We start from the raw sequence: 72089 nt of genomic DNA, 5'->3' as shown, positions 1-72089 counted from the left end.
AATTAAATGGAAGCTCAATTATCTGTCCATGTCACTTAGCAATTTAATGGTGAAGGCCAAACATGAACCCAGATCTTCAGATGTCCCAATTCAGATCTCTTCTCTATTTGTCAAATCTTTAATGTCACAGACACCTAGAATTAACCAGTTGAAAGCTTTCTAGTAGCATAAAATTGATCCTCTTGGAGCACAAGATTTCCATCTCTTTTTCTTTCTTGCCCTACTTCATATTTAGTCACAATTCTTCCCATGACTGTCTTGTTTTTTTCTGAATCTTTATGTTGTTCACATAATTGGTATTGATTTTTTGCCGTTGATTAAGTGCTATAAGAATCTCTAAACCATGTCATATATTTTCTATACCGTCTGTTTTGTTCTTTTTTTAGAGATGAAATGTTCCCATCTGCTATATAAAATGTACCTTCTTTGGGATGCTAAATAATAGGAGGATACATCTGTACCAAAAGTAACATCCGAGCACCAGATTCTGTAGAGAGTGGATGTTTACCACCTATTTAGCGGTGAAGTGGATCATGAGAGCTCAAGCAAATCTGGCAAAGAAAAGAAGATCCCTAGAAAATGGAAACTTCAGAATTCTCCACTCCTGCCTTTTCTATTATTTGGTTTTAGCTTTTTTATTGGATATGGGTTATTATGGTTACTATGGTAATAAAACAAGTTTGTGGAGAAGGATCAAGAAAGCTGAGGAGGACTCCTTTATGAAAATGTGTAAAGTTTTTTCTTTGGCTGGGGCTTGAAAAGTGGCAGGCTTGGTTCACTGAGGAGTCCAGACATCATGTGGTAAACAACAACAGTAACGGAACTGAAAAACCAGGATTGTCCCATCAGAGTCATTCCTGTCTGCCGAATGTTATCCACAGACCAGGGAAAATAGTTTGAGAAGAGGAAATGGGAAGGTTGCAGATGGAACACTGAGACATCAGAAGAATATAAACACATGCAAAAGTGTTTGCTAGGAGATTTGTGATGTCTCCAATGAAGCTTTAAAGAGCCCTGGAATACCAAGAGGTCAAATGCTGGTCTTCGATTCCCAGTCACACTCTGTCCACTCTGGGCAGCATTGCAAAGCCCCAGCAGGCCTCCAGGACCACACACGTCCTCATTCCACCCTGACCCCAAATCTGCCTAGTCCCAAACCTGATCATCGTCTTGTTGGGGAACCTGCCATCGCATCCTCTGTAACAATTTCCTTCTCAAGGTGCCCTCAACACCCTCCCAGTTCCCACCACCCAGACCTCTGCTTTCTTATAACATCTGCCCTTGCCACAACCTTGCCTACTTTTCCCTGTTCTCTGCTCAGTCATCCCCTCTGTTAATATCTTCAGACTCCATCTCTTTATCTGATTTTTCCATCAGCACTGAAACATGTTTAATCTCTCTGTCTGAAGATAACACATCTGGACTGCAAACTCCCAGCCAGCTCTCATTCTTCTCCCCTTCACAGCCAGATTTTGAAATAATCACCTTCACTCTGTCTTGCTGTGTTACCTCCTCTCATCACTCAACTCTGTGTAGCATGGCTTCTGCCACCACGGGATCAGTTCTCTCTTGTTTCTACATGTGATGAACATTTTTAATCCTTTCTCTTTCTTTATCTTCCAACAATATTCAATATTTTTGGTGACTCTTTTTTCCTTCTTGAAACACTTTCTTTCCTGAGCAACTGTGGTAGCTTTTGGTTATCTTTCTAATCCTCTCTTGCCATTCTCTCTGAAACTCCTAAAGTGTTGGCTTCGCCATTCTCTGGATACCTTTTAGCAGCTGTACTGAGGCATAACTTAACAATAATAAATTTCACATGTTTAAAGTGTACTATTCAATCAGTTTTGACATATGTGCACACCAGTGACACATCTTTACCAAGATCATGTACAAACCCATTACCCTCAAAAGCTTCCTGATGCCTCTTTGTAATCCTTCCCTCAGCCCCTCTGCCTCCCTCTCATTCCCAGGCAACCTTTAATCTGCATTCAGTCACTATAGATTAGTCTCCTTTTTCTAAAATTTTATATAAATGGAATAATACAGTATGTTCTCTTTGCCATCTGACTACATTCAAACAGCATAATCATTTTGAGATTCATCCATATTGTTGCATGTATCAGCTATTCATTCTTTGTTACTTTTGGGCCGCAATTTGTTTATGCTTTTATCTGTTGAATGATATTTGAGATGTTTCCAGTTTTTAGTTATTGAAAATAAAGCTGCTAAGAACATTTGTGTACAAGTCTCTATATGGATATACACTTTCATTTCTCCTGTGTAAATACCAAGAATTGAAATGGCTGGGTCATATGTCTGTTGTATGTTTAGCTTTTTAAAGAAGTTGTGAAACTTTTTTTCAGAGTTGTTATGCCATTTAAAATTCTACCAGGAGTGTGTCCGCATTCCTTTGCCCCATATCTGTGCCAACACTTGGTATGGTCACACTTTTTAATTTTAGACATTCTAATAAGTGTATAGGGCTACTTTAATGTGGTTTTAGTCTGCATTTCCTTAATGACTAATGATGTTAAAAATCTTTTCATGTGCTTACTTGCATCTATATATCATTTTAGGTTAGGTGTCTGTTCACATCTGCAGCCTATTTTATATTAGGTTGTTTGTTTTCTAATTAATGGTTTGTGAGAAATCTTTATATATTTAGGATAGAAGTACTGTGTCAGATATCTCCCAAAAAGTACTCTGTCTTTCCATTCTCTAAGCAGTGTCATTCAAAGAGCAGAAGTTCTTAATTTTGATAAAATCTGGTTTATCAATCCTTTATCGTGTGGATCATGCTTTTGGTGCTGTATATAAGACAGCTTTGTCTGACCCAAGGTCATAAAATTTTCTTCTAGAAGTTATGTAACGTTAAGTTTTACATATGGGTCCATGATCCACTTTGAGTTATTTTTTTCCATATGGTTATTGGTATGGATTAGCATTGTTCTTTTACATACGGTTTCCCAATTGCTCTAGCAACATTGTTGAATAAACAATCTGTCCGTTTATTTGGGTCTTCTTTACTTTCTCTCAATAATGTTTTGTAGCTTTCAGTGTACAGTTCTGATATATCCCTAAATACTTCATACATTTTGATACTGTTTTAAATTACATTCTCTAATTGTCCATCGCTAGTATAGAGAAATAAAATTGGCTATCGTATATTGATCTTGTATTCTACAACTTTGTTAAACTTACTTATTGGTTCCAGTAGCTATTTTGTAGATTCCATAGGATTTTCCACATAGATGATTATGTCACCTGCAAATAAAAAGATTTTACTTCTTTCCAACCTAGCTGTCTTCTATTTATTTATTTATTTTACTTTATTTCACTGGCTGAAACTTTCAGTATAATGTTGAATAAAAGTAAGGAGAGCAGAGATCCACTCCTTGTCTTGATATTAGGGCAAAAACATCTAGTCTTCCAACATTAAGTAGAATTTTTTGTAGAATGCTCTATGATAGAAGCATTCTATTCATGGTTTTCTGAGAGTTTTTTTAGGAGTCGATGTTGGATATTTTCAAATGCTTTTTCTGCATCTACTGAGATGATCATGTAGTTTTTCTTTTTTGGTCTTTTAGTATAGCTATAGCAGTCTAGGTCCAATCAGGAGATAGAAACTCACTTTAACGGAGAAACAGCTAAGGAATTCCCTTGTTTATCACAAAGCATATGTTGATGGGTTCAGTGGAAACTGAGAGGCAATGAATTGGTAATTGACATTGCCCACCCTTTTGGCTCTTCAGCTTCTATATTCACTCTTCCTTACACATTTTAACTCCCTTGCAAGAGCAAAACAACCTAACAAGATATTCCCACCTAACAAGATGCGTATATCCTTCTTACAAGTGAAGAAGTTCTCCCTCTTCCCCAAAATGAGAAGCCACACAATCTTTTTTGTTTGTTTCCATTGCAGACAATATTAATTACTCCCCAAATTTAGTCACGGCCCCACTGAATATTCTATCTAAAGAATAAATTGTAATGTTAAACTCCAATAAGTCATGCAGAAAATAAATTTTTAATAAAAGAAATGATAAGGGGAGAGAAGAGAATGATTAATATACACAAATAAGCAAATGCATATAAAAAACATAGGGAAAATATGCAAAGCAACTACAGTTCCCGTTTCTCTAATTTGTCCTGAGATTATTGTTGATCTCTATGGCTTTCTTCTTTAACTACCTATTCAATATTTCCCTTGCCTTCACTCAGAACTTCAGCTCCTCTGTTTCCTTTAGTTGACGGAGTGACCCAAATATTCATTCCTATTTTGTCAGAATCCTCAGTCACCGTGCCTTTTTTTTTGGTTGCTGTAGTTTTCCATTAACCTTTACTATTGGGCATGGCAGTGCTGAGAGCATCCCGGAGAATCCCCTTGGTTCCAGACATAGTCCTCTTTACCTCCATTGTGTAGCAGCAACCTTGATTTCCCCTTGGTAATTAGGATCAACCATTCCAGTCAATAGATTATCTCCTTTTTTACCCTTTTGGTTCAATGGCACAAGGAGCCCAAAATGGTCAAATCAAAGTTTCAACTTCTGATTCAGTGAAACAATTGCTATCTCCCCTGTTAGAAACATTCTCCTCTTGGAGACAGAGATCTTCAAATTGGCAGAGCTTAAAGATGCCAGCAAAAATCTGCCTGTGTAATTAGTTGTAATGGTGAGAGTAGCAGCTCCTACTTTCAAAGCTTGACTTCTGGACTCGTATATTCTGGCTATGGGGGAAGTAGCACCATAAAATGGTTTCTATTCAAAGCATAAACTATATTCTATGAAACAGAACTCTATACTTTGAAAGAATTTTTCCCAAATGGAACCATAACTGTGTCTTTAATATGCCATTCTACCATTCAGTGAGAGCAGCCACTTCCAGGTGATGGGGTGTATGATAAGATAGCTGATTGCATGGACATGAGCCCATTACTGCACTTCCTTAGCTTGAAATGATCTCCTCGATTTGACACAATGCTATATGGAATACCTTGATCTTAAATAAGACATCCCATGCCTGCATGGATAAGGGTGCTTGCAGAAGCATTATGAGAAGGGAAGGCAAACCCATGTACAGAATATGTTTCTACTCTACTGAGGTCAAATTTTTGCCCTCTCCATGATGATGAAAGAAGTAAAATGTAATTAATCTGCCAGTAGATAATAGGCTTGCTCACTCCTATCCCCATGAAATTGTGCCATATTAGGGATTCAATTTAGATTTCGGCTGTTGGCAGATTAGTCACTTGACAGTAGCAGTGAACAGGTCAGCGTTGGTAAAGGGAAGTCCATGTTGTTGAGCCCATGTATAACCTCTGTTCATACCATCTCAGTCACTCTGTTCATGGGCCCATTGAGCAAGAACTGGAGTCACTGAGCAAAGAGGCTGACTGACATCCACACTTCATCTCATTTTTTCCACTGATTATTATTTTGATCACTCTGTTCATTAAAAGTTCCCTCTGCAATGGATGCCCTCTTGGGGAATTCACTCAGGATACAGACAATTTCACAATATGTGTCTATCTTGAGAGGTCCATCCACATACTTCTTTCTCAAATTTCCTTTTCACCAATCTTCCAATCTTCTTCAGTCCATGGCCATCCACTCAAACCATTATCAACTGCCCATAAATCATTATAGATCTGTCCTTCTGCCCAACTCTCACTCAATACATAGTGGACAACAAAATTTACTGATCAAAGTTCTGCTCATTGGGAAAATTTTTCTTCACCACTGATCTTCAGGGTCATTCCTGAATGGGCTAAGAGTGCTACAGCATTCCATTTGGGGCTAGTAGCAGCTTATCATGTGACTCATTTCTAAAGCAGGCTTGAGTTTGTTCTTCCTCAGTTATTTGGTCATAAGGAACCCTCCAGGAGTCCAAAGTCTTGGACTGAGGGAGAGGAGACAGTGCAGCAGGAGTCAGTGTTGAAAGAGTCAGAACCACCTATTCATGCAAATTTCTTGTATCTTACTCGTTAGGTACAACCAGCATAATGGTGTCAATATATTGGACCATTATGATGATTTGTGGAATGTCAAGATGATCAAGATCTCAGCAGACAATATTATGGCAGAGAGTAGAGGAATTGTTTAACTCTGGTGCAATATTGTGAAGTTATACTTTTGTCCTTGGCAGGTAAAGTAAACTACTTTTGGTCATACTTAAAGATTGGTACGGAGAAAAAGGCAAGAGCCAAGTCAATAGTGGCATACCAAGCACCAGGGTCTATACTGATTTGCTCCAGGAAAGATACTACATCTGGTATAGCAGCTACAAGTGAAGTCACAATTTGATTACGTTTATAATAGTCCATAGTCATTCTTCATTTGATTTCTGCACAGATCAAATTGTAAAAAAGATGAGGATGTGATAGATACTACCACTCCTACATCTTTCAAATCTTCATAGTGGCATTAATTTCTGCAATCCTGCCATGGATGTAGACTTTCTTCTGGTTTACTCTCTTATCTTGGCCAGAAGATCAAAGGGCTATGGGTTAAAGAGCCAGTTGTCAAGTTTGTCTATTCCAATTATATATTCAGGAGTTGGGGAAATAACCACAGAGTACCTGAAAACCTGCTGGGACCACTGTGATTCAGACTTAAAACTCCACCTGACCATCATCGGCCCCTATTTTGACTGGTGGGTCACAATGGCATTTCAAGTCACCAGGAATAAGACTGAGTTCAGAGCCATTGTCCAGTAACCTCTGAAAGGTCTTGGTATTTATTTTCCCCGATACAGAGTAACTCTAGAAAACAGTTGAAGAACTCTTTGCGGAAGGCTTGAAGGAAGATTTACAGTGTGTGCAGCAGTAGTGTGGTGCCCTCCCTCAAGGGGACTAAAACTCCTGCGGTCAAGAGACTCTGGGTCTGTGAACAGGTTTAGGTCTGGAAACTGAGTGAAAGGCCGTAATTCTCCACTTTGGCAACCCAAATCATCTTTCTTGTTACCAAGCTGAGAGTTTTTCCCATTATGTAAATCAAGCAATACAACAGTAGGATGCCATTTGTTTCATTCTTAGAGACACTGTGATCAATTAACCACCACTCAAGATCTCTGCGGGTCAATGCATTCTAATTACTGGCACATCACTGTTTCCCTTTGTGGTTGATGTGACCACCTTTGATGATTAAGTGCTGCTGCTTGGCCTCTGCTATTCTGGGATTCTATCATTCTTTTTTGAAATCAGGGAGCCCATCTGGATGGTAGCATACCCTACAGTCACACCTGGCCTACAATGGAAAGCAACCACAGAGCCTTTCAGAGATGTTCCTGTCAGTAATGTATTTATTAATGTCTAGTGAAAAGAGTATTTTCTAGGTTTTCTCGTGGAACATAGCTGTGAGATAGGTGTGTTGGTTACAGATAACAAATCTAGTCCAACATTCCCATCTTCTTGAGGCTTTGGATTCTCTTCTCATTTTATGTGAGGAAAGCTCTGGCATCTCAGTCTCATTAAATGCATGCTACACTTGAGTTCATATCCTCTCAAACAAACAAGTAAGAGGTTCGAGCCACATCCAGCTGCATAAGCTAATACATTAAATCTAGAATCTCTATTAAGTGCACCCATATCAATGAATTCAATCTTGTTGTATTCTTGTTATATTCTGTCCTCTTTAGTCTAACACCCTTAAAATTTATTTGCACACATTTTGCAGATTTCTGCTGATATATATTAGCAAGATCTTGAAACCTTTCAATGTATAAGCTGTTTCCATTTCCTCCTGGAGTGTGGAGGAAAGGAGTGCCTGTCCTACAGGAGTATGCTGAGATTTGACCCTAGTTATGGTTGTAGTGGCAACAAGATGGTTGCAGTTGGTCTTAAGGAAAACGAGCATTCCCTTTCATGGTTAGCACAGAGTTTTCAACCTAAGAAAGTGTAGTCTCCTTGGCCCTTGGAGGGAAATCTTCTTCTATTTCTAAGGGAGTCTCAGAATGACTAGGGGATTCAAGACTGTAATGGGTCCAATGAGATGTCCCCATTTCAAGTTTTAGGTTTTAATTCTTTCCCAATTAATGCCTTAATTTTCACGTGAGAAACTAGGAGAGACAGAATTCAACTGTTGTTTTAATACAGCAACTCCCATGATTAAATATCGTGTTTGATTTTCAGCAATATCAGCCCTGTGGCTACTAGAAATAAGAGATTCTTAAAGGGCTCTCACAGAAGCTGCATAGATCTCACAGTCACAATTCAAGTGATACTGTACCACTTCAGGTATAACAGAAGAATCTCTCAGCAGTATACTTTCATTTCTGTCCTCCTGGCCTTTGTGCTATTTTTGCCATATACTTTACTTCTGCATAGATTATAAAGTAGATATTGTTATCTACACTATGGTTATTTTTTCACTTTAAATAATAAATTATCTTTCCAAGAGATTTAAATAAAAAAATAAGAGTTGATATTTATGCTCATAGCTACCATTTCCAGTAATCTTCATTTCTTTATGTATATCCACATTTCCATGTGATATCATTTTCCTTCTCCTTAAAGGACTTCATTCAATATTTTTGGTAGTGCTTGTTGGTTGTTGATAAATTCCTTAAGGTTTTGTATGTCTGAGAATATCTTCATTTCTCTCTTATATTTTGAAAAGTATTTTCCCTGGGCGTATATTTACAGGTTGTCAGGGGTTTTTTATTTTGTTTTATGGTGTCTTAGCACAGCAGATTTCTAATCAGACATGATGCAATGCCTATTCTTTTGGCCTCCATTGTCTGATTGGAAATGTGCTGTAATTCTTTTATTTGTCCTAAGTGTATAATCTGTCGTTTTGCTCTGGATGCTTTTAAAATATTCTCTTTATCAGTGGTTTTAAGCACTTTGACCATAATGTCCACTGGTGTAGTTTTCTTCATGATTCTTGTGCTTGGGTTTTGTTGAGAGTCTTAAAATCTGTGAGTTAACAGTTTTCATCAAATTTGGAAAGTGTGCATGCGTTGTTCATTCTCCATTTTTTTTTTTTTTTATTGCTCTCCTTTCCTTAGAGGACTCCAATTATATTTATATTAGGTCACTTGAATTTCTCCCACAGCTCACCAATGCTCTACTCATTTTTTTCTATTTGTGTTTTATTTGGGATACTTTCTATTGTTGTGTCTTTAAGTTCATTAATCTTTTCTTCAGGAATATCTGATCTGCCATTAATCTCATCTAGTATATTTTTCATCTCAGACATTTTAATTTTCATATCTAAAAATCCAACTTGCATTTTTTATATCCTCTTATGTCTCAATTTGTTCAATATTTCCTCTAACTCTTCAACACAAATGCAAGATCATAACATCATTTGCTCACCAAACCCATCATGACCTCATCTCCAATCACTTTCCCCTTTGTTCATCTAGTAACATTTGGGATAATCTTATACGAAAATAATTATTTGGTTTTTTAAAAATTGAAATCCAAATTTAACTGAGCATCCTATATTGCATCTGGCATTCCTAACAGCAAACCTCACCTCATAGCATTTCCTAACTTCTTCACTGACTTTATTTACCTACTTAGCACTGATCACCAATAGACCTCCTGCTACATATTTAATTTATTTATTTGCTAATCATCTGTCTTCTCCCACCAGAAAGTAAGCTCTGTGAGGGTAAATATTGGTATCTGCTTTGCCCACTTCTGTATTGCAGTGCCTATAACAATGCCAACACATAATTGTAACTTGCTAACTATTTGCTGAATGAATAAACAAGTATTTAATCAATTGATTGATTAATTAACCTTGGAGAAAAGTTATTCTTGAAAGGTAAAATGGAGGTTGAGCAGAGATAGGAGAAAGTAAAATGGAAGCTGTTGTATAAATCACAGGGCTTTCTTTTCATCATCTTCCATTTTCCTGATTACATGTTAGAAAATATTATTTAGAAGTGGACAGTGACATATTTTGTGGTTTTCTGAGCACTCAGTTTTAAGCTGAATGTTCTACCAGACAGTCACCTAATGAAATGAAGCACTTGCTCCATGTTTGGTTTATTTTTGTTCTCTAAGATATACTTTTTCTGACTGCTTCTGTGAACCACTTTTTTTTTTCTCATATCAGAAGAACTTTAAAGAACCTGACTGCTTCGTCCTCTGATTCAGATTGAAGGGTGGCTGGAAGGACAGTTTTGTACACAAAGGAAAGGGTGATGTTTTAATTTTCTTTCCCTTGTTCCCGTCAAAGTTGACTCTGTAAATCCTGCTATCTCAGTAATGAGACTCGTGAGCTTGGGTTGCACTTAAGGATCCACAAAGAGAATGCTATTTTACAGTTTCTTTCTCTAGTTTCTAAACGTCGGCATTGATATTACCAGGCAGCATAAAGATATCAATCATCAGAAAGCTTATCGACTGTTCAGCATAGTTCTATCAATATCTAATTTGCTGTCTGATCTAATGCACAGTCAGCCAGTGCAATGCCAACACGCTGGGCTCTCACTTTCAGGATATGTCAACTTTCCTCTATAGACAATGAGAAAAGCCTTAATTTTATCTTTGGACCTGACACACAGAGAGATCCTCTTTATGTGTTAGAAGGGAAAATGCTAAAGAAAAACACTAACTTTTCTATTCTTGTTTCTCAACAATCTATAGCTTAGAATTTAAAATGATACAGTATACCTGCCACAAGTTTTACATGAAAAAAGAGACAGGCATTTTTAAAACATCCTGTAAAATCATTATCATTGAAGTCATGAAAAGCAAACCCCTGCTCATGGCTAATAATGAAATATTGCCCGTTTGCAACAATATATCTAACTCTCTTTGCTACTGTGACTTTCAATTTGATATGGCTCCTCAAAGGGACAGTTTGGGCAAAAGTTGAAAGTAGCTTATATACTCCCCAAGGTTCATATCTGATTCCAAATCCTTCTCTTATGTACTCTTCTGTTTTTCCATTGTACAGCCACGTTCTTTTTCCCCTTAAGTGAAAAGGAGAAACCTTACCCAAAATTTAGTTAATCGAACCTCTGTTGATTCTATTCATAGTACCTAAAGGACAACTCTCTCCTTCACTGATTCTAATCCACCAAATACTTACTGATCACTGATATATGGTTCAAACCCTGTGCTAGTCACTGTGGACAGAACAATCAATTAACATAAATCTGATCCTGCCTGCATGGAGTTTACGGTCTAGAGGAAGAGAAGCCCAGAAGTTCAAAACCTCGTACTTAATCTGACCTCGCTGCATCTCTTATTATATGCACCCCATTTTCTCCTGTTGCTGTATATAACATGGAAAGCATTTAGTAATTTAAGAAGCCCAGTTTTAAAGCACATAATTGAATGTAGGAGCACAGAAGGGAAATGTAGAAACTTTGATTCAGTTTTTCTCCACATACTTATTCACTTTTCGTTCTCTTTATCCCTCTCGAGTGAAAGAGCAGAACATTGCATTACACATACACTACAAAATCAGGGGGCAAAGCTGTCTCATAGCAGTCTTTAAGTAAAATATCTTATAGTGGGTTGAGAGCTGAACAAAACATTGAAAGAAACAAAAACTGACGGTAAGGGGTTTTTCTTTCCTCTCTTGTTAAAAATAAATTTTACGATTGTTTAAAATATTCCTCTGTTCCCAATGCTTTCTGCAGTGATCACGAAAGCACTTGTTCCTCGGTTGGCACCATTTCATTTCAGAAACCTTATCAGAAGGAATATATATAACATAGGCAGACATCCCGGATATTGGCAGAGAGGATTATGGTACAAATATGACATTTAAATACTGACTAAAATAATATACTTTCTGCCAAAACTCATAAAATATAGATCTCAGATCCTCAGGGTATGTTGGAGGGCAGTTCTGTTTAATAAAAGCTTGGCCTATCTAAAGCAGGAAAATGAGAAGACCCTGTAGACTGTCAGTTCACAGGGAAGATTTGTGGTGGGAAGAACCGAGATTTAGCAGCTTCCAGATTTAGGCCTCCAAGTAAAAAGATGGCCATTATGGCATGAAAGTTTCTATGATGCTTTATCACTCAAAAATGAAACAGAACAAAAAATCTTAGATTGGAGCTATATGACTTTGCTACTGCAGTATAGCAAAGTACTCCAAATTCAGTGGCTTAAAACAGCAATCACTTATTTTTTCTCCCACGTTTGGAGGTCAGCAGGGATTGGCTGGTCTAGGCTGAGCTTGGCTCAGGCTGTTTGCCTCTTGTCCACGTGACACTTGTCCTCCTCTGGGACCAGCAGGCTAGCTGGGGCATGCCTTTCCCATAGTGACATCAGAATGCAAGAGTGCCAGGGGAACCTCCAAGGCTTCTTAAGGCTTAGTCGGAGACAGCGTCCTCTCATTTCTGCTTCATTGGATTGGCTCATGCAAGTCACGTGGTCAACTCCAAAGTCGAAGTTTAATAAAATATACTCTACTTCTTTAGGGGAAGGAACCACATCAAACAGAGGGAGAAGTAAAAAAGTGCCAATTAATGCAACCTTCCTAGGAGCCAATATAAATTCACATGTTCTATCCCCTCTGCAGAGGCCTTTAAACTGGCCCCTGATTTCTAGCCAGACCACATGAAGATGGTATTAGTTTTCTATTGCTGCTTGAAAGATTCTAACAAACTTCGAGGCTGAAAACAACACAAGTGTATTATCCTACAGTTCTGTAGGACAGAAGTTCAACAGTCTCACTGGGCTAAAATCAAGGTGCAGGCAGGGCTGCGTTCCTTCTGGAAGCTCCAGGAGAGAATACGTGTCCTTGCCTTTTCCAGCTTCTAGAGGCTGTCTGCATTCCTTGGCCCAGGCCTCTGCCTCCATCTTCAAAGCCAGCAAATTCAGGCTGAGTCTTCTTTATGCTGCAGTTTCTTTGGTTCTCACCTGCCTCCCTCTTTCCCTTGTAAGGACCCTTGTAATAACATTGATCTCTTACCTGGATAACCTGAGATAATGTCCCTATTTTAAGGTCAGCTGATGTGTATCCTTGATTCCATCTGCAAACTTCACTCCCCTTTGCCATATTAACTAACATATTCAGAGGTTCTGGGAATTAGAATGAGGACATTTTTAAAGGGGCATTAATCTGTTAAAGAAAAAATTGTCATAACACTTGTTAAAGAACAGTAAAGAATACTTTACTCAAGGGGGCTGCTACAGTGGGATTTTGTAGTAGGGGCAAGAGATAGGGCTCAACTCTGAACACAACCAGGAAAAGCAGGAATGTATAGCCGAGGATCAGGGTGGTGGTCAGTGGATGGAAAATTACTAAGAAGAAACATCAGGAGTTCAGGAGAGATTCTGTCTAAACCAACCAAACAGGATTCTCACTGAAGGCAAACCAGGGTGATCAAACATCTCCTGGAGGAAGGCGGAAGATGAGGAACCCTATCCGATATCAAGAGTGGGGATTCTGGCTAAACTGACTTAGAATACTGGCTAAAATTGGGCCATGCAAAGATGGACACAGAAGCCCAAAAGTCAGGGTCTAGCTGAGAAGAGGATTGAGAGCTTGACTAGAGTTTGGTGAAGAAGAGAATCTTTTTCACTACCACAGAGATCATATCATTTTACGTTACTGTAGCTTCTAAGAAACAAGAATGGATATGTTCTTGGAAAATGGTGAAATGTTTCATATACCTTCCTTATGCCCGAGATTATTTTTTTTTATTTAATTTATTTTTTAATTTTTTTTGTTTAATTTTTGTTTATTGCAGTAACATTGGTTTAGAACATTGTATAAATTTCAGGTGTACATCGTTATACTTCTATTTCTGCATAGATTATATCATGTTCACCACCCAAATACTAATTACAACCCATCACCACATACATGTGCCGAATCATCCCTTTTGCCCTCCTCCCTCCCCCCTTCCCCTCTGGTAACTACCAATCCAATCTCTGTCTCTATGTGTTTGTTTATTGTTGTTATTATCTACTACTTAATGAAGGAAATCATACGGTATTTGACCTTCTCCCTCTGACTTATTTCACTTTGCATAATACCCTCAATGTCCATCCATGTTGTCACAAATGGCTGGATTTCATCGTTTCTTATGGCTGAGTAGTATTCCATTGTGTATATATACCACATCTTCTTTATCCATTCATCCCTTGATGGGCACTTAGGTTGCTTCCAAGTCTTGGCTACTGTGAATAACACTCCAATGAACACAGGGGTGCATGTATCTTTACGCATTGGTGTTTTCAAGTTCTTTGGATAAACACCCAACAGTAGAATAGCTGGATCATATGGTAGTTGTATCCTTGATTTTTTGAGGAATCTCCATACTGTTTTCCATAGTGGCTGCACCAGTTTGCACGCCCACTAGCAGTGTATGAGAGTTCCCTTCTCTCCACATCCTCTCCAAAACGTTGTTTCCTGTCTTGTTAATTATAGCCATTCTGATGGGCGTGAGGTGATATCTCATTGTAGTTTTGATTTGCATTTCCCTGATAGTTAATGATTTTGAACATCTTTTCATGTGTCTGTTGGCCATCTGTATATCTTCTTTGGAGAAATGTCTGTTCAGGTCTTTTGCCCATTTTTCAATTGGGTTGGTAGTTTTTTTGTTGTTGAGATGCATGAGTTCTTTATATATTTTGGAGATTAACCCCTTATCAGATGTATGGTTTGCAAATATCTTCTCCCAATTGTTAGGTTGTCTTTTGATCTTGTTGATGGTGTCCTTTGCTGTGCAGAAGATTTTAGTTTGTTGTAGTCCCATTTGTTTATTTTTTCTATTGTTTCTCTTGCCCAGTCAGACATGGTGCTTGAAAATATGTTGCTAAGAGCGATGTCGAAGAGCGTACTGCCTATGTTTCCTTCTAGAAGTTTCATGTCTTACAGTCAAGTCTTTAAACCATTTTGAGTTAATTTTTGTGTATGGTGTAAGGTAAGGGTCTACTTTCATTTTTTTGCATATGGCTATCCAGTTTACCCAACACCACTTGTTGAAGAGACTTTCTTTTCTCCATTGTATGTTCTTGGCTCCTTTGTCGAAGATTAGCTGTCCATAGATGTGTGGGTTTATTTCTGGGATTTCGATTCTATTCCATTGATCTGTATATCTGTTTTTGTGCCAGTACCATGCTGTTTTGCTTACTATAGCTTTGTAGTATGTTTTGAAATCAGGGAGTGTGATACCTCCAGCTTTGTTCTTTTTTCTCAGGATTCCTTTAGCTATTCGGGGTCTTTTGTTGTTCCATATAAATTTTAGGATTCTTTGTTCTATTTCTGTGAAAAATGTTGTTGGAACTTTGATAGGGATTGCATTGAATCTGTAGATTGCTTTAGGAAGTATGGACATTTTAACTATGTTAATTCTTCCAATCCAAGAGCATGGAATATCTTTCCATTTCTTTGTGTCTTCTTCAGTTTCTTTCAGCAATGTTTTATAGTTTTCGGTGTACAGATCTTTCACATCTTTGGTTAAATTTATTCCTAGGTATTTTATTCTTTTTGTTGCAATTGTAAATGGGATTGTATTCTTAATTTCTGTTTCTGCTACTTCGTTGTTAGTGTATAGAAATGCAACTGATTTTTGTATGTTGATTTTGTATCCTGCAAATTTACCGTATTCATTTATTACTTCTAAAAGTTTTTTGGATGATTCTTTAGGGTTTTCTATATATAAAATCATATCATCTGCAAATAGTGACAGTTTCACTTCTTCCTTTCCAATTTGGATCCCTTTTATTTCTTTTTTTGCCTGATTGCTCTGGCAAGGACTTCCAGTACTATGTTAAATAGGAGTGGTAACAGTGGGCATCCTTGTCTGGTTCCTGTTCTTAGAGGGATGGGTTTCAGTTTTTCACAGTTGAGGACGATATTAGCTGTGGGTTTGTCATATATGGCCTTTATTATGTTGAGGTACTTTCCTTCTATACCCATTTTATTCAGAGTTTTTATCATAAATGGATCCTGTATCTTGTCAAATGATTTCTATGCATCTATTAAGATGATCATGTGATTTTTATTCTTCATTTTATTAATGTGGTGTATTACCTTGATTGATTTGCGAATGGTGAACCATCCCTGCATACCTGGAATAAATCCCACTTGATCATGGTGTATAATCTTTTCAACGTATTGTTGTATGCGATTTGCTAGTATTTTGTTGAGGATTTTCGCATCGATGTTCATCAGTGATATTGGCCTGTAATTTTCTTTTTTTGTGTTGTCCTTGTCTGCTTTTGGTATCAGGGTAATGTTGGCTTCGTAGAATGAGTTAGGGAGCTTCCCCCCCTCCTCAATTTTTTGGAAGAGTTTGAGAAGGATAGGTATTAAGTCTTCTTTGAATGTTTGGTAGAATTCACCAGGGAAGCCGTCTGGTCCTGGACTTTTATTTTTGGGGAGGTTTTTGATTACTGTTTCAATCTCCTTACTGGTGACTGGTGTTATGAGAGGTTCGGGGATTCGATCGGAGACGTAAAAGACACTTTCCACTCCAAACAAATGGACTGAAGGTATATTTTATTGTATAGAGGATAGTAAAGGCGATAGTCTGCAAACAGATCTAGATAGGTCAAATATTAAGAGGGAAAAACATCAGCCCGACTGGAAAGGGAAAACACCCACATCTGCTGAAGAGAAATGACACAAATCAACCGGAAAGAGAAACACCAGGTTGACCGGAAAGAGAACACATCAAATCAATTACTTCATATCAAATCAATTACTTCACATCAAATCAATTACAACATCCACGCCCCACTGCCGGGAGAGCCCTGTCAATCGACGTGGCTGGGCAAGGATCACACGTCCTGGGCAAGGTGTCCCTTCCACAGGTGGAACTCTCCCTAGGGCTCAGTTTCCAGCAGTTTTTAAACCATCAGTAATTTTCAGAGTAAGCAATTACAGAGTTTGCAGAGCAAGCATTTAGTGTTCCCATGCACAAAATGGTTATCAGTGGCGTACGTGCACTGAGCCCCCCTGGTTAACGTCCCAGGCCAGTAGTTGTGTACGTGCATTGTTCTCTTTGGTTATCGTCCCAGCCCGGCACAGATGGCCAGTCCATCCCGTGCTATGACGCTCCAAGAGCCTTGAAATGTTACAACCTGCAACTCCCTCCGTGGGAGAAGGGCCAGTTCCCACCACGCAGAAAGCAGCTTTTATATTTCTTTTTGTGCTGGTGGCTGTAGGTCAATGGAGCGGCCAAACATGGCTGTACTCATGTCAAGACAACTGGTCTATTCAAATTCTCTACTTCTTCTTGATCCAGTTTTGGAAGGTTGTATGATTCTAAGAGTTTATCCATTTTTTCCAGATTTTTGAATTGGTTGGCATATAGCTTTTCATAGTATTCTCTTATAATCTTTTGTATTTCTGAGGTGTCTGTTGTAACTTCTCCTCTTTCATTTCTGATTTTACTTATTTGTGTCTTCTCTCTTTTTTTCTTGGTGAGTCTAGCTAAAGGTTTGTCAATTTTGTTGATCTTTTCAAAGAATCAGCTCTTGGTTTTATTAATTTTTTCTATTGATTTTTTAGTCTCTGTTTCATTTATTTCTGCTCTGATTTTTTTATTTCCCTTCTTCTACTGATTTTGGGCTTGGTTTGTTCTTCTTTTTCCAGTTCCTTTAGGTGCATTGTGAGATTGTTTATTTGAGATTTTTCTTGTTTGTTGAGATAGGCCTGTATTGCTATAAACTTCCCTCTCAGAACTGCTTTCGCTGTATCCCATAAATTCTGGCATGTTGTATTTTCATTTTCATTTGTCTCCAGGTAGTTTTTGATTTCTTCATTGACCCAGTTGTTGTTCAGTAGCATTTTGTTTAATCTCCACGTATTTGTGACTTTTCTGATTTTCTTCCTATAGTTGATTTCTAGTTTCATACCGTTTTGGTGAGAAAAGATGCTTGGTATTATTTCAATCTTCTTAAATTTATGGAGACTTGTTTTGTGGCCTAATATGTGATCAATCCTGGAGAATGTTCCATGTGCATTTGAAAAGAACGTTTATTCTTCGGTTTTTGGATGGAACGCTCTGTGTATATCTACTAGGTCCATCTGTTCTAGTGTGTCATTTAAGACCCATGTTTCCTTATTGATCTTCTGTTTGGATGATCTATCCGTTGGTGTAAGTGGAGTGCTAAAGTCCCCTACTATTATTGTGTTACTGTCTATTTCCGTTTTTATGTCTGTTAATAATTGCTTTATATATTTAGGTGCACCTACATTGGGTGCGTAGATATTTACAAGTGTTATATCCTCATTGCATTGTTCCCTTGATCATAATGTAATGCCCTTCTTTGTCTATTTTTACAGTTTTTGTTTTAAAGTCTATTTTGTCTGATATGAGTACTGCTACCCCAGCTTTCTTTTCATTGCCATTTGTGTGGAGTATCTTTTTCCATCCCTTCACTTTCAGTTTGTGAGTCTCTTTAGGTCTGAAGTGTGTCTCTTGTATGCAGCATATATATGGGTCTTGTTGTTTTATCCAATCAGCCACCTTGTGCCTTTTAATTGGAGCATTTAGTCCATTAACGTTTAAAGTTGTTATTGATAAGTATGTACTTACTGCCATTTTTTAACTTTTTTTTCTCAGTGTTTTAGTAGTCCTTCTCTGTTCCTTTCTTGTTCTATGCAGAATTGATGGTCTCTTTAGTTTGACCTCTGTCTGAAAGCTCTACTCTTTAACTCTCTTCCTCCCTCATTTTATGCTTTTGATACATATCTAACCTCTTTTTTGTGCATTTGTATCCATTACCTTCTTATCATGGAAATAGATAATTTTTCCTATTTGTGGTCTTCTCTTTTCCCCTTAAATCAGTCCCTTTAACATTTCTTGTAGCACTGGTTTCTTGGTGACAAACTCCTTTAATTTTTGCTTGTCTGGGAAATTTTTGATCTCTCCTTCCATTTTGAATGATAACCTTGCTGGGTAGAGTATTCCTGGCTGTAAGTTTTTTCCTTTTAGCACTTTATAATATATTGTGCCATTCTCCTCTAGTCTGTAAGGTTTCTGCTGAGAAGTCAGCTGATAGCCTTATGGGGTTTCCTTTGTATGTAACTTGACCTTCTCTTGCGGCTTTTAGGATTCTCTCTTTATCTTTAATTCTGGACATTTTGATTATGATGTGTCTTGGTGTGGGCCTCTTTGGGTTTATCTTGTTTGTGGCTCTCTGTGATTCCTGTACCTGGATGTCTGTTTCCTTCCTTAGGTTAGGGAAGTTTTCATCTATTATTTCTTGAAATAGATTCTCTGCCCCTTTGTCTTGCTCTTCTCCTTCTGGGACACCTATAACACGGATGTTAGTGCGCTTGATGTTGTCCCAGAGGTCCCTTAGACTGTCTTCACTCTTTTTAGTTTTCTCTTTTACCTGTTCAGCTTGGGTAATTTCTTCTAGTCTTTTGTCCAGCTCACAGATCCATTCTTCTGTATCCTCTACTCTGCTTTTGAGTCCCTCTAATGAATTTTTCATTTCCAGTATTGTATTCTTCATTTCTGATTGGTTCTTTTTTATATCTTCCATTTCTTTGTTGACATTCTCACTGAGTTCATCTATTCTTCTCCCCACATCAGTGAGCATCCTTAACACTCTTAGTTTGAACTCTCTGTCAGGTAGGTTGCTGATTTCTTTTTCACTTAGTTCCTTTTTTGGAGTTTTGTCCTGTTCCCTTACTTGGAATGTATTCCTTTGCCTCCTCATTTTGCCTCTTTCCCTGTGCTTGTGTCTACGTATTAGGTAGGTCAGCTACGTCTCCTGCTTTTGGATAGGTGAGCTTATACAAGTGATGCCTTAGGAGTCCTGCAGTGTGCTTCCCTCAGTTCTCAATGTTCCACGGGTGACCCCTATGTGGGCTATGTGTGTCCTTCTGTTGTGGCCTGTTTGCTCTCTCTGTATGCGCCCAGGTAGGCCGAGTTATGCTCCTGGTCAGCTGTTGTAATGCTCAGCTGCTTGTAGTTGTTGTGGGCCCCTCAGTCTCTTTATCAGGTGTGGGGAGCCCCAGCACAGTTGGCTGCAAGTTCTAATACCACATTTGTGTTGCAGTATTTCTTTTAAGTGAGTAGGCTCCCAGCATGGCAGGTTGTTAGGCTCAGGTGCTTACAATTGCTGTAAGCCTCCAGCCTTTAGGTCTCTTGTCAGCTCTCTGAGGATTGCAGCTGGGTGGGGCTGGCCTCAGGCACAGGAACACCCAATTGTTTCAGGCTTTGGAAGGTGGGGCAAACCCCCTATGTGGGTCTTTGAGAAGCACAAATCTTCTGCAGCTGATAAGCCCTGCCACCCACAGGCCCACACACACAGACCACACAGTCCTCTGTGTGCGCACCCCGACCTCCTGAAGTGGACCCAGTCTCTTCACAGCAGGAGCCCCACACACTCCACCACCTCCCCACCCTCTCCACACACTCCTTGTACACACCCTGCCCCTCTAAAGTCGGCTCGGTTGCCAGGCTGCAGAGAATCCAGTCACCAATCTATGCAGGCACACAAGTTGCCTGAGAGCTTGTTGTTGGGTGGGGCCAGTCTCTAGGGTGGGCTGCCTGCCCTGGCTGAGCTGGATTAAATCGGTGCTCTAGCGGGTGGGGCAGACCCTGGGCTAGCAGGCCTCAGGGAGAACTCCAATGGCGTCTGTGTCAGCACACCCACACCAGGCCACAACAATGGCCGCAGCCAATGTCCCAGTCTCTGGAGAGGTCTCACCCCTCACCGAGATGCACTCAGGGCCTATCAGGTGAGTCTTTTTTCACCAAAGCACTATGCACCTTTCTTTCTGGTGATTTTGTGTTGCTTTCTGAAACGGGTGAGTTTGTGTGTTGGCCCTTTAAGGGCACGTTTTAGTTTCTTTGTGAACCGGGTTTTCTGGGGGTGCTCCCCAATGTTTTAGTAGCAGCAAAGTCAGATATTATGCCGCTGGTGTGGATTGTGCTGTGTCCACAAAATGCCCACAGCGGGGGCGCTCCCCGGCTCAGGGCCCCGCGTCTCCAGGGAGGCTGCGTACCTGTGAGCTGCTCCCGGCGGCCGTGAAGCTGGCGGCTTGTGAAGGCGGCGTTTTTCCTCTCCAGAAGGGAGTCTCTGCCTCTTCTACCCCAGTTAGAATTGTCCGTTGTTGCAGGAGTTCCTCTTATCCAGTTTTCAGTTCTGTCTCAGGGGTAATTTTTCCACGAGTAGTTGTAAATTGGCTGTGTCCACGGGAGGAGGTGAGTTCAGAGCCTGCTTACGCCGCCATCTTGACTTCCGCCCCCTAGATTATTTTTTAAAATAACATTTATTACTATTCTGATTGTACAAGTAAATTGGGTTCTTGGTGAAAAAATTTTGTAAACAGAGAAATAACAAAGAAAACTAGAGTCAGATATAATCTTGCCAATTAGGTAGCTACTCTTAATAATTTTGAGAATATACTTTACATACAAAATATATCTTTATATCCTTATGTTTTTATTTAAATCGCATTCTCACTAATGTGTAATCAGTTAATCAACCTGTGTAATGGACTGATAGAGTTGTTCCTGGTGTGATTAGGGGAAGGATTAGAAAACAAGCAAACACAGAGACAAGCTGGAGTATTGTATGTGGAGTGGAGGTGGATGTCTTTGAAAATGTAACTATCTGGAAAAAGCAGTGGTTGTCACTGCAACCATATTCCCAGCTTTAAACTCTTGCCCTTATTTACCCCTGTCCACCTTCAATCATGTTGGCACGAACAGAATTTCTAGGTAGGCACGGCTGCGGATAAGGTGGGGGGGTAGGAGGCTGTGCTGGGCCCACCATAACAGCATAATCTGATAACAATTTAACTATTTAGCCAGATTGCACAGGCCAATAATTTTCATAGGATTTATGAAAAATACTTTTTTTTCTTGTTTTTCTAATTTAGCAATCTCATTCCTCAGAGAATGTCTAAGCCAACTGCAGAAATATAATGGTAGTGCTGTGGTTAGTTATATTATCTATCAATTATCTAATGTGGTAGGGAGGAGACAAAGTACATTTTCTAGCAACTAGTTATTGTCTCTGGGAGCTTGAGCCAACAATTTAAGGGAACAGAACGCAAATGCAGACAATATCTTATTCAGTTTTTTGGCTAGGCAAGTAAACCTGATAACTGAAATAAGGCATAAATCACAGCCCAGACATTAGAAAGCATAGAATATAAGAGCTGGAATCCAGCAATCACGTAGTAGCAATGCTCATTTTTACTTTTTGTGTATGTACTTTTCAAATTATTGAGATGGTTTTATAGAAACAGATTTTGCCTTTAAGAAATTCATAGTCAAATGTATAAATTTAACATCATAGAGATATGAATAACGTACTCTGAAAGAAGAAAAGAGAGTAGTTAATTGTCCATGAAGGTGGCCAGATCAGAATAGCTTCATAAAACTGTTACTGGCAGAACTGTGACGAGAGCACAGGTTTTCTGGTTCCCAGCACAGACAACTGTAAACACTGCTTCCAGAGTATTGCTTTTAAAACTCAGATATAATCCTGGTGCGTGTGTGACTGGACATCAGTCATATGCACTCATATGCAATCTGGTTATGACTCTTCTTGGAAGAAGACGTGAAGAATGGGCTCAGGGTCCCACTGATTCTCTGTGTGACCTTGGCCAAGTTAGTCGTCTTTTCTGCACGTCTTTTTCCTCATCCTTCAAATGAAGAAACAGAATCCGTGGCTTCCGAAAATCTCCTAATTGCTCTCTCACTGCATTTTTCTATAATTTGCTCTTTAGTTATCCAACCTGAAATCTAAAACATATTGAGAGAGAAATTCTCCATGATATTTCTGTACATCTTGTATTTGCTTTTGTCCCAGGCCATCTTTTTAAAGATGTTTGTATGACAAACAGCCTTGGAAGATATAGTGTCACCTACTGGGGAAGAGAGCAGATTTATTTCCTAACCAGCATAATGAAGATGATGTCTCCCTCTGGGGCAAAATTGGGCAGTTATCTAGCAGCCCCCATTAGAAGACTGGAGAGTATAAGCTCAGGGTCCCTCAGCTTCGGCCAAACTCACTGCATGTGCAGGATTCATCTCAGCCTGTATCCCCATCGTCTCATGGGACTTGAGGACAAGAGGATCCATGTGATGCTACTTGCTGTGCAATGATGAAAAAGTCCTTTCATTTGACCAAGGAGTCCTGTGTCTGCTGCCAGCATCTATGAAATTATGATAGACTAATGTGTTAGTTTAAAGTAAGGCAAAAATCTCAAACCCTTCACAATTCTTGACAAAATATTGCACATTACAGAAACTTCTGGAGAGGAAAGACAACCTTTGTTAAGGGCTATCCATGTGTTGATACTGCTCCTTGTTTAGGAAACCTTCAGGGCAGTAAGTAATTTACATTATCTGGGCTCTAGGAATAATTGTGTTAGTTGCCAAAATGCATAAACCCTAAAATCTCAGTGGTTTATACAATGGAAATTTATTTCTTGCACATTTAATTTCAAAATGAATGCCCCTGATCTGTGAGATTCTAAGTAATCATTCCAGGATCCAGGGTGCTTTCCTCTGGTGTCCTCATCGTGTTCTAGGGCACTATAGTGATGATATGAGAGTCAAGGGTCATGTGTCAGAGGTTACGATGGGCCAGCCCTAAAAGTGGTGCATATCATGTCCGCTTATCTTCCGTTGGTCAACACTCAGTCTTATGATCATACTGGACTACAAAGGAGCTGGGAAATGTAGTGTGGGTGTATATTGGAGAGAAGAAAAAAATGGCACTGGTGACCAGCTAATCAATCTCTGCCAGAACCAGGTGAAACTTACTGCTCCATTTTTTAAGTTCAGGACAAATGACATGTAGTATTTCCTTAGTTCATAAGGAAAAATTTGTAAGGCAAACTATTTCTTCAACCACCTACCTCCATTTATAAAAATGATTATTATAATTTGAATATACAACAATAGAATAATGTTTTTATATTAGCATAGCAAAAATGGATTTTTCCTTAATGCAATATTTCAAATATTCCTGACCCACGTGGAAAACATAATTTGGATCAAACCTAGATAAGCTACAGCATGTGAGCCAGAGCCTTGCTCCCACCTAGGCCCATGGTAGTGGGAGAGCCCATCACTGAAGAGTTTCCTGAGTGGAGTACAAGATGCGTTTAGTCCTAGAAACCTCTAGCTTCTCCAGGGCTTAACGAAGGACCCAGTGTGCCTTTGGCTCTATGGAGGTTCTACTCCAGTGAACAATGGGGCACTGTCAGAGAAGGGGACTGTTGTTTCATTACACAGTAAAGGTAGCTTTGTGTTCTGGGAAATAAATTATTATGAATTATCTCAGTGGTGGAGATTAAAAACACTGCTTGAAAGATTTTCTGTGATGATCCTAGGTATCCCTCAAACCTGAGTTCATCTTTGTCCAGCTGCTAATAGTAGATACTACTTATATTTGCAAAGAAACTTTAGAATCAATCTGAATTCCTTCCCCTGCCTTTTACCTGCAGATCAACCCCTCCTTCTCTACCTCCAATGTCATGGTGCAAGCTCTCATTATATCTCACCACAGAAGTGGCATCCTGGCCCCAACATTTCTCATTCTAATACCCAGCATCCATGCCTCATAATGATAACAAATTAACATTGTTCTAAATGCAAATATTACATCATTCTCTTACTTCAAATTGATTAATGCAGTCAAAGGTGAAGTTTAAATTTCTTCATTAAACAGAAGACACTCTTTAGAATATGCCCCAGGTTATCATTCTACCTCATCTCTTGCTGCTCCCTTGCGAGCACTTTTTACTCCAGCCATATTACACTACTCCCAGTTTTCAGAACATCGTGCTGCTTCAAACTGCTGTGCTTTTCCACAGGCTGCTCTATCTCCCTGGAGAAACCAGCCCTCTGTTTTCCATCAGATCATTCTTCATCATCTTTTCAATCTTAGCTTAAACATCTTTTCTTACAGTAAAAACTCCATGATCCCAAGCCCATTAAAAAATTTCTTTACTAAGTTCTTATGAACCACTGTGCAAAATAAACACAATATATTTAGCAGTCCTCGTGATATTGTGATTTATAAGAAGAAATATATATTTGGTCTTTGTTCCTGTTTCTGGTGCAGAGCTCCTAAGACCCTTGGAATTTCCTAATTGATGAGAGCAATCAGGTGTCTTTTGTTAATGAGGTAATTTTTGGAAAACACCTAAGGATGGCAGCTGGTTGATAGGGGAACAAACCATGAATAGAGGGTTGGAACTTGCAGTCCCACCACTCTGACCTCTGGGGAAAGGAGAAGGGCAGATGTTAAATCAATTGCCAATGGCCAATGCTTTAATCCATTACATCATGCCTATGTAATGAAGCCTCCATAAAAATCCAAAAGGTCAGGATTCAGAGAGCTCCATAGGTTGGTGAACATATGGAGATTTGGGGAGAGTGGTGTGGTTGGAGAAAGCAAGGCAGCTCCATGATCTTTCCTCATTCCTTGCCCTATGTATCTCTTCCATCTGGCTGTTCCTGAGTTATATCCTTTTATAATAAACCAATAATCTAGTAAGCAAAATGTTTCTCTGAGTTCTGTAAGCCACTCTAGCATATGAATCCAACCCAAAGACGGGGTTGTTGGAACCTCCAGTCTACAGCCAGTGGGTGAGAAGCAGAGGTGACAACTTGGACTTACAACTGACATACGAAGCGTGTATGTGGGAGGGGGCAGTCTTGTAGTTCTGAGCTCTTAATCTTTGGGATCTGACACTATCTCCAGGTAGATAATGTCAGAATTGAGTTGAACTCTAGGATACTCAGCTGGTGCTGTACAAGCACTTGATGTGGGGAACCCCCCCCACACACATACCCATTGGAAATTGGTGACCAGAATTTCACTACTATTATTGTTGATTTCTGTTTTTTCTATTCCACTAGGCTCTACTCTCCTTGCAAAGGCACCATATCTTATTTTATTTAAAATGAAGATGTACGTAGTTCCAAAATTAGGAATAATCTCTCTTCCAAAAATGTGTTAATCTGTCATTGTTTGACACTCAAAACCTATTCCCCATAGAATCAATTTTGCACACTTAAGAGATGTTCTTCACAAAAGGTACTTTCCTGGAAAAATTAAAGTCTTTAAGGAAGATTTTTTTGTGTGAAGCGCATTTTAAAATAAAACCTATAGTTTTCTGGAGCTGAGCAGTAGTTCCTCTGAATGTGACATTGAGCGTAGATTAAGCCATAATGGGACCCATGATTTTTTTATAGTCACACTTGAGAGACTTCCAAATTAGAGTTGTACAAAAGGAACAAATTTTGGCTGCACCTCAGATTAAAATAATCAGTTTAGTACTGAATTAGGGTATGTAATCATCATGACTTCCTGACTGTTAGATTCATGGTATTAGGCACATACAGTCTTCAGACATGAGTCTTTGTGGCTCTTAGTATTTACCCAAAGATTCAAGAAATATCCTGGTATCAATGCTAAATTGAGAACTGCAATTTTGGAGGAGATTGTGCACTTTGAGACTGAAAAAACTGATTTATATAACATTAAATATTCAACATAAATTTGCAAATTAGAAAGCTATTTTTACCAAAGTTATTGTCTAGAGTCTTATTGGATGGGGAAAAGAGATAAATCTCAGATCTGCTCATGTTTGTTCACGGCTTCTGTCTAGACCAGACAGCTGGCCCCAGATATTTTAGTAATTTTGCCGATGCTGCAGGATATGCAATCAAGCAGGGTTTAGAACTACTGTAGTGCAAGTGACTAAGAGAAGTCAGAGCTATTCCAGGAGGGTCCCGTGACAAGAAGCAGAGAAAGAGACGTGGAACTGTTGTTAGAACATACCACACTGCAAAGGTCCAAAAAATAGCAGTTTTGGTGGAGGACAAGGGCTAAAATCTAGGTGAAACTAGCACTATAATGATTTATGGACACTAAGGTATGGAGACCATCAGATATTTACCTTCCAGATAGATGGATGAAGAAGCCCCTGGGAGCTCTGATTCTTATGTCCAGTTCATAACCATGCATTACTGAGAAGAAATAAATTACTTTTTTAGGACCAGATAGGTCCTATATAGTTATATAGTGATTCCAGTTACTCTAAGCTACTCTAGGGATGTAGAACACAACTTGAAGGTTGGAAATTTTTGTAGAAAGTTCATTCAGCACTAATTTGTTGTTACATAGGAAGCCAACAATGAATAATGTATTCAAAATAGCAGAGAGAAAACACAAATTAACTATAAATTACAAGAATTATACTGATGGTTGATTTCTCAAAAGCAGAATTGGAAGTCAGAATATCGTGGAATAATTTCTTTAAAATTCCTAGAAAAAGTCTCTGCTAACTTCAAGTTTTACACCCGGTGAAACTAACTTTGAGTATGAGAGTGAAATAAAGGTGGTTTAAGACAAAAAAATCCCACAAAACTGACAGAATTTATCACAAATAGACCCTCACTGCAGGAAATCTCAAAAGATATATGTTAGGAAAATGGAAAATAACCTTAAGAGGAATGTGATATGAGAGAAGGAATGATGAGTTAAAAAAAAAAAAGTAAACATCAGGATAAATCTAAAGAAATGCTGATTGAAAATGATGATAATAGTAATATAATTTAATAATGCCAAAACATGCCAGTAAAAATTTTAGTCTGAAGCAATAATCAGAATTAAAATACTGTAAGTTTCCTTTAAGTTTAGAGGAACAGTAACCATATGATTCAGCGTTAGACTTGGTTGTGATAGGTAGGCATGTAAAATATCTATAAAAAGTAAAAATAAAAGCGTAACTTCCCAAACAATAGGGGAAAAGTAGTACAGGGGAAAAATCAACCAAATCAAAATAATTAAAGGAGGTAGAAAATAAATAGGGAAGAAAAAGAGACAAAGAGCATAAAATAAAAAATAAAGTAGTGCACATTTGTGAGTTATCTCAATCAATGGACCAACTCTTTAGTTAGCAGAGTTTCAGCTATGCATAACGAACTTGTGCTATTAACAACAAACACACTTAACATAACACTAAAAATTGAGAGAAAAGGAATGAAAAATAGAAATATAAGTCATTACTAATAAAACGAAATTTTGTTTCACTACATTCAGAACAGACAAATAGACTTTATGGAAAAAAAGTACTTGTAGTGTTTTTTGAAGTTGTTATGTAATGATAAAACATGTAATTCACCAAGATGATTCCTTTGGATGTCAACAAATATTTATGGAGCCAGATACAGTTCCAGATATCAGACATGAAATAATGAAAAGGCAGATGCAAAAACATGCCCTCATGGACAACTTTCTAGTGTAGAGCTTATACTCTATTGGGAAAAAATAACAGTTCTAAACCTGTATGCGTTTAATAAATAGCTTAAAATTATTGACAGAATCAAAGCAAAAATTGGTAAATCCATGTTCATAGTACAAGATGTTAATACACTGCTTTCTTTAATTAGTATAACCAACCATACAAAAATAACGGTAAGGATTTAAGGATATAGAATATTTGAGTGACACAAACTACAGAGTTAATATAACGACTTACGTAGAACATACACCCAGCAATCTATCTCAAGCCCACGTGGAACTTTTGTTAAATAGCCATGCAATTGGCCGTAGAGAAAAAGTGTCAGCGCATTTCAAAGTATTGGCTTTATACAGACCACATTATCTGACTAAAATGTAATAAAAAGAGGTGTTAACAATAAAAAAACCACAAACACTACAAAAACGTACGTACGTAACAGCTGGTGTGTTAATGTAGTCAACATAGCAGAAATTAGAAAACACTGGAAACAGAATGATACTGACTATTATATACCAAAATATGTGACATGCAGCTGAAAAGTGTTTACAGGACTTAATTGTTTACATTAGAAAAGAAGAAGGCTACATTATTGTGTTGAGCATCTCAGTTAAGACATGAAAAAGAAACAAAAACAAAATGAACAATGAAGATAAAAAACTGTAGAAATTATGTAAACTTCCAAAACAATAGAGGGAGAAAGCATAAATTCTAGTAAGATAAATTTTTTAGAAAGGAAAAAAAGAAACTGAGAAAATATTGACACTGAAATATGGGATGTGACTACAAATGTTATAGGTTTTAAAAATAAGAGAACATTGTGAGCAATTTTATGCCAATACAGTTTAAAATTTAAATGAAGTAGACAAATTTATGGAAAAATAAAATATAATAAAACTGGTTCAAGAAGAAACTGGAACAACAAATGGCACTGTACTCATTAAATTAGTTTAAAATCTTTCCTCAAAGAAAAAAAACTTGGCCCAGACAATTTTAAAGACAAAATAGAACAAACATTCAGGGAAAAGGTAATTCCAATCTTTAACAAATTCTTCTAGAGAAAAAAGCAAGACAGTACATAGAACATACATACTATAATCTTATAACTATAACTTTAATACTGTAACTGTCTTAGTCCATTTGGATTACTATAACAAAATACCATAGACTAGGTGAACAGAAATGCATTTCTCACAGCTCTATAGTCTAGGAAGTCCAAGATCAAGGTGCCAGCAGATTCAGTGTCTGGTGAGGGCACATTTCCTCATTGGCTATTGTCTTTCCACTGTGACCTCACATGGCAGAAGTGTTGAGGGATCTCTCTGGGGCCCATTTGATAAGGGCATGAATCCCATTCATGATCTAATCACTTCCAAAAGGTCCCACATCCAAATACCATCACATTGGGAATTAGGTTTCACCATATGAATTTTGGGGGTACACAAATATTCAGTCCATTGCAGTAACCAAGCAAACACTATCCATGAGAGTAAACGTGTGGATCAATTTTGGCTGTGAATGTAGATGTTAAAATATTGCATAAAATATTAGCATATTAATTGTAGTAGTATACGTTTTTAAAAAGATAATATGATGAAATTGAGTTTAAGTAATACATTGATATTTATCATTATAAAAACCAGCATTATACTTCACCATATTAACAAATTCAAGGGAAAAAAATGAGCGTTTAAAAAGATGCAGGTAAAGTACGTTTTAACAAAAAAATTAAAATCCATTCTCAATAAAAACTCTTAGCATTCCTAAATCATATAAGAGACTTTTCAATAAATCAACGGATGAACTAATGAAAAGCATAGCGTTCAGGTTCTGATATTAGTACTATGACTTAAATTTTTATTTCTAATTGTTAAAAGATACAAGATTAATTTTAAGTATAGTGTTAAGAGTTTAACTTATATGAAAATGACTTCAGTAAATTCAAATGCTATGAATAGACATATAAAAGGCTGTTGCTAATCATAAATCTATATCCATTCAGGAATTGTTTAGAAAGTGGTAGAATCTATAATATATCTTGATAGATTATATTTAAAAGCTAACTGAGACTCTCAGATATTTCTTCTAGCACTTAATAATGCTATTAAGTGCTAATGTAGGACATTATACTTTCAAACTATTTTTACTTGTTATTTGTTGCAACATCACCTAGATATACACCAGAAAAATAATGTATCTTGTCCAAGGCGTTGTAGTATACCTGTGTTGGTGGACACAGTACATATCACGTACAGTGAGCAAGTATTTGAGGCCCTTTTTTCATGCCAAATATTGTGTTTATGGGAGTCTTATATGATTTATTTTACTAGTAGGTAAGTGAAAATTTATTGTTTAGAAAGCAAATTCTCTGTTTCCATTTCCATTTAAAGTCCAATTTATTCTATTTAGTTGTGGGCTGTGTATGTGTATAATATTTACTGTGTCCTATTAAATAAGAATGTTAAAGATAAAATGAAAATAGATTATTTTAGGCAGACACACGCACACTGAAAAAAGGACGTTACATTCAAAATGTAATTTACATAATGTGCTTTGCTAGGCAGTCATGGATTCAGATATTTGTAAACATGCTATGTATGTAGCGATCTGCAATGTCCTTCTAATCTACACCTGCAAAATATATATTTCATGCTATGCTTGAAATGCTTGTTACCAGTGTAATAGAAAAAAACAACAACAAATAACCTGATTAAAAAACGGGCAATGGACCTTTTTCAAATGAAAAGAGAACACTTGCACACTGCTGGTGGAAATGTAAACTGGTACATCCATTATGGAAAACAGTATGGGGGTTCTTCAAAAAATTAAACACAGAACTATCATATGATCCAACTGTCCCACTCTGGGTGTATATCCAAAGGAAATGAAATAAGGATCTGGAAGAGATATCATACCCCTATTTATTACAGCATTATTCACAATAGCCAAGATAATAGAAACAACCCTAATGTCATTTGACAGATGAATTGATAAAGAAAATGTGGCATACACACACACACACACACACACACACATATACACGCACAAACAATGGAATACTATTCAGCCTTTAAAAAGAAGGAAATCCTACCATTTGCGACAACAAACATGAACCTGGATGACATTATGGTAGGTGAAATAAACCAGACAGAAGGGCAAATACTGCATGATTTCACTTGTATGTGGAATCTAAATAGTGAAATGAACAGAAGCAGAGAGGAGAATAGTGGTTGTCAGGGGCTGATGAGAGAGGGAAAGGGGTATAAAGTTTCAGTTACGTAAGATGAATAAATTCTGGGCATGTAATGTACAGCACTGAGACTATAGTTAACAATTCTGGATCGTATTCTTGAAATTTTCTAAGATGGTAGATCTTAAGTGTTCTCTCCACAAACACACAAAAAGAAGAAGAATACAGTAACTCTGTGAGGTGATGGATATGTTAGCTTGATTGTGGTGATTATTTCACAATATATACATATATAAAAACATCAAGTTGAATACCTTAAATATATACAATTGTTGATTACACCTCAATAGAGCAGGAAAAGAAAAAACAACTAAGCATTACTGAACCATAAGTGAAGACATTACAAAGCACATTCAAAACAATTGTACAACATATATGTATAACTTTTGCCCATAGGCAAAATGTTATAGGTATAAGTTGTTGTATTGTTGAGAGTCAAGCTGTAATTAATTAATCAGTCATTATTTATAGTTGATCAAATAGCATATTTAAGTGTTTGGTGTGCATTGCCAAAATACTTTTTTAAAACAAGTCATAACCCAACTTCAAAGTATAAGAGTGAGTGACCATCCCACAATACTCACACCTTTATACCATCTCTGGTATTTACTGTTTTTAAATATTAGGTTACTTGATCAGTAAAAATGTCTTATAATTCTGTTTTAGTGTTATTCATTAAAAGCTATTCATTGTATGCCTACTCTGAGTTAGGCTATAATGGGTCCTTCACACACTCTGGTGAGCAAGACACGGGAGGCCCTGCTCTCAGCGGATGGTCCTACAGTGGGGAGAGAGAGAGCCTACTCTAATGGAACAATTAAAAAGGGAGTAAGAGTCTTCCAAATGCCAAGAAAAAATATAATAGGAAAATGTGGTTGAAATTGGGGAATTTTATAGATTAGTAGTTGAAGAAGTCCTTTCTGATGACATTTTCACTTCAGATCCAAAATACAGGAAAAGTCATCATTTGAAGTTCTGGGAAAAAAGATGTCCAGGCAGAGGAAACAGCTAGTGCACAGCCTTGAGAAGGACCAGATCTTGGCATTTCTCTAAGAAACCAAAGTAACAGCGTGTGGCTAAGTGAACAACACTGCTACGAGCAAAGCGGAGACAGGCTGGAGAGCGCGTTGAAAAATAGTAGTCAACCCTCACTGTGTGCGTTAGGACAAAGCCCTGCAGAACAACAGCATTTAGAAACGAGCAGAGGAGAGGAACTCGAAATCAAGCAGATAAGATGGCTAGTGAGGCTGGAGGAAAAACAAGGAAAATAATTAATGAAGCCAGGAAAGGGCTGGTGAAGAGAAAGGAGAGAGTGATTAGCTGTCACACGCTTGTGAGATAAGAACAGAGAAGTGATGCCGGGAGGTTTTAAAGATCGGATCCACGCTGAAAAGGAGGAATGCAAGAACCAAGGGGGAAATAGTGAAAGAGAGGTAGAACCGACAGATCAGCTCTCCCAACAGAATTTTTAAAAATTGAGAGTCCTGAATAATACCTGGAAGAAAATTGCGAGTTTAGAAGTGTCACGGTGACTAGAGATAACTCTTTTAAGAACGTTGACTCTAAAAGAGAGAAAGGATGGCAGGCAGGAAGAATGAGGGGTCACTAAATTTTTGTCTGAGCTTTAGTGTTTGTTTTTTAATGGAAGAGATTATAGCACATTTGAACACGTAAGGAGCAGCCACTGCACTAGATATACACACCCCCTCAGATTCCCTCAGCACAGTTTCCTGCGCCTGCTTGCTCCTGCTCGGCTACTGCTGTGGGTGACCTATTCCACTTAGGTCCGTGAAGCCTTGCTGTAACATTTAACTGCCACTGCACAGTCAGGCTAACCAGCCATTTGCCCTCAGTTTCTGGATGATGCACCACACCATAGGGCAACAGGTCTAAGCAACTACCAAAGGGGCCAGATAATGCAACCTAGAAGTCCGTGTGTGGGGGGGGGGCGGGGGGGGGTGTGTGGATGTAACTTCCTGTGGGTGAAGATTTGATGACTGGGAAACAGGAGCCCTTTTCTTTCTTCCCCTGATGGACAGCGACAAGGTCTGATTTCTGTATACAGATGTTCAGCGAGGTGAGGCCCAGCAGCCAGACCAGTCAAGTTATTGACTTTGTTGTATGGGGTAATAGTGAAGTGGGGGCAGTATCTTTCATGATTTCCCTTCTGTCCCTGACTTAGTTCCCTTGTCCCTTACTCTTATCACCCTCATATTGCACCTCCTGAAGATTAATCCTCATCTTCACCTCAGGCTGTTTTCTTGGGAACCAGGCTAAGATACTTACATATAAAAAACAATATTCAAAGTACCTACTATTTATGAATTCCATCAATATTATTTCTCTTTTACTGTTTATGGAAACTTTAAATAGTTGTGGTTTATAATTATGTTTTAATAAAACATATAATTATGTTTTAATATTTAATAGAATTCCTGCATCTAAAATGTTGAAAAATATTCCTATTCTCATCTGTATAGTCACATAAGTGACATTTAGAATTATATATCAGGGGGCAAAATAAAAACATGTTATTTTAAATTATAATCAATAAAACATATTAATGAGCAAAGAATTGAAAACGAATTTATTCAATATAAAAATTCATTGTTTTTTATTATAATCAATAAAACATTAATGAAGAATTGAAAATATGGATTTATTCAATATTCTTATCTGTAAAAAATGTATATTTAGGATATTTTTACTTCAATATAATAAGCCATTTACATTCCTTTTCTCTTCATTTTGGTTATTACAATTTTCCATTGTGAAAGGATTATATGCTTATTATTGAAAATTTAGAAAAGACCCATGAGCAAATATAAAAATATAAGTTAATAAATGTTAATTTCTTTTTTGTTTGTATTTGATGTATACTCTACGTAATTGAGACATGCTATATGTGATATTTGAATGTTTTCCTTTAATATACTATGGACATTTGTTATTAAAGTCTGTATAAAACTAATTTTACTTGCTAAATATCTTACTTAAACAGTTCTTGATTTTATTCTCAAATTTAGCTATTGTAGGAAAAATAGAAGGCAGCAGGAAAAGAGGAAGATCAAATATGCGATGGATTGACTCCATAAACAAAGCCACAGGTGTGAGTCTGCAGGAGCTGAGGAGGGCTGTTGAGGACAGGACGCTGCGGACATCACTCAGTCACAGGGTCTCCAGGTGTCAGAGCCGACTTCATGGCACGTTAATTACAACAAGGTAATTTGTTATAAACACTTTTATACATAAATGTCTTTTATAGTTTAGGTTATTTTCTGAGAGAAGATTTCTGGAGTGTACTACTAAAACATTATTACTTTTACGATTCTTGATAAATATAGTAAAATTTCTTTCTAAAAGTTTATCCCAACTTATATCCCAACATCAATATAAGAAAACATCTTTTACCACATCCTCTTCAATATTTTATATAATCTTGTATACATAGCTGCTTTGTTTAAAAAAAACTGTAATTTAAATTTTTCATGTGTTTAATTTCTAGTATAAACATAGAATTTGCTGAATTTCCTAGATTTTTGTACTTAATTATTTTTAAATTGTTTAATTTCCTTTTTCATTTACATGTTATTGATATATTAGTATAATTTTCTTATGGTAAAAATATTAACTACACATCTATAAAAATTTTTAGTTATGGGCCCGCCCCATGGTCAAGTGGTTCAAGTTCTGCGTGTTCCGCTTTGGCGGCCCAGGTTCGCCAGTTCAGATCTCTGGCACAGACCTACTCCACTCACTACCCATGCTGTGGTGGTGTCCCATGTACAAAATAGAGGAAGACTGGCACAGATGTTAGCTCAGGGCTAATCTTCAAGCAGAAAAAGAGGAGAATTGGCAATGGATGTTGGCTCAAGTTGAATCTTCCTCAGGAAAAAAAAAAACTGTTTTAGTTATTATTAATAATGTCTGCTAATTTATTTTATTTTATTTATTATTTTTTTTAATAATTTTATTTATTTATTTATTTTTTCCCCCAAAGCCCCAGTAGATAGTTGTACGTCATAGATGCACATCCTTCTAGTTGCTGTATGTGGGACGCGGCCTCAGCATGGCCGGAGAAGCGGTGCGTTGGTGTGCACCCCGGATCCAAACCCAGGCCGCCAGCAGGGGAGCGCGCACACCCAACCACTAAGCCATGGGGCCGGCCCCGTGTCTGCTAATTTATAATTTGCCTTTTTTTTTTAATTTGCCATAATAAAGTTTCTCAGTGGAGCATATAATGTAACTTATCTATATTTCTTTTGTCTTCTACTACAATTTCAAGCTAAGAATAGTCTTCCCTCTGAGAGAAAGGGCATATATATTTTCTCTGAAGTTTTAGAGTTTAGATCAGTCCTTAAGCACTTCAATCTAGCTGAAACTTAACTTGGTATGGTTTGATATGTGATCTAAATTGATTTGCTTAAAATAAGTTAACCAATTATTCCAATGATTTTTATTAAAACTCCATTGAAAAATGAATTTCTTTTTTATTGTGTTTTAAATTTTATATAATTAAGTTTGGTTTAGATTTTTGTTTCATGTCATGCTATTTATTTGGCTGAGTCTTGGAGCTGAACCTAAGTATATTTTAATACCTAGTGTGAATTCTGCCGTTTTAAATTTGTCTCCAATTTTTTAAAAATTTTTCTTAATTCAGTATGACCTTAAGGACAGTTTTGTCAAATTATAAAATAAAATTTAATTCATTCTATAAATTTGTTTTAGAATACCAAATTTCTTTATAATATTCTGCTCTCCCATCCAGGAACCAGGTTACCCTCTTCATTATCTGAGTCTTCTTTTGTGTCTCTCAGAAGTTATGTAATGTTCTCCATGCTGTATCTGTTACCTGTAGGTTACTCCGCGTTCCATCCATTTTGGATAGTTAGAGCTTGAAATTTAAATATCCTTGAAAAGTTGATACAAGAGCCTCCAGGCTAAAGCTAATGTTGCTCAGAATGACAGCAGTTTTCAAACTGACCAAAGACATACATTCAAGCTCATGGGACAATAAACTAAAAGAAAAATTGGAGACAATTTTTTAGACCATAATAACATTGCGTACATGATATAATCATCGCCTCTGTAAAAAAAGAAAAAAAAAAAAAGAAGGGGAGAAAACATAATGACTGTTTCTGAAAGACAAAGTCCCAGAATGTTTTCTTTGTTCTAACCAGAAGTGGTCCTCCTGAGGGAGTCAGCTGCTTAGGAGCAAGCACGATTTTGTAAGTTACATGTATAATGCTTCTTCATGATTTCAGCCTTGTGAATTGATGATGGTTTACTTTGATCAGTTTTGGCATCTGGAAGGAATAAATAGGACAATTTGTGTGAAGCAATGTCGCTTAAGAATTCCATGTCTGCTCCTTTCCCCACAGCAAAATTAACCATGACTGAGTTTCAGAGGAGACAAAGGGGAAGAGATGTCCTCCTCGTCCTGTCAGCATTTCTGGAAGTTTTAATCCCAACAGCTGAAGTGAAGATGATGAATCACATCATCATTCCTGACCAATCAAGCAGAGGAAAGGGCCAACATAGGAAAGAATGCTTTAGCCTTTTTTATTTATCTTTTTTTTTTCAATTCACACTGCACTTATTTTGAAAAATGTCACAGGGCTCCTCTTGGGTTTGTACTTCTAGAGATGACATGGTTTCTGGCTCCTTTGTCAAATTTATATAGGAAAGAAAACAGATGAGTAATCAAAAAACAAAAATAAAATCACCTTTCCACCTTCCTAACAGTGGTGAAAATTTCTAAAGTTCGAGAGAAAGGCACTGCCTTGGATGTGTTTCTTCCCTTTTCTACAAAGAAGCCATTTTACTAAAAAATCAATTAGAAGGTCACCATTTTAAAGTCACCAATATCAGAACAGCTAAAAGTGAATAGATGTCAGACAAAAGGATTTTCTGTTCAATGGTGCTAGAGGGGCTTGATAAATATAATGTTCTCACTACTTTTGTATAAGAAAAACCCTCCTGACTTAACAAAAAGAAGAAAAAAAAAAGTTTTCCTAAGGCAGGTTTCTAAATCTTAAGCACTTGATATTACTATAAATGATGCTTTGAGTAAAGTATTATTTGATAAACATAAGTGAATTCCCACCACACAACTGATGGAGTTGAGGAAGGAGATCTTCCCTAGGGAGGTCGTTAGGGACCATTTGGGGCCAAGCTGGGCCTGAGCAAAGGTCGCTCTCAAGGTTCTTCAGCTATCGGCTAAAGAGGGACATCCTAACAATAGGTAGCAAGACAGCAGGTACTAAGACAGGCACAGACACAGCGTGGCTTCAGAAGAGTCTTCCATTTGGCACCAAGTTGAGGTCCATGTAGACAGCATCTGTCATGAAGCAAGACTAAAGGCACAGAGAGGGGAGTCAGTAAAATGAGTGGGTGTCTCCTCCACTTGACTGTATTTCTAAAACTCAGGGAATTGCCTGACCCACGTAGATACTCAATAAATGTATGTGAGTAGATAGCTGCCTTTGTCCCTCATTCAACATCTATTGAGTATCCATGCCATAAATGAATAAAAATAGTGAGTCAGGTGGTATGGTTTCTGCCATCAGAGAATTCACAATGAATCACAGAAGAAGACCATGATGATCTCCTACATATAACTTTTGAATTAATACATCTTCTGCACTTCACAACCCCAAACCAAGGCTAAAAGCTTATCATCTGTCCCTCTTACCTACCAAACTAAGTACCCATTTCCATGATAGCCAGAACCCTGCAGAACGTGGCTAAATGATTCCTTTCCCAGCAGTATTCTGGACAAAACGTGGAAACTGGATGTCTTGTTTTTTTGTGATTTTTTAAAAATACTATTTCTTCTAAATAGAATATCTTCCCCTGACTTAACTCTCCCTTATTTCAATATTCCCTATTCCCATACTCTACTTAAAACGTTTTATTTATCAACTTTTAATACTATTTTAATACTCTGTTATAAAGTTAAATATATTCCTTTTGCCTCCCCTCCAAACTTCCCATTCTATTAAACAAGTTGCTAAGAAACAAGACCTTATCTCTGTGTATCCTCCTAAAATCCAGGGAAAACTGCCTTGCATAAAACATGTATTTCTATACCTGGCTCTCATGGTAGGGCAGAGGGAAACTAGATAATAAATATGATTTATAATAGGATTTTACAGAATTTAGAACTTTAAAAAGGTAAAGAGGAGAAGAGAAAAATAAAGTTTAGAAAAAAAAAGTCTTGGTATTTAGGGGTAGAAGATCTGGTAAATTTAACCTACAGGTGAAAAAGTTAACCTAAGAAATCTTTCAAATATGTAAACTAGTAATGTCCAAAATCTTAGTGCGAGGGAGAATATTTAGGAACTAGTGGAAATATGGAAGAGACAGTACAGTATAGGACATAGAGCAGAGAGTCTGTAATCTAAAGATCTTATTCCAGTGTTTCTGTTAGTGCCTGGAGTGGATTCTGACCCCCTAGTGACCCTGTGGACAGCAGAGCGGAACCCTGCCTGGTCTTTTTGCGCCATCCTCTCACCTTGCAGTGCTTTATCAGACAATGCTCTACCGCTATTCACGGGGTTTTCATTTTTGGAAAGTGAGTGGCCAGATCCTTCTTCCTAGTCTCTTAGTCTGGAAGCTCCGCTGAAACCTGTCCACCCTGGGTGACCCTGCTGGTATTTGAAATACCAATGGCATAACTTTCAGCATCACAGCAACCTGCAGCCGCCACAGTGTGACAACTGACAGACGGGTGGTGTCCCCGACCTGATTAAGAATCTGAACCGCTGTGGTGAGAGGGCCAAATCTTAACCACTAGACCACCAGGGCAGCCTCACTCCAGTGTAGACTAATATTTAATTTATTGCTGAATAAGCTTGAGATTGTTAATGAAAAATTTTGTTTCAAAAAATAGATCAAGTTACAGAAAATAACATACAGCAGTGTAAGCACTAGACAAAATTAACAAAAATTTCTTGTTTGCTTCCTTCAAGAAAAGTGAAGTAACACGAGAAGTTGAAATTCTTTGTGCCCTTTCTAGTCTCTTATTCTTCCCCCGTCCTCCCTAGAGGCAGCCACAATAATGAACTTGATGTTTATACTTCCAATTCATAATTTTATAGTTTTACTACGTATATGTATCTATAAATAATATATAAAATTATGTGTGTGTGTTGATTCTTATGAGGTTTTTTTTCCTGAAGCATTCTGCAAATTTCTTTTCTCACTCAGCATTTTATGATGAGTCTGCATATAGAATAATTTCATTCATTTATATGGTCATACGATATTCCATTATGTGAATGTGCCACAATTCATTGATCCAATCTTCTATTGTTAGATGTCTTAGATATCTAAAATTCCTAAATTTTTCCTATTCCAAAGGATGCTCCCGTGAACAATTTGTATATGTTTCCCGGTACACATATGCAACAGCTTTTCTAGAATATATACCCATAAGTGGAAGGTGTGAGTTATGGGATGATTATGAGTGTGTACATTTTCAACTCTATCAAATATTGACAAATTGCTCTTCAAATGGTTGTACTAATTTATAGTCCTGCCAGCAGGGTATGGGAGCTCCCATTGCACAACTTTATCAAATTTGGAAATTTCAGCCTTAAAAAAAAATTTTGACCACCATACAATGTTTCTTAACGGAAAGTCTCTTGGCAGTTTGGGTTAGACTATCCTTTGTTGCATGGAACTGTCCAGTACATTGAAGGACATGTATATCCCTGGCCCCTTGGCACTAAAGACCAATAGCATATTACAATAAACAATGACAGCTCCACAATTTCCAAATTTCCAGTACTACCCCTATTGAAGACAACTGAATGTGGATGAAATATTTCTCACTATTTTAATTTGTATTATCCTAGCTTCATGAGTTAAATAATTACCTCATTGTTTTCCTGATTTATTATTTATTAGTGAATCATCTAAAGCTGTAAGTGTTCTTCTAACTAACAATTTACCAGCATACCACATATATTTATAAAAAAATGTAAGTTATAGTGTCATTCAAAATCATCTTAAATATCCCTTAAGTAGCTCTGTAACTCACAAGTTATTCAAAAGTGTTTTTCCCAATAATTTGTGGAACTATAGTTGCTCTTTAATTTAATTGTATTGTGGTGAAAGAACCTGTTGTACATATCAATTTGGGGTATTTTTGTGATTCCTGGTGATGGTGGTGGCTAGGACACCTGTATTGAGTCAATATTTGTGAATGGTTCATTTGCGATGTAACATGCTCCCAGCAATTAGAAAATATGCACCCTTCTTAAAAATAAGCTTCTGAAAAAATTGTCTTAAAATTAATATAAATATTTATTGTGAGTATTAATTTTTCAATTTTTCCTTTCAACTCTCAGTTGTTGTTCTATATATTTGTATGTATTAATGTGATTTCTTGGAGTTTACTTTTACTAAATCTTACTGGATTTTTTTTCATTGTCATTTTGCAGTGATTTTTATCTCTATTAGTGTTTTTGCATTAAATTGAGTTAATTTTAATAGTAATATTTCTAAATCAGCTTTCTTTGGGTATCTATGGTTTTGGTATATTTTTTTGATGATTTGTTTTCAAACTATCCTGATTTTTGCTTTGAGTCTTCAAGTAGCATATAATCTGATTTGTTTGGTGGTGGTGGTTGTTTTAACTAATATGATAATTCCTGTCTTTTAAATAGATAAGTTTATTTCATTTATATTTATTTTGGTTATTGATGTATTTGTCTTCATTTTTATTTCTCTTTTCTTTTACTTATTTTCCAGGATACTACTGGATGGATCAATTTTATAAATACTCTTGTTTGTTTTGACCTCCACTCATTTGGAATTTAAATATTTAATTTCTCTGCTTGTGCTGGTAACTCTTACATAGTTTAACTTCTATATCTTTTAACATGTAAATCTAATAATGTGTAAAGTTACTTAATACTAACTTATTTCATAATAGTCAAAAGCCTTAGAGTATTGTAACTCTGCTTTTTGACTTCCCATCTTCCATGTTATTGTCCAATATTTTAAGTCCACTGTATTTTGTTCCAAGAAATTAATTAATTTTATATTTAGTACTTATGTAGACTTTACAGCATACTTAATTTTCCCTTTCTTTGCTTGTGATTTCAACTTCCTTGTTACAGAAGGAAATGCTTTAGCATATCTTTCACTAAGGATCTATGATTAATAAACTTTTTCTGTGGATGTTTCTTAATAATACTCAAGCTGATAATAAATCTTTATATTGTCTCTACTTAAAAATATGATTCCTGTTGCTTAAAAGTATGATTCTATTGTACTTACTCTCTATTTTGCCTGATTCCATAGCTATTGTTTGTGCAATTTATTATTGCTTTGTTGGTAATTGCTTTGCTGTTTTTTTATGCCCAGTTGGATTTAGGAGTTCTTTTATACTTTGATGATTTATGGTTATCATAGTACAGTAAGTTTTCATTGGCGTGTGTTTTTATCTTGCTTGAGATTTGGCATCCTCTTTTAACATGAAGACTTGAGTATTCAATTCTAGATAGTTCTTAGCTTTTCAAAGAGTGCTATTGTTATTCTCTTCCTTATGAATTCTTACTAATGGTATGCTGGATCTTTTTTGTTGTTGTTGTTGTTAATCTCTTTATCTCTCTGTTCTTAGCTTTCAGTGATCTCTTCACATGTACCTATATCAATAGTTCACACTTCAGGCCTGTGTTGTCTACTCCACAACCTCTCCATGTCATTTTCTTTAGTTTCATTGATTAGATTCTAATTTTTAGATAACTTATTTTAAAAATATGCCCATTATTTTAAAACAATATCTTATTTTTGACTTTTTTTTTTCCATCTTCTCTTATAACATTGAATGTTTCCAAAAGACTTGTCAAAGATGCCCCTCAGATTTTCAGTTTTATTGTATAAACTTTCTAGCTAGTTGAAACAACTGACAGTTCCTTTTTCTGCTTAGTACCTTTGTGTGGGATTTAATATTCCTGTGATATGTTCTTCATTGGTAGTTGTTTAAAAAGTGTATCTTCCATGACCTTGTAGAATTGTTATTGGATTGTAGAGCTGTTGTATAAGACTGTGCCCTATATTCCTATTAAATATATATGGGCTTATTTTTTTTATCTTTTCACTTTTTGTATGTTTCATTTAAAATTTAGAAAACTCAGAATACTTGAAATAAGATTCTATAGGTCTGGAGCAAGTTTTTATCTTATTTTCTTAGCTTGAGGTCCCCAGGACCACTTGAGTGGGTATATTTTGATCCAACATTAATGCATGATATAAACCTAGAGTTCTGTTTTCTTAAGACTGACTTATCCTTCCATACTCTAAGTTTTCTTACAGTATCATGGAAATATGAAACTTTTCCCAGTTCTATTTTATGGATGGTGCAGGGTTTTATGATGGCCAACTTTACTCAAGCATTTTAGTTGCTATTACTCATAGGCACAAAGGGATGAGATTTAGATTTTCCTCCTTTAGCAAGATGAAAAACTCCAGTGACCAGCTCTTAATGCCTATATTTTCTGTACATATTTCCTTGGGCCATTTCAACTTCAATTCCTATCTATTTTTTCATTTATACAATTTTGAGATTTCTGTGTCTTGGATTTGAGCTCAACTAGGCATGAAATGTTTGTAGTATGGTTAATATACCCAACATTTCAATGTGTTCAGATAAGAGAGTGGTTCTTCCAAAGTACTACAGTTCCTCATATTGACTGAACGTCAGGATGTATCCTACGTTGAGAGAACAACCTGTTATACTCGTCCTCAGAGATTGAATGAAACCTCCACTCAGCATTTGGTATGGATGTCTAGACTGGCAATCATACACACACATGCATCAAGAAGGTATGAGAAAGAATTATCACTCGCAAAATGAGGCTTTCTTGGGAGAGCAGGGCAAGCTCCCAAGCAGGTCCAAAAACGATTTAAGAGAGCAGGGAAAGGAGAGGAGTGTGGGATTTATGGTAGTTAGGGGTGGGGCTGGGTGAGGGTCCCCTGGATAGGGCAGGGATTGTGTGATTTGCACTTTTTACCAGCAGCAAGGGAGGGAGCATGTGGGCTTTTTTATTGTCTTTGCCTGCTGTGGGGCAGAAGGGGAAGGGGAAGTGGTGGGACTTAAAAGCTATCAGTAGTTGTGTCAAAACTGGAGTAAGACTCTATTACAGTTATTTACCTACTTTTCTTCTTTATGTATTCATTTTGTGAATTAAAGAGCATTTTTAGTCTTCCGAGTACGCACAGGCAAAATTAAGTTTTGTAATATAAGATCTGTATTGTATTTCTGTCTTTATTCCTTAAATTAAAAGTAGGAGCAAAGAATACATGTTCCCTTAAAAATATAAATATCTCTGAAGTTGGAGTCCCACATTGGTAATTGCTTGCTTCTAACTGATACTTACGTTTTATTTTTAGCTAATTATCACTTTGGATTTATAAATATGCATTATTTCCAAATAAAGGTACAATTGTATTTTTCCGTTGGTTCTTTATTAGCATGTTATAACTATATTTGTTGATAATAATGATTCTAAATAAAATGTTCAGAACACTGTAAAAGACTTTCAGGGGCTGACCTGGTGGCACAGTGGTTAAGTATGCGTGTTCCACTTCAGCGGCCAGGTTCACCGGTTCGGATCTGGGGCACGGACATATTCACCACTCATCAAGCTATGCTGAGGTGGTGTCCCACATAGAAGAAATAGAAGGACCTACAACTAGGATATACAGCTATGTACTGGGGGCTTCGAAGAGAACAAAGAAAAGAAAAAAGAGGAAGATTAGCAACAGATGTTAGCTCAGGGCCAATCTTCCTCAAAAAAGAAAAAAAAATATATATATATACATTAAAAAATAAAAAAGACTTTCAAAACTAAATAAGAGAAATTTCCAAATTAATCGATTCCTATGTTGTTTAACAACTTAAGCTTTTCTTTGAATCTAAATTTCTATGTATAGAGAAAATGTTTATGTTCGATGTGACTGTCTTCCAGAGATGTTATTTGAACTGAAAATACATTTAAAAGAGAGTAGATCACTGAAAAATTCACAATCTGTTATACTAACATTCTCTGTCATTTTGAATTACTTTATGATTAAAATCATTCATTTTAGAAAATTATTTTCAATAATTGAATAACATTTTAAAGTGCTTTTTATATTTTCCAAATATTACTATGTACTCAAATTCTAATTTAAGTAAATTCTCCCTTCAAATTCATTTATTTTTTGTTACCAATCAAAGCTTATAAAATGTGTGCTAGTCACACTTTATAAGCTTTATAATAACAGAGTCTTACTAGTACTGAAATTAATTCATGAAGAGTAATTCCATTTTGTCCTTTTAAAGTTCACATATTCCTTAAGAAACTAAAAGATTTATTTCAAGATGAAAATTCAAATCTTCATTATGTACAATATTTGCAGAATAAGTGTGGCTTCCCACATTAAGAAATTTGTTATATCAAAATTAGCACCTACAAATTGAGAAGAGATTATTGCTTTTTGAAACAATTTATTCACTTACAAAACAAATTTCTTCCATTTAATGTACTTAATGAGTGATTGTTGATTTATATAAATTACTAACTAGGAGTAATATAAATTAAAGTGATAGGAGAAATTGATTTTCAGAAATTGAGAAAATTCCTAATGACTGATTTGTTTTGCAAAATTTAACTTGGTTATAACTTTTCCTAAACACAGAGTATAAAATTATTCATACCCATTTTTATAGGTGAAATAAAGTATGTAAAGTATTTCAGTGTAGTATTCATGAATTCTTTTTTTGTTTTTAACCTTCTAAATTTCAATAACCTAGTGCGTTAACCTAAGATCCCTTGAAAACAGAGACTGATGACAAGGACTTGGGCACAGTTATTTTATTTGAAGTGAGGAAACAAGGTGAGCGAGATCAGAAAGGAGGAAGAGCCAACGTGAGGAGGTATTAGCAAGTTTGCTGTGGTGAATGCTGCCAGGACCACCTGGGAAGCATGCAGAACACCTGTGTTCATTGTTCACCTTGAGGGCAGGAGACTTTTTCTTTGGCTCCCTCTCCCATTTGAGGGTTGTACTAGTGATGTAAATTCTTCCACATTTCTAGGCTGAACTTGAGCCAGACACAGCACTGGAGGAGTCCCTGGGTGAAACCACAGAGGCAGAGCAGCAAGAACTTGAGACGGAACACGGTCGGCAGATGGTGAGTTGAAGCTCCTCCAGACGTGGGTCCACAGCAGCGATCAGAACCAGAGGCAAGCTTAGCTATTGTGGTGCAGGGCTCCGTGCCTCTTACACCAGAAACGTCAGTACAGAAATGGACTGGGAAAACATTACTTCCTTCCTTTGTTTATTTATCGTTAGAAACTTACTTGTGCAGACACCGTGTTAAGTAATTTTCACATATTTTCTTCCTTGGTTTTTTCTTATGGGGCTATATTTATGTTTTGTGGTCACCAAGATACATTCTATTAAAAAAAATTCTATAAAATTATGGGGTATAAAAGAGTTAATTAACTTTCCCTGCAAATTTCGCAGGTGTAAGGTTCACTATTTATTGAACTTACAAGGACATACATACATTTTCTTATTATTCAAAAATGATGTTACTAATGGGGATTGTTCTCTCAGTGACTGAAACAATGGATGTGTGACTAATGGTCCTTTCCAGCCTACATAAATGCATACACTGTCCTTCAGCTATGATTTGCTGTGTCTGAGGCTATTGACAACAAAGTCTCTTACACTCACTGTCTTTCCAACACCTTCCCTGAAATAGAAACACCCCATTTCAAAGTGCATTGTGTGGGGCGAAATTGATGTGCATTAAAAAGTAAAAAATTCTCTTCTAGAGAAAGCGCTCTTTAGCTTCGATGCTAATGCCTGAAAACATTAACCTGTACACACAAAGCAAAGGATAAAAAAGGGGGGAGATTTGCTTTTCTCATCAAATGCATAGAAAGAGACCAGTATCTTAAACTTGCAAATGCTTTTTTTGCTTATATTACCGTTTATTTTGGTCTGCGCTTTTCCATTAGTTGTTGAGCTCTTAGATTTTTTTTTTTTTAAACGCTATTGGAAAAGGATTATCTTGAGAAAAAGTGACAGATCATCTACCTCTAGAGTCGGCTCTCGCAGCCTGAATCCTCACCACAGGCATCAATCCTCTCTTTTATATCTTATCACTTTCCAAATCCTTTGGGGCTTCTTTCATCACACATCTCTGGTTTCCATCCTGTCTTTTCCAGTCTCATTGCCACCGCCTAGCCAGATTGTCTTTCCATATTTATTCAGTATATCCTATGGACTAGACATTGTACTAGATATAATACACTCCTAAATAATTGTTGGTATCTACCAGTTAGCACTTCTTGCTGCCTTATCTAGACATTTTGAGCTTGAAGTAACAAGAAATAATTCAAACTAGCTCCAAACTAATACAAAGATTAATTGCCAGGATAGAGTATTATCACAGAGTTTATAAGAGCTACCAGACTAAGAACCAGAAATTCATCATAAGCTCAGGCAAGTACTACTTTTGTCTCATGGATGTCTCTCATCTCTGCTTCTGTTTCTGCAACTGCTACATTCTTTGAACTTGTTTGTACACTACTTTTCTCTACCCCTTTAAATGTTCACGTTTAAACATAGACAAGCAACTGTTCCCAAGTTTGTGTGTTATAACCAAACGGCTGCCACAATAAATGATTAACACATTAATATGAACTCCCCACACTCACACTCACTCGTTGAGACCTAGCAGTCCTGTATCTCAGCCATCCTGTGACTTTTAAAATGGCAATTAACTAAGAGTGTACATATTAGTGTCTGTTGGGAAACTAAAGTAAAGATCCAGGCTCTTCCTCCACCCACAGGGGCTATATGTGGATTGTAATGAGGATATCTGAACACAAAAACCCAGAAGTTGCCAAACTCAAGGAATTGACTCCAATGGGGAAACACGGCATTAAAGCAAAAGGAAAGGTAGGAATATAAGGCTAAGGCGAAATGTTCTTGGAAGGGACATGCCTCACAGTGCCCTTTGAAATTGTACTTCCTCAGTATCAGCTCACATTTTGTTTGGCTTGATAAGTGCTAATGAACAGGAGTTCAGCGAAAGAACTCATGCCAGCCCACCCCAAGATGATGGAGATGCCAGGACCAGTTATTTGGAATCTCATTGGCATGAGAACCAAAAGCTTTTCAGAGAATTCTCTAGTACTTTAGATGTGGGACCTCTACACTGTAAAAAATTCTTCCCCTGAGCATTTTAGATGAAGCTTCCTGCTAAAAGGGAGACAGAGGAGGTCACCTGGGCTTACCTGGTGTCAGTAGGTATGGGCCACACTGGGCCCAAAGGCGGGAAGAGTGCTTAATGCACTTACTGTGTATCACATCTAAGGTGGTCCTATTCGAATGATTTTACTCAAATAAAAAGTTCTGAGGACTTCCAAAGCATGCATGCATCCTCTCTCTCTCTGTCTCTCTGTCTCTGTCTCTCTGTTTCTCTCTCTGTCTCATACACACACACACTCAGGTAATGAGAACTGCTGAATCATCTTTCTTTGGGAAGGTGCATACCTGTTGTCTACGATAGTACCTTAAGAATCCCAGCAGATAGAGAACTAACATCATTCTGGGAAGGGGTAGAGATTGGGAATAAAACTGCATATTATTTTGGCAAAAATCTCTCTCTTTGTGTCGCTGCAGGGCTGCAGCCATCTGAGAGTCAGACCCAGTGGACTGTTTTCCCAGACAGGGCAGCATTCTGCTCAAGATTGACAGTGGGCAGGTGTTGCTCCCAGAATGAGGAGACTTGTGCTTCTGTGCATGAATGGCTGTCTACCTTCAGCCTCTGATCTCCCTGCATGTCTCAGGGGAAGAACTTTCTGTGTGAATTCTGTTCTTTGAAGTACCAGCAGAACCCAAAGACTTCAGTGGGCAAGTCACAGGTTTAAGACAGTCAGAAAATCCCATCCATGTTCTGCACTAGACTGTGTGGCCAGAAACAACTGTTATATTTTTCTACTTAAAATACTGACTCTAATGAAAAGAACACAGTAGCCAAGTTATTTAAAGAATAACTGTATACTTATACTTCTTTGCTTGTGACCTAAAGTCACCAATTTATATAAAAGTTCCTAGCCGTGGAAATAATTTGCTTAATTATGTTTAACACCAAACTATGGCACTTAGGAACGTAGCAAAATAATTTCTTAGGAGAGTTTTCAAACTGGCATAGAATATTTGCATATTCTTTATTCCATAATGCAAGCCCTGCATTAATTGCCTTCTCTAAAGAGCATTTCAGCATCTTTTCTAAGCACAGTGATTCCTTATATAAATAATATGGGCAGGTTTCACCACTCTGCTCCTAGAAATGAGGTCACTTTTATCAATATCCCACATGGCAGTGGTTAATTAACAAACAGAAATTCTGTCTTTTCAAAAAACAGCTTTTCTCTAGATAGCTCCAAGGCTCCCTAGTGAGCATTTCTCACAGAATCTCTCCTTTTAACCACCTGCAGGTTCTCTCGTGGGAATTCAGAGGAGCCTCTCAAGGTCAAACTCAGAACTCACTAGTTCCCTTGATGTGATCCAGTCGTGCTCATCAAAAAGCCCCCTCCTATTGTTTCAGCTGCATCGGAATACTGACTGGACTGTCAGTGGAGGTGAGGTGCCACTGGAGACCCTGCCGCCTAGAGCCGCCGGAAACGCAATACCAATTCTACAGCTGCTAAAATCTCGCCAGCTCCTTCCTGGTCCACATAAGACGTGCCCCGCAAAGTTGAGGAAGAAATATTTTCTCCCCGTATGTTAATGCTTGGTCAAGGGTACGGCACAGAAGAACTGGCTGGGCCCCCGGTGTTATAGTTGTCTAATTGTCCAGCTTTTTCACATTGATAGACATTCGTGCATTACCTCCATGTGGGAGCCTCAGTGATGTCAGGGCAGAGACAAATGCCTACCAGTTACATGTCATGTCTAAACAGATAGAGCCCTCCAGCTATCAGGTCTCAACCAAATCCACCCCACCCACAAGCTGCCATTGTTTCTGAAGAGAGAGGGGCCCTGTTCTGTCCAGCAGTAGTGTCTCAGTCAGGTCTACCCTACCCCATCTGCTCTGTGCCATCCTTATCATATCACTGAAACTCACTGGAGAAGGAGGCGAGGGTGGGGAAGAGAAGACACAAATTTCTGGAGGCAAATAGGGATTTTGAGAGGAAGGGCATCTGTCCAAAGTATGCAGTAGTAAATATCGAGTACTGACAAATGTTTGGAGCAAGGAGTAACAATGTCAAAGTCATCCTATTAATAGATTCTGAGCAATAGACCTCAAATCCAACATAATTTCCTGTTATATATGTTTTTAACATGTAGAATTTTTCTAAATGTCTGTCCCCAAATATTAGAACTAAACTTCTACAGATAGCATGCTATTTCCAGAGTAAAGGAGCTGTTGCATTGCAAAATCATAAATTAATTTGTTACCTGCTTGCCCAGGTAGCTCATTATGTATCTATCTGAAGATTTTATAGATTAACATAGTTTTATGTCTATTCTGTAATAGTCTGAACATAACCTTTAATTTCTTCTAAATGCAATAGTAATTTAATGGGCTTCCTATTGTGCTTAATCCCTTTGTTCTTATATAATGTGGAATACACTTAAAATGCCTCTTCGCCATTTCATTGAATCCAGAGCTATTCATAATGTGATTTCTTCATTCATCCTTCTGCTCTGCCCATTAAAGAGTGGTGTATACTGTGGGAGATTACTGAACAATTGAGGAAGAAAATCGTAATGATTTCTGAAGTTCCATGAGAGTAATGTATGCCCTTTAGATGAGTGGTTCCCGAACCTGGATGATCAACAGAATTACCTGTGGGATTTTTTTAAAATTCAGTCATCTGGGTTCCATCTTGAGAGACTCTGATTTAGTGGACTCAATTTTTTTTTTTTTTTTTACTGAGTTAATTCTGGTTAGGACCACTGCTCTATCTGAGAGGAATCTCTGAACACAGGGAAACACCACCCAGGTCCCCTTCAGAAATTGAGGATCAGTTTCCCCCAACTGCTGTCAATGCTGCCGGCAAAAAGGCCTAAACTGGCCCCTGAAGAGATTGTCTAGGCTGAAGTGGCTCTTCCACCCAAGAGCATGTGGCATCACAAGTACCAAGGCCCAGCCCCTCATCGCCCATGGCAACAACTGTGCTGGTCCATCTCAGCTTCAGACCTCCCCGCAGGGCTGGCTGGGGCCACAGTGAATCTGCATTACCACTTGAGGCTCCCTGAGCCTGGCTACTTCTAGGTGCCAATGCTGAGGGCACTCCCTGATAAACCTCCTGCACACTCTTTTCCCTTTCAGAGCCAGCTTCCCGGACTCCCCTGTGATGGATATTTCCCTTAGAGTTAGAATGCCAAAGGGGAGCCCTCTCTAACTATCCTAAATAAATTTCTCCTCAATCTGAATATAAACCCAATTCCAAGAAGGAAATAATCTTTTATCCCCCTACCCACTCCCCAAGAAACCCAGCTGCCTTAGCTGCTTCCTTTTGTCAATCATTTGCTCCCAGCTCCCTGCCCATCACTATACACCCTTTCCTACGATGAAATTCCCTCTCCTCTATCTCTCTAATCCAAACCCCCACTCTGTCATGATTACACTCTTCCTCCAAGCTCTGCCACCTAACTTGCTCAGTACTCATCCGTAAATGTGTACATAAATCTCTCTTATAATTGTGAATTCCCTATATATTGGCTTGTAATCTATAGATAATATGTTTCTGGAGAGAAGGAACCAAGTCTTCTGTTTAGTTTCGTGTTTGTTTTTGTTTTGCTTTATTTTAACCAGTATGCCCCCTGAGTGAATGGCAGGCAACAGAGAATAGTGATGGATGCCCTAACATAAAACATTGGTCTCTCTTGCTGCTGTTTTTACCAGGCTCTCTGAAAGGTCTAGTGATGTGCACAGGCACATGCACACGCACACACACACAGTACTGAAAAGTAACCCTCTTCCTATGGTAATGACTTACTGAAATGTCCACATTTTCATTGTCTTTATTATAACATACCTGATGCTTTTTTTCAGAACTTGTTACTCTGACTTCTGTATATGAACTGAAAAGGTTAATATTTAATGTTTTAATTTATTTTGTGTAGTAAATTAATTTTGATTTCTGTAATGTATTAAGAATGATTAACAGTTCTTTTCTTTAATATCTGAATTATAATCGCAGTTGTGTTTTTCCAGGAATGTGCATTGTTGTTGAATTGTATTGTCCCTTGTTTGGAAGGATGAAGGGTGAAATTTTTTTTTTCCTTTGAAAAAAAGATGACTTTGGAGTTAGACTAAGAGGACCTGAATCCTGCTCAACATTTATGAGCTTTGACACTTTGGACAGTTATTTGATCTCTCTGTTTCCTTTTGCTTTACTGAAACATGGGGATGAAGATAATGCTCACCACTCAGGGTTATTGAGAGGGATGAATACTCAGAATGCATATTCTTAGCAGGGCGGCACGCTCTGGTTTTGAAGCTTTTCTTTTTCCATTTTTCTTTTAAATATTTTTTTTAATCCTGAATTAATTCTATTATTAATTGTAGGGGGTTTAATTCATGAAATAAAGTTACACACCCATTACTTAAAATACAACTGCCAAATGAAACAAAAAGATGAATGGAGAGGTTCGTGGAGGTAAACTAACCGGTAACTGGCACATGGTTACCTCATGGCAAAGGTTAGCTCTTGTTAGCAGTTAAAACTCTCTCCACAGCCAGCCCTTCATCACTGTTGATATGCTGTTTCAGTGGACGGTAAAGAAGGAACCCAACGACGGTGCTTTTCCTCTCACCTCTCAGAGGCGGAAATAGCTCAGGTCACGAGAGGCATATATCAGATGTGAGAGGCATATATCAGATGCAGCAGTGGGTTGGATGCTGTAGCAGATCAGAAAATCATACACCCTGGTAGTTGAGTCAAGTGTATAAACTAGTGATTTTAAACCACAGTGGTTCATCAGAATAACCTGTGGAGATTTTTAAAATATGTTTCCCCATTTCACTTTAACATTTGAATTTAGTTGGAATGCCATGAGTCCCAGGTATCTGTAGTTTTTAATTTTCTACGGGTGATTCCTCTATGTATCCAGGGTTGACAAACCATGGTAAAACCAGCAGGTTAAAAAGTGTCAGCATTATTCAGCCTCATGAGGAAACAAAAATAAGGTGATGCTTGGTATTTGGCGTAGAATATTATCCTCTGAAAGATAAACTTCAAATGGACACATCATGTATTGGGGCCAAGATGTGACTGTACCTTAATGAAGCCATTAATATCTCTAAAGAAAGTGTATATCTACTAGAAAAAGTGCTAATGATTAAAAGAAGAATAGAAAATAGAGAGTCATAGAAGAAAGGTATAGTGTTCTTCCAAGAACTGTGCAGGAGAGAGGAGATGTTTACCAGAGACATTTAGAATGATATCAGTAAGGACACGCCTTTTGGGAAAATGAATTTACAGGCTATCTTAACCCGAATCCATTGAAAATTCTAAATCTGTACCCTCTGGTGTTCTGACTCTATGATCACCCGTAATCCACTGATATTTGGCAATGTGAGAAAGTCCTTATGTTGAACTGATGTGAGTAGTTTTTCCATTTGAGAAACTTCTCCCTGTAAATCAAGACACAGACACTCATGATGTATATAGTAACTCTCCTATGAACTTGGTAAATCCAAGAATCTCAAAGTCTAATCAAATTTAAGAAACAGACAAGGTGTGTTCTTAGGCCCGGAAAGCTGAGGACCAGGACTCCGATTGTGGTCAATCTCAAGTCTGGGGTCTGAGCACAGACTGAGCTGCTGTGTGTACCAAGACACATCCCTCTGCTTTACAACCTCTGAATTTTGTTGTAAGAAATGCGTCAGAATTGTCAAGTAACTCCTGAAGCAATAGGAAAGAAAGCCTCACCTCTGTGTCTAATCCTTGAGGGCCGGAAGTTTTGCAAAATGATTGCATGTTTATAGCCTTCCCTCAGTCTCTAAATTGTCTAGGAAATAATTGAAAATACATTTTTAAAAACTTCAATAATATTGTGTCTGACAGTGATGTGAGCAAAACCATTCACCCTGTCGCCGGTGAGCAACAAAAGAAGCTGGTTTAATGGATCAGAGAAAGCATCGGTGTTGACGATATCCCACCCTCTGAAAAGCCCATCTGTAAGTGTCATTAGTGAAAGAAGGAAAGGAGCTGAGTGAGAGGAGAATAGGAGACCCAACAGCACCATTTAGTAATTCCTTAGGTGACAAGTAACAAAAGATACGAAAAGTGAGAAAAGAATAGCTACTTCTGAAATATTTGGAGATTCTATTATTAAACACATCTCTTATGATAAATGTTTTGATAATAATATAAGTAAAGACAAAATCACATAAAAAATTCCCAGTTCAAAATATAACTGAGTAAATAGAAATAGAGGCATCTGAACTGGGGTTCGAAGAATGTAAATAAGGAATAATATTGTTTCCAATGGAAAAAATAGAAACTGAAACCATTGGAAGGCCAATAACAGCTAAACCCGAAACCAAATAACTATTCATTTGGGTTGGAGAAGAGATAAAGCCATTTTAATACCTCATTTAGTCACTCGCCTTTGTTATTAAGCGTTTTCTATAAGAGAAAATGTGACAGGCAATTAAAAAAAAATTATGGTCTTATTACTTTTTGTAAGGAATTTCTTCCTTTCTCTCGGCTCAAGTTGACAGAACTGTCCAAAGTTTCGTCTACCAGCATACATAAGCCAAGAGAAAGAAAATAACTTGGTGCTTTGCTTGCTTTCCCATATAATGTGACCCAAGGAACTATATCATTTTATGGATGGATAGATGCATAGCTAGATAAATATATACATATAATTTTGTAGAAAATGAAAGAAATATAGAAAATAAAACTTATTATGTTCTCTTTGGCCAGATACTTTTGTTATTATAAAGAACATTGTAGTGAAATTCCTTCCACTTTTACACACACACATATGTATACATACAAACATATATCTTTTTATAGACAGATATATGTGTATATACATATTTTTGTTCAATTAATAGCTCTTCACACCCCACCCCACTCCCTGCATCTATCCTCCTAGCAGTTTTTAGTCAACAGACATCCACCTATATTTAGCATTTTTTTAAAAATTCTTAATATTTTCATTTTGTAAATGATAATTATGAGGATATAAATTATCTTGGGCTCAGTGAGTTTACACACAACTTTCTGGCAAGTTTTCCTAAATAGGATCACTCTATAAATAGAAGAAATTATTAGTTGTAAACCTAAGAGCAATAGTGTGAACATTTAGAACATTGATGAAAATATAAAGTAGATCAGTTGTGGGACCTACTGTTATTAATGTGTTATTTCAGTTCAAATTCAGGAATTTGGAAATACCAATGACTATTGCGATTCTCTACTTGGACTCTTACTTTGATAAAAGGGATAGTTTATCACTTATGACTTTCAGGGGTCTTTCTAAAAACAAAATTTTCTCACAATTGGAAGAAAATATAGAATAAATACAATTCTATAACTATCTTACATATTATATTAATTTTGTTGTATAGTTTTCCCCTTGTATGAGACAGTTGGCATGGTCTGCAGTGTACTGCAGAGCTCCTCATCTTCGGGACTGAAGCCCTCCTTCCCTGACTGCTGGGAGTACTGATAGCTAATAGCTCTCAGCCCTTGTCTGAAGAGAGCCATTTTGCCCAAGTTTCTGTCCCCTTTCCAGGGACAGCAGAATCCAATGACTCCTCAGCACAGAGGAATAACTGTGCTGAGGAGTCAACCGTGCGCCAACTGTGACACCTCTTCAGAGACACCCCAGCTCTAGAGCACCCCGCTGGCTTGGCTCACTCAGGCCTTCGTTGTGACTGCACCACAGTCAACATCTTCCTCTGCCCGTCAGCTCCCTCCACTCCCGACAGACAGGCACTGAAGAGGAGAGAACTCCTCACTAACCTTCTGCATGCCCGTCTCCCTTTTAGAGTCTGTTTCCTAGGCAACCTGACTGAAACAACTATTACCAGACAGATTAAAGCACTCCAAAGTGGTCACTACATTTTGAGGGGAAAGTTTTGCAATCTGATTACAAAGCTAGGAAGTGCTGTCTTGTTGTTTAGGATTTTATCTTCCAGTCGCCATATGGACCTTTACTTTAAAGAGCAGCTTTGGCCTTCAGCGTAGCACAAAGTTTGTGGTCACTGATGGATCATCCTCTCATCCCTATTTGATAAAAATGTAGAGAAAATATGCTGTAAAAATGGCACATTAGAATAAACCCTTTCTCAAAATTGATTTTCTGAGGAAGGATTTCAAAAGTCTGTATGACCCCCTTTTGACACAGAGGAAAGATGCAAAATGCAAGGCTATTTTTAGCCCATTTTGAATATACAAACAACCCTCATATTACTTACTACAAACATCTACTTAAAAGCAGCTGCCACAGGAGAAAGCAATGCTGCTGCCCAACCCAAGACTACACTTTGTCCTCCCCAGGGTTGATTCTTTAGTAAGAACTTTTATATTTCAATTAAACATCAGTTCTTACAGGCATACTGCAAAGTTTTGCACTTTAAAAATGGTAGAGGTAAGGGAAACATTTTGTCCGTAGGAGTGAAAACTACAGAAGATCAATAAAAGATCATCTCTTAAGCTTCCAAATTCTTTTCTTATCATAAAGTATGAATGAGTCATAATCATCACCATAAAGTCTTTATTTTGAGGCAAATGTTAAGCACTGAACAAAATTCAGTTTGGTTTAAAAGCATTTGTTGAGTATGTATTACATACAAGGCACTATGTTATGTGGTATAAGGGATGTAAATGATCTGACAGTCTCGTTAGGGAAGATAAAACAAATGCTCTATCAGTCTAATGCCAGGTAGTGAAATAACCAGGAGCATTCGGTAGAAGCAGAGAATGTCGTGGGGCAGCACTCACAGGATACTCCATGAGGAGAATGCTATTTAATAGAAGATCAGGGGAATGGATTAGACTAAGAGAGTGGAGAGACTGGTCATTTCAAACCAGCGATATAAGTAAAAAGGCATGAAAATAGGAAGGAATGAGAGAGATGTGCATGGAAAGCAGAAATAGCCATTATTATATTTTCACCTTCTTCTTTGCAGGAAGCTTTGATTAGTCAATGTAGTAACTCACTCTTTTTCTTACATCACTTTAAACCCAATCTAAAAAGAGCCAGATAGTAATTCGAGAGCTTGTATAATTAACTCCACCATGGCAATGTCTTCAAAAGCAAGATATGGAATCATTCCATTAAACATTTCTGGGAAGAGTAACAGTGATATTTTAAAAACTGAACCAGAACTACTTTGCTGGAAGTTGTAAGATATTGACAAAAAGGAATTTCTATCTATATCAAAAGGACTTAAACCTGATAATGCTAACTTAAAATTTACTAGATCTGTTTCTACTGCCTTTGTGGGGTACTTAATAATTATATTTCATAGATTTTTAATTGATAGGCACTTTTTTGTTCCAGTGGAGAGTAAAAATAAAATTAGAGTTTCTGTAAGCTCTTGTATGATAAAGCTGGTCTCTAAAGAAACTATTGCTATTATTGTACATATTTTACATCTTTTTTAACTCTTGAAAAAAACCTTGCAATCATTTTATTAGTCGTATCTGAAAATAAATTATATAAGGTAAACTAGTGTTATTTTCTCATTTAAAAGTGAAGATGGCTGGGGTAGACTGAAGCAGCATTATTTACAGTGTACTTTTATAGCCTAGTCAAGTGGTCTATAGACAAAAGAAGTAAACTATAATTTTCCATTAGATGAAAGATTTTAAGAAGCAACCTGCTGTAATACGTTGTGGTATAATATTTTTAATAATAAAATAACGGTAAATTTGATGGAGACAGAAGGTGTTCAGACCGCAGCCCCTGCCATTCAACGTGGAGGAGTGGCTTGAGCTTGGATGGCTGCCTGTGGCTAACCATCTGCACACTGGCTGCCCTGCTCCCTTTTATTCCCCAGGCACTCTGTTAGAATACCTCTGTTTAAAACAGGCCTCAAGCTGGGGGGAAGTTACAGTCCTCTGAAAGGAAGTCTATAAATATGAAGAATGTCTTTCCCTATCAACTACTGAAAATCTGATTTGGGGCTTTTTGACGCTTGTTACAAAGTGTAATGGAGTCTAGTCATGGCCTGTGTGGATTATTAGAGAACAAGAGTAGACTTCTTGCCATATAGACAGCAACTGTAGTGTCATCTATACTCTTGATGAGATGTGCTTCAGGTCCTGTCAGCCACTCCTCTCTGCCTTCAGCGTGAACTCATACCTCATCATATGGATTCATGGATCCAGAGATATTTATTTGACATTCGATATTCAGAATATTTGATATTTAATTTAATATTTAATTTAATATTCAGAGATATTTAATTAGCACCTAAGAGATGCCAGGTACCACACTGGGCCCTCAGTGTTAACTTGCTAAGACCCAGCACTTAGCGAGTACATGGTCTAGAAGGAGATAGGATTTGAACAAGCAAATCAGTAGATAATATATAAATTAAAATATTGGTGAGTCCTCTGAAGGGAAAAGAAAGAGAGAAGAAATATTAGTGCAGGGTTCCTACTTTAGATCGAGTATCTGTGGAAGATGTCTCCAGAAAATATAGCATTTAAACTGAGGTCTGAAGGATGAGAAGGAGCCAGTCATCTGAAGGTGGACTTAAGACTCTTAAGCTCAGAGCCATGGCTGTGGGCCTTGAGGTGGGAGGAGCTTGACAGGTTGCAGGCTATGAAAGAAGGATGTTGTGTGGGGATCACAGAATATAAAATGGAGATTCGGAAACCGGCAGAGCCAGATCATGCAGCAGCGCGGAGCCAGTCAACTGTGGGCAGCCATGCGAGGGTTTTAATCAAGGGGGCTACACAATCTGATTAAATTTTAAAATATTTTTCCCACTTAACAAAAATAAACAACCCAATTTTTTAAATGGCAAAAAATTTGAATAGACATTTCTCCAAAGAAGATATACAGATGGCCAATTTACACATGAAAAGATGCTCAACATCATTAATCATTAGGGAAATATAAACCAAAATCACAGTGAGATACCACCTCACACCTGTTAGGATCACTATCAGAAAAAAAAAAAAGTGTTGGTGAGGATATTGAAATCCTGTGCGTTGCTGGTGAAAATGTAAAATGGTTCAGCCACAGTGGAAAACAGTATGGCAATTTTTCAAAAAATTAAACATAGAATTAGCACATGATCCAGCAATTCTGCTTCTGGGTATACACCAAAAAGAAATGAAAGCAGTTACTCAAAAAGATATTTGTACAGCAATGTTCATAGCTACGTTATTCACAATAGCCAAAAGATAGAAACAACCCAAATGTCCAACAGTATATGAATGGATAAACAAAATGTGGTATATACATACAATGGAATATTTTTCAGCCTTAAAAAGGAAGGAAATTCTGAAACATGCTACAGCTGGGATGAATCGTGAAGACATTATGCTAAGTGAATTAAGCCAGACACAAAAGGATAAATATTGTATAATTCCACTTATATTAGGTACCTAGAGTAGGCACGTTCATAGAGACAGAAAATAGAACGGAGGGAAGGAGGGAATGAGAGTTATTGTTTAATGAGTACAGAGTTTCAGTTTGGGAAGATGAAAAAGTTCTGGACATGGATGGTGGTGATGGTTGGACTACAATGTGAGTATATATAATGTCACTGAACTGTACACTTAAAATGGTTAAATGGTATTTTTCATGTTATGTATATTTTGCCACAAGTAAAAAAAGATTATTCCCAGAGCTACCTCCAGAAATTTTATGAGGTCAAGAATATTAATTGTATCGTCCAAACTGTGTGTACCCTTATAGAATCTTTTTTATTTTCTGATCTATCAGTTGCTGTATTAAGCACTTTCTGCCAGTTTACTTAATATCTCTTTGCAACCTAAGATATATATATATGTAACCTAAGATATATATTTAATTTTGAATGTTTCTAATTGCTTAAATTTTTATTTCAACTTGCTCTTGATTAATCAAAAGGTTTTGTTTCATAACCTCTTGAGGAACTTAAACTATGCTTATTTTAATTGTTTACTTTCTTTTCCATTGCTCCAGGAAATTCTTCTCTCATTTATTGAGTCTGTGAGCTATGTTTTGATTTTTGTTGATTTTCTACCTCACTTTTGAAATGTTCATTTGCAAGTTTATTTTGAGTGGAAATTGGGTTTTTGTTTATTTTGAAATTGATTTTTCTTTCTCTTTGCCCCATCTCAAGTCGGGATATTTTATAGTTGCTTCAATCTAAGATTTTGGGGACCTCCGTTCTAAATAACATTTTATTTTGCTCATTTTAGCCTTTCCAGCTCATAAAAAATCTCCTCACCCGTTGCACGGTTGACCTGGCTCTCTGTTGTGATGCTTTTTCTTCTGTTAAACTCTCTCCAGGAAGGAGCTCTTCAAAGACCACAGCCCTGGGCAGTTATCCCAGCTCTTTTCAGCCTCTAGTACAACTTGATAAGCCCCATCCTAGATCTGTTTCCATGTATTTACCCTCCCACCAGACCCTTAACTCATGTGGGCCCTCCCTTGGGCCATTGGAGTCCCTGTTTCCCCAGGAGTGAACTCCCAGAAAGCCATTGGCTATTTCTGTCTCTAGATCCCAGAGATTTTGCTCATCTCAATGTGTTTTTAATTTTCTGGTATGTGAAAACATTTTAAAATATTTTTTGTTGTTCTTGCTTTTCAAAAATGTTGAGGCAATTTGTATTTTTTAAAAAACCTATATGCTCATAAATAGAAAAATCTGGAAGTATATGCAGAAAATCATAATGTTAATAGTGCTTATCTCTAGGTATTTTATCTAGATTACTATCTTCCAGCGACCAATCTCCCTCTACTTCCAGAGCCTTCTGGGAAAGGAAGTAGAAAGATTGTAGGGCTATATAGTTCCCAACTTTCACCATGCAGTCTCATAGCTGTTATAAATTACAAGATTTAAAAAACTTCCTCCGTAGGTCACTCACACTTGGACATCAGAGAGCAACGGTATCGACTTCTCCAGCTGTTTCAGGAGTTTGTTCGGGTAAATCAAGGACTTTTTACTCTCTGCCTCTTGTTGCTTTCTCCTCCCATTTTTGCCTTCTCTCATTCTCATCCTTTTTGTTTGTGTTGCTTTAGTTTTTATGTCAAAAATATCATGTAAAATTTAAATGAGTTAAGCCATGAGGTAGCCAGAGAAATAATTAAGGAAATTCCAGCAAACAATAAGAAATAGTGACCACAATACAAAATGGGATCTTTAATTGCTAGATCCAGGTTCCCAGGTTGGATCTACAGACTGAAGAGAGAGAGATCAGAGAAAACAAAACCCCTACTATCCTCAGAGAAGCCATGATGGCGGGAGCCTCATGTCAGAGCCAAAGCGACTGAATTAGTTTTACACAGAACATTCTGGCAGTTTGGAACAGGCCAGGGGCAACATAAAGGCAGAGACATTCTTAGATCCAAGAGTTACCTGGAGTGTAGAAACATTGGGATTGGGTGATGGATTGAATATCATAAGACAAGAAACCAGCAAGGGACAAAAGGACTGCCCCTATCTGGCAATATTTTGGAAGGTAAATGGAATTGATAGGGATAGTGATGAGAATATATTTTTAATTTAAGAGCGTATGCAATATATGTTCATATTTATTATCAGAAGTGGCTTTTATATCTGAAAATAAAGAGGGTCAGAGGACCTAAGCTCAAGGAAAAGCCCTACTATTTAAAAACTCCACATCTCACTTGAATTTTCTCAGCTTTGTTCTACCAAAAAAAATAATATAAAAACTAATAACGTGGATTATATTAGCTGTTCTAATGTTCTCACAAAATTTTTGTGAAGATGGAATGAGGTAAGAATGTCATTCACAACACATTATAAACTCTCAGTAGTCTGCGATCTTAGTTATAATTGGACTATTATTATCATGCTCTCCCCACTCCATCCCTACCTTCCTTTTCCCTTCATGATAAATACTGCAGATGTGATCTGGAAAAAAAAAGACATACAGGATAAAGTTTATGGATATATGTATATTTCTTTAGGAATGACAAATTTAGTATAGTACAGTACAGTTTCCCTAAGCAGAGAGAGAAAAATCATCATTTTTTAAAGACTTCAAGGAATTTCAAAACTAATGTGTTACTCTGATCAGATAATCAGAAATTTTTAAAAACTCAGCAGAGGAGTAACTTGGAAAAAATATAAACCGCCAAAAATGGCTAACAGAAGGTATATATACTTTATTTTGCTGTTGCTGTTTATCTCATTTCCTCTCTCATAACTGTCAAATATTTTAAAATACTTTATTCACGCAACAACGATATCATTTTCTAACCTGTTGTTTCCAAAAAAAAGTGATTGAAATTCATCCTGAGGTGAGCAGTTAAAACTAGAAATGTCCAGTTCCTAGTTACGTTTTCCTTCCAAGACAGAGCTGGCAAGTAAATTCAGAATGACTTCAGGATCTCTGATAAATCTAAAACAGTCAGTTCTCCATGGTTTATTAGTTTTCTTTGTTTTTTTTTTCTTTTTTTTGCTTTAATAATGCTGTATAAACCACCCCAAACCTCAGTGGCTTACAGCAAACAGCAAGCGTTTGTGCTCACGCCCACGGGGCTGCAGTGTGATAGCCCTGCGGCTCATCTGGACAGGGGAGGGCGGCGAGCTCTGGATTGGCTGGAAGGGCAGTCAGCTTAGCCCCAGACTGCAGTTCAGTTCAGCTCGGTTCCTCAGGTGCTTGTCTGGTCCTCACGTGAAGGGGCAGTGGCTTCCTGCGGCCTGCTCTTCTCATGGTAGATCACTGGAGCGCAAGAACCAAGCCACACTGCACAAGCACATTTGAGAAGGACGCCTGTGTCACCTCTGCCAATCATCTCATTGGCCAAAGCCAGTCCCATGGCAACGGCCCACATCAATGGATCAGGGAAGTACACTCTACAGTGGGAGAAGAGGAGACTGAATATTTGCCAAATATAGTCCACGCTATTGTGTCTTGGTTGCAAAAACTTTGCTCATACTTTGTGAAAATGATAACTTCTGTAACTTTATATCAATCTATAAATCATAAAATGGAGTCCTGGTGTAACATAAATATAGTGTCAAAATAAGATCTATTCTGAAAGCTAAGGAAACCTGGTCCTAGAACACAGGTAGTAAAATGATCTTCCTCTTAAAAGATGTTTCAGGAGACAATGATATTGTTCTATATTTCATCAAGATCATATATCCAGAAAATACCCAGATAGTTCTGACAGTGTGTTATGTTATATTATCCTCTGATGCATGTGAAATTAATGGTATATTAATATAGAATAAATGAAAAAAACTTTCATCATACAGTACACAGTTAGCCTGTGGGGTTGGTTGTCACAGGAGGTCACTGAATCGAATACTGTGGGTAGAATTTTGAAAGCTGTTGGACAATTTTATGATGACTAATGACGTTCATCATTATTCATGCCAAGCTCCAGGTAATGAACTCTCGCACTTGAGGCTCTGACTGATCACCTCGGGGTCAAATGGAATGGTCACCTTTGTGGAGCTAAACAATAGACTATTCATTTGGGAACATTCATGAGCTTGAAACAGAGATAAAAACTAATATTAGAGACCTCCAAAAATAATAATATGCTTCAACATTTCCGTGTGGTATGGACGACCCTATATATCACTATCAAAACTATCCTTTATTGGTATATATTTGCCCCAATTGGTTTTGATCACTCTGAAGTGAAACAAAATTGCAGCTATTTCTCAATTGTATATAAAAAGATCATCTATTTTTTAATGCAAAATTCCAAGCAAAATCTTAAACACTTGCAGACAAATTTTTGTTTTTTCTTGAAGATTTATATTCTTATTCTAAGTAAGGGTCCCTATCCTAGAAGGCACAAAAAGGGAAGGATTGAAGACACTATTTCACTTTCTCCCGTTTTCCCTTACTCCCCAGTAAATTTTCCACTCCCCAAGGAAATGCAGGAAAAATGCAAATGCTAATGTGAGTCTTTAGGTTAAGAATACAATATTGTTTCTCCATCTGGGTTATGTAGTGGAAAGAGAGAAATGAGTTAAGCAAGATAGAGATAACTTACCAGTTCCTTCTAAATTGTTTTGTCACGGTGTTATTTCTATTCTTTTTATTTTTGAAACATTGTGTATTAGCAGAACAATAGATACAATCATATTTTAATACAAAAAGAAAAATCACCCACAGGCCAAAATAAACATGTTTTGGGAAGTAATCTGCTATTTTGAATCGTGTGAACTCCTATTATCTACCTTAGAGGCACAAACATCTTTAAATCAGTTTTATTCTAGTAAAAGTGTTTTTCATGCGTGGAGCAACAATTCCATTTTTTATATATAAACAAGGGAAGTACAATACACAAAATCCTTCAAGTTATTTGGAATCATTTAACATTATCAATAATTCCATGAAGAGAGAAACGATACAAAAATAGTTGGGAGGATAATGGTTTGAGGTAAATTAGGAAGGAAACAAGATGAAGGAGAGAAAGATTGATGAAGTCTCTAGTCTTAGGCAAAGTGTGAAATACAAAACAGAGGTAAAGCCAGATCTCAAAAAGCCAAGTTGACATAAAGCTGAAAGTCTATGGAGATTCACAAGTCTATTCTTTACTTAGAAATATGTAAATGATTGTATGTATGTGATTATTTGCTGTTTCTTATTTTTCTGATGTAGTTCAAAGGCATTTACATTTTAAAACCTTGGTAGAAATTTATTTCTAGTTACATATTCCAGGCTGTTGACTGAGTTGCTTTTATCTGACAATATGAGAATCTATTAGGAATATTAATTTAATATATTAGTTTCATAAAAATGGAAAGAAACATAGCAGTCATAATTCAAACTTCTATTGGAATAGAATAGATGCTTGGCATTTCAACAGATCTATTTTGATTATTCAAGTGATCACAAAAGTCAATGGACCAAAGTAGTTTGTAATTTTTCTGAGACACAAGTTTAGTAAATGGAGTATAGTGCAACTGGTGCTTGAGTTACTAAGGTGCGTACAGTTACCTGGTGCTTGTATGTCTGGGTAGTCATGGTTGGAAGTGCCAAAGAAGTTGGAGGTTTGAGTCATAGTTGATTTTTGCTGCAGAAGAGCCACTAACAGAAGCTGGAATATGAAGAAAGTATCTTCTGTCATATCTACTGCCTATCCCAATTTCCACCCCACCACCTGGAAGTCAGCTGGAAAGGGAGTCCAGAAAGAAGACTTTGTAGAGACCCAGTCTCAGCATCACAGAAAGAGTAATAGAATCCCATGATAGAAAGCAGGATTGTACGTAACAGATAAATAACAGCCCAAAAACTTGTTTTGATTTGTGGGGGAAAAAAAGAAAGCCTATTACGAAGACCACAGATATAGAAAGTGAATGCACGTGAGGAAGTAATGGTATTCAAAAGTGTGTGGATTTAATAATGTGTGCAGAGAGATATTACATAAAAATTTGAATTTTTGGTTAGTAATTGACTGTCCCCATCATATATCAGGTCACTTTGAGGTGTTTGGAGAATCATACTTGGAAGCGTGGGGACAATGAGGAAATTATAAAATCAACTATTACTTTCAAACTCAATGATCAATATTGACTATTAATATTAATAAAATAAAATATACTCGTGATATTTTGGGGAAACGTCTATTTTTCATAGAAAATAAAAAGCTGTAATTTCAGTAGATTGAAATAACTTCTGATGCATAATAGACACATTATTCTTTTTTTCTCCCATTATATTTTCTAATTGGTTATTGCTGATACATGGGAAAACTTTTAGGTTAGGGATGTTTATCTTACATCTAGCCACTTTATTGAACTCTTTTATTAACTCTCTTTATTCTCTGAGGATTCCAAGTAGAAAATCATACCGTCTATAAATAATCAGAATTCTGTCTCCTTTAACAAAATTATACCACTGCTTCTGCTTCATATTGTATTTAATTGGACAGGGCATCAACAAACATTGCTACTTTTCCTTACTATAAAATGACTTTTTGACTTAACTTTTAGACATTTTTGCTTTTACTGTTCGAAAAGTTTTTAAATTACTGTCAGATCCTGATTTCCTACCACAAATTTCCAAATCTTTGGAAATTTTTGAGTGAATGATATTTTCCTTATCTACCTTACTGTTTTAAGCTCCGTAATTAAGAGTTTTTGAAATACGTACTTTGAAACACACTTGTTGAGTAAGATTCAGCTATCAGTAGCTAAAGTGTGCTTAAAATTGCACTAGATATGAGGGAAAAATGAGCGCACTAATACCAAAAAGTCATTGCTTTCAAGTATCTTCCACTGCAGTTGGTTAGGCAATGAAAGCTGTCACAAAGGAGCCTGTGATAAAAATACTAAACAATTATAATAGTTAATATTTATTGAGTGTTCATACAGTGATGGCCATTGGGCTTTTACATGGATTATTACTAAATCTTCCCTTTTTTTCTTTGAGAATGAGTTTGGAATTATACAGATAATGAATTGCAGGCCCCAAAGAAGTTGAAGTACTTGTGTTAAGTCGTATTGCTAACACCTAGCCCAGGTTGGTAAGAGTGTGGGTAGTCTGACCTAGAATCTTCTTAAATATTGTGATACATAGTCCTCTGAGAACTTAGAAAGGAGTGTCAATTAGGTGACAATAGGTCATGGCAGTTTTATGGAATTTTTAATTTTTAAGGATGATGTGCTATTTTGAGAATGGAGAACATTCCAGACAGAGTCCCTCTAATGGGATAGTGGTGTGAAGAGGTCAGGACTTGGGAGAAACAATGATAGACTAGTCTGACTGAAGCAGAGGGTTAATAGAGAAGAATCATGAACTTGGACAAAATTGGGGAAAATTATGCAAGGTAATCTAAAGACTTGTTTATTTTTTACCTTGAAAGTAATGGGGAACAATAGAGGAGATAGAACACTATGAAAGAGTAACCACATACAGCAGGCCTTCTAGATCTCTTTCAGCAGTGACATTAAAAAGGGAAATTAAGATATTTCAACCTAAGATATTATCAAGGAAAAGAGACCCCAAGAAATTACAAGCAACAATAATCAAGGCTGAGAAAAATATGTGACATAGAGAAACGAGCTACTTTGGATGTAGTGAATACATTTTCTTTAAGCCTATGGCAGCCCCAAAGAGGCAGTCAGAGGGAACAAAGCCTTGGGTTCAAAAGTGCTGATGCAGTTTCCGTCTTCAGAATTCTGTCAAACTGAGCTGGAAATATTTTTATCCAAATCCTCCTAAGATTTCAGGTAGCCTCCAGCTATGCTGAACCACTTTTCACACAGTTTCAAAACTTCCATTCCTTTTATGCCTGAAATAAGGGTTTGCCTTATCTTAAAACACGCATGCATGCATGCACACACACTCCACCCACAAAAAGCCTATGGAAAAGAAAAGTTACAGAAATCTTTAAGAATATCAGAAAAGATTAGCTTCATATCTTGCTGTGGGAACCTCATTCACACTTTATCTCACTGGTTTGTTCTTCCACAGAAATGACCTTAGAAACAGGGACTTGTTATAGTCTATGCTAAAACACATTTTAATTGACTTTCTAAATTTAGGATGGCTCTACTCTTAACCATTTTCAGACTTTTTTTGTGTATACTTTAAAGTATTGAATGTCTAATGATATTTCAGCAGCTGACACTTTACGGCTAGAAATTCCATCATGCCTTATTTAAATAGTCAGATGTGTGATGACTGGTAATAAAGCTATTTATAATTGCAATTACAACAAGTTTCCCTACTTTTACCAAAAATTTTAGCTGCCTCAATCCACATTTCCATGTGAAAAAGGACATTTGCCTTATCAAATCTGAGAACCATATTTTAGTCATTTTACAAATGTTCACCAAGAGTAATTTAAATATATGTGTTAAATGCAAAATATTTTTGGATGATAGTGTCGAAAATACAGTGAGTGACGGATGCCAGGAAAAAAAGTGTAACTTTATAAAAATTCAAATTTTCTATGTATTTTAATCTACTTTGAATTTCTTTCCGATGTATCATTTGAGCCTTTATTGAAAGCAAATAGAAGTTATGCTCTAAAGCATTGCTATCCAATCGAACTTTGTACTTGATGGAAATGTTCTATGTCTGTTCTATATCCATATCTGATACAGTTGCCACGTACATATTGACCGTTTGAAACGTGGCTTGTATGGCTGAGAAACTGAATTTTAAATTTTATTTAATTTTAGTTAATTTGAAGTTAAAATTAAACAACCTCACGAGACTAGTAGCTACCGTATTGAACAGTACAATCTAAGGTCTGCAAGTAGTTGAAATATGTTAGCATATATCAACCTTTTTGACAAGTAAGTGTTGCTTGTATATTCTTTTGCATTATCAATGAATCAATAAATATTAAATACAAAGGAAACAGCATTATAACTCCTTCATTTATATATATATATATATTTGCTCTTTGCAATGCTTAAAGCAATTAGTATAGTATAGTAACAATCCATTGCCACTGAATGAGGATAGAATCTTAAGTGACCAGATACTTTCTACTAGGTGAGTTCTGCTTCTCCATAGACGGGTTTCTATTAAACGTTTGATTTGGGGGATCTACAAAAAAGGAAATTGTCTAATACCTACTAATCTATCAATATATTTCCATAAACTCCCTATCAGCTTGGAGCTTTAGAAATGAACCATTCTCCTCTTTTCTGGCTAAAATTGTTGAAAAGATTCTCAATATGTTTTTTTGTTGGTTAACTATATATCATTCAAACACCTTAGCTCTGTGGGTCTTTCAGTGTCTTAAAAATATCCCTGAGACCTATTTCATTTAGTAGAGCCCTACTTAACGTACAGTTATAGCTGATGCTGCTTGATACATGGCCTCACACAACAGAATAAACAAATGGTAGCTGTCACATGCAATTATCCATCCTCGATCTTTCCAAGAAGGCTTGCTTTCCCGGTGCTATTATTGCCTACATTCCTTTCTTGTTTGTTTGTTTCCCCTACTTCGATTGATTTTAGATGTTTTTGGTATTTCACCCCCTCTAATGTATACCTATTTTATTCGAATATGTAGGTGGCATGTTTTTAAGTGAATCAATAATGAAGTGGTTGAGACCACAAGCCTCATCACCCTTTATATGCTATTAGTATTAGACTCCCAAGAGCCAGCTGTGCAGTGAACCACAGTAATGAGGTTGATAGTTCATGAAGGAGCTGATGTGACAAATTGCCAACCTGCTGCAGGGACAGCCTCCCTAACCCTCCAGAAGGCCAATGTTATTCCAATTTTCACCCAGTTTTTCTCTCGTTTTAAATGTGCCAGTGCTAACACAGTATTCAAATGGATCCACTCCCCACCCCCACCCTCCTTGCATAAGAGAGCACCCCGTGGCATGCACATTTATAATCCCCTTTTCAGAGTGACATGCTCTCAGGGCGAATTTAATCAGCATTTGTCATACATTTTAAAGTACAAAAGGATGTTTCATTTTTCATGCCTTATTTTGGAGACATTTGTGAGAAAAAGTATCTTCATTTATTGCTGTTCTGGATCCATAAGAACTTTTTAGATCTATTATTTCCTCTCTGTCATTGACTGACTTTTGTTGTATTCTCTCATATTTGAATGAAACACCTTGTTGGCATCTTTTCACTCCTTTTTTTCCTGTCTGAGTTTGTAATCTGGAAAAGAAAGGCAAAACTCGCAACTTACTGAAAAATGAGTATTGCTCAAGTACTGTTGGATCAGGTGAATTTCTTTGTAGATCTTTTTTAACTCATTCTTTACTTTCCTCTTCATCGCTTTACCTTATTTTAAAGGTTTTTTTGTGTGTGTGCTTTTTTTTTTTTTTTACAAAGATGTTATTGTTAGCAAGTGGACAATGACAATGAGAATGGGAGTCATTCTGACTTTTAGGGAGAATTTTAGCCCCAATTGCACTGTCTATGTAGCTAGCCTTTTATAAGACATTTATCAGCATTTTTCAGAAAGTTTACACTTCAGAAAATGGTTCCCAAACCACTGCTGGCTTGTCCTGCAGAGAGGTGACTGGACAGTGTGTGCTCAATTTCTCACAGGGAAACTAAAGGGTTTGTAGAGACAAAGGCACCAAAATATATTTTTTATACCTGAAATGCTTCTAAAATTCCTTTTGTGGATTGGTGCCCTCCCAAGCTTAAGAGAAAATATTTAAATTTTGTAGCTTGGAACTTGGCTTCCTCAGCCCTAGGTTCAGGCTTCTGTGAATTATGCGAACACAGATTTGTTTTCCAACCTTAAGAGAAACCAACCAATTCTCTCATCACCACGTGAACCAGGCACCTCCAGTGCGTACATCTTGACCCAAATGCTTGGTTTACCTGGCATTTAACTGTGTAAAACACTGCGATGATTCTCATGCTATTTCTTAGGCACATGTTTTGTCTTCTCATCTCAACTCCTTCAGGCTAAGGCACACATGATGCCTCTTGTCTGACCCTGGCTGTAAGATTTTCAGTAAATGCTGGTTCATTGTATCCTGTATGTTGTTCTCAGTTGCCCTTATTATTCACACCGGGAATCTCATCATCTTGCAGGTTATTACCACGAGGAATCGCGTTTTGCTTTACACTACTCGGAGGGTACAAACCAGCAGTCCACTAACTAGATTTAACTGCTAGACTTGTTGTAATTGGTCAGCAGAGTGTTATTAAAACATTAAAGCTGGAATGCAGTTTTAGGTCGGGCATTTCCAGTTCTAGTCAGCCCCTTGTTCTCCTTCCTTCTCACACTTCAGTAATCTGCTGCTCAGCCGGAGAGCGTACGTGAGTTTCAGACCCTTGTATTTATTTTATTGCCCATGTGGTGTCTTCATTCACTGCACACCTATCTGTTGACTGCCAAGGGAAGCCAGGCACTGTTCCAGAAAAAGGTAAACAGACACAAATCCCTCTCCTCACCTGGAGAACTTTATTTTGGGATCTGATAATTTCTCAATAAACATTTGGGGAAAAAACGAATAAAGTAGGTGTGTTAGTCCAGGTCCTCTGAGAAGCAGATACCAAGATGAGATTAAACATGAAAGACTTTTATTAAGAAAGTTCCTACGTGGAAGGAAGTAGGGCCTGTCCAGATTATGACTTGGCCTGTCTACACCCAACCCAACCCAACACGCGTGGCTCTAGGTGCATGATAACTTGGTGCCCTGTGGTCAAGGGTTTCATCTCCACCAGCATCAGGTCTCAGACCTTTGTTTTTCAAAGGAAGGGTAATCCTCTCTTGCTGACGGCCTAGCCTTGCTTCTGGTTCCCTGGGGACTGCATCATGGTTTTCTCCCTGGAGCTTACCATAAACTCCAAACTGCTTCACGTCCTCCTACTGACGCCGCCCACACCACAGGGTCTACTAGGGAGAAGAGAAGGCCCAAGCAGCAGGGCTTATTGTACCCAGCATGAATCTCCTGCACTACCCTTTCCTGCACCAGGCCAGACTCAAAGCTGGCAGCCCCCCATGTCTCCTGGTATATAGGTATATAGTGTGGACAGTGTTGCCTCAAGAACCCAAAGTGGCCTACCAAACAATGTGTTGCTTTCTTTGCAGTGGGGGATGCAAGATGCAGCCATTTGTTACCTTGGAGGGGATATTCCAGTATGCCCCTGACCACTGGACCCCTGAAAACTTTACTGAACTGGCCAGTCACTGAGTCTTTCTAGGATTTATCTCCAACCCTCTGGAGCACATGTGTCTTACTAATGTTCTAGTATAGTAGCTGCCTCTTACTTCTGTTCAATGAGCATGATGTCGTCAATGTAATGGATCAGAGTGTTGTTCTATGGGATGTGCAGGTGGTCCAGATCTCATTTCTATATAATGACAGAGGGCAGGGAAGTTAACATAACCCTGATGCAAGAGTTTAAAAAATATTTTTGTCTGCCCATGTGAATGTAAACTGTTTCTAATCCTCTTTTCTAACTGGAATGAAATAGAATGACTGCATACCGTGTACCTGAGGTCTTATTAATTGACTCTAGCAATGATACTATGTCCAACAGAGCAGCTGTGATTGGCGCTGCTCCCTGGCTACACCTGCAGTATGGTCTGTAGTCATTCTCTAGAATCCCGCTGCTTTCTGCAGAAGCTAGAATTAAACAGATGTGATAACGATCACCACCCCTACATCTTTTATGTCTTTAATGGTGGCACTCATCTCCACTCACTCTCCAGGGATATGGTATTGGTTTTGATTTACTGTCTTTAGAGTATGGCAGTTTCAGAAGTTTCCACTTGGCCTTTACCAATGTGTTACCTCATATTCTACTGACCAAGAACCCAATGTGGGAGTTATTCCAACTACCAATTATGCACCCAGTGACTGGGATATTGATCATCCAATGTGTCTGGGACATGCGGGCCCATTGGGAGCCAGACTTTAGCCACTAACCCCTTATTACCTGGACCCTATAGCTTCCCACTCTGACAAGAGAATTATGACGAGGGTTTGGGTCTTAAAGTATCAATGTCAATTTAGACCCTGTGTCCAACAGTCCTCAAAATGTCTGCTTATTCCCAGTTCCCAA

The 72089-nt window shown here is 37.3% G+C and overlaps 1 protein-coding gene across 2 annotated transcripts; it reads left to right on the top strand.

Annotated features, from left to right (window-relative positions):
* Window positions 1-20477: 20477 nt before the first annotated feature.
* On the top strand, window positions 20478-51533 carry LOC147916514 (uncharacterized). Of its 2 annotated transcripts, none has more exons than XM_087434615.1 (4): window positions 20478-20633; window positions 34446-34641; window positions 45512-45607; window positions 48933-51533. In XM_087434615.1, exons 1-4 carry the CDS (start codon window positions 20576-20578, stop codon window positions 48985-48987), a joined length of 405 nt encoding a protein of 134 aa, XP_087290741.1. In that variant the 5' UTR covers window positions 20478-20575; the 3' UTR covers window positions 48988-51533. The 2 variants fall into 2 exon arrangements, with proteins under 2 accessions (XP_087290741.1, XP_087290742.1); XM_087434616.1 differs by lacking the exon at window positions 48933-51533 and adding an exon at window positions 48115-48462.
* The last annotated feature ends 20556 nt before the right edge of the window (window positions 51534-72089 follow it).

Source organism: Ceratotherium simum, chromosome 8 (assembly GCF_057802395.1).
Source record: "Ceratotherium simum simum isolate JZ-2026a chromosome 8, ASM5780239v1, whole genome shotgun sequence".
NCBI lineage: Eukaryota > Metazoa > Chordata > Mammalia > Perissodactyla > Rhinocerotidae > Ceratotherium > Ceratotherium simum.
Note: the sequence above shows the minus strand (reverse complement) of the source record. Positions and strands in the feature narration are given on the sequence as shown.

Excerpts from the sequence above, each read along its gene's own strand:
- LOC147916514 (XM_087434615.1), top strand. The coding sequence starts at position 20,576 with ATGTCCCAGTCTCTGGAGAGGTCTCACCCCTCACCGAGATGCACTCAG. Across the intron at positions 20,634-34,445 it reads ATGCACTCAGGGCCTATCAG|CTATTGTAGGAAAAATAGAA; the intron begins GTGAGTCTTTTT and ends TCTCAAATTTAG. Across the intron at positions 34,642-45,511 it reads GGCACGTTAATTACAACAAG|GCTGAACTTGAGCCAGACAC; the intron begins GTAATTTGTTAT and ends CCACATTTCTAG.